Source organism: Carex rostrata, chromosome 7 (assembly GCF_964058835.1).
Source record: "Carex rostrata chromosome 7, lpCarRost1.2, whole genome shotgun sequence".
Classification (NCBI taxonomy): domain Eukaryota; kingdom Viridiplantae; phylum Streptophyta; class Magnoliopsida; order Poales; family Cyperaceae; genus Carex; species Carex rostrata.
Window position 1 is genome coordinate 6,053,419 of NC_135924.1, and position 71,047 is coordinate 6,124,465.

At 34.3% G+C, this 71,047-nt stretch overlaps 8 protein-coding genes and 2 pseudogenes across 17 annotated transcripts in view; 7 read left to right on the forward strand and 3 right to left on the reverse strand.

The window, feature by feature from the left end:
• The first annotated feature begins 4,813 nt into the window (after positions 1-4,813).
• Positions 4,814-6,739, forward strand: LOC144556995 (AAA-ATPase At2g46620 pseudogene; annotated as a pseudogene). Its single transcript, XR_013512531.1, has one exon. The product of XR_013512531.1 is annotated as an AAA-ATPase At2g46620 pseudogene (transcript).
• Positions 6,740-9,347: 2,608 nt separating this feature from the next.
• SFR6 (sensitive to freezing 6) lies at positions 9,348-19,622 on the reverse strand. Its single transcript, XM_078306104.1, has 17 exons — positions 19,061-19,622; positions 18,801-18,869; positions 18,610-18,698; positions 17,854-17,966; positions 17,188-17,289; positions 17,020-17,107; positions 16,669-16,937; positions 15,697-16,018; positions 14,706-15,318; positions 14,275-14,354; positions 13,582-13,664; positions 13,193-13,429; positions 12,898-13,078; positions 12,245-12,732; positions 11,730-11,906; positions 10,385-10,762; positions 9,348-9,716 (listed from the first exon to the last, which is right to left on the reverse strand). The coding sequence occupies exons 1-17, from the start codon at positions 19,372-19,374 to the stop codon at positions 9,576-9,578; spliced, it is 3,744 nt and encodes a 1,247-aa protein (XP_078162230.1). The 5' UTR covers positions 19,375-19,622; the 3' UTR covers positions 9,348-9,575.
• A 3,184-nt stretch (positions 19,623-22,806) lies between these two features.
• EMB2770 (pre-mRNA splicing factor-like protein) lies at positions 22,807-26,654 on the forward strand. Its single transcript, XM_078304784.1, has 2 exons — positions 22,807-26,035; positions 26,314-26,654. The coding sequence occupies exon 1, from the start codon at positions 22,931-22,933 to the stop codon at positions 26,015-26,017; it is 3,087 nt and encodes a 1,028-aa protein (XP_078160910.1). The 5' UTR covers positions 22,807-22,930; the 3' UTR covers positions 26,018-26,035; positions 26,314-26,654.
• A 5,641-nt stretch (positions 26,655-32,295) lies between these two features.
• On the forward strand, positions 32,296-33,337 carry LOC144557380 (pathogenesis-related protein 1-like). Its single transcript, XM_078305945.1, has 2 exons — positions 32,296-32,544; positions 32,826-33,337. Exons 1-2 carry the CDS (start codon positions 32,364-32,366, stop codon positions 33,116-33,118), a joined length of 474 nt encoding a protein of 157 aa, XP_078162071.1. The 5' UTR covers positions 32,296-32,363; the 3' UTR covers positions 33,119-33,337.
• Positions 33,338-36,516: 3,179 nt separating this feature from the next.
• LOC144556999 (putative polyol transporter 4) lies at positions 36,517-39,474 on the forward strand. The gene is made up of 3 exons (XM_078305526.1): positions 36,517-36,985; positions 37,587-38,024; positions 38,434-39,474. Exons 1-3 carry the CDS (start codon positions 36,703-36,705, stop codon positions 39,369-39,371), a joined length of 1,659 nt encoding a protein of 552 aa, XP_078161652.1. The 5' UTR covers positions 36,517-36,702; the 3' UTR covers positions 39,372-39,474.
• A 2,753-nt stretch (positions 39,475-42,227) lies between these two features.
• LOC144557001 (epoxide hydrolase 2-like) lies at positions 42,228-48,812 on the forward strand. Of its 8 annotated transcripts, none has more exons than XM_078305533.1 (5): positions 42,228-42,452; positions 42,556-42,773; positions 42,858-43,016; positions 43,468-43,703; positions 43,787-44,144. In XM_078305533.1, exons 1-5 carry the CDS (start codon positions 42,374-42,376, stop codon positions 44,049-44,051), a joined length of 957 nt encoding a protein of 318 aa, XP_078161659.1. In that variant the 5' UTR covers positions 42,228-42,373; the 3' UTR covers positions 44,052-44,144. The 8 variants fall into 8 exon arrangements, with proteins under 8 accessions (XP_078161659.1, XP_078161656.1, XP_078161662.1 ...); XM_078305530.1 differs by lacking the exons at positions 42,556-42,773; positions 42,858-43,016; positions 43,468-43,703; positions 43,787-44,144 and adding exons at positions 47,256-47,473; positions 47,564-47,764; positions 48,060-48,295; positions 48,374-48,812 and having other exon boundaries at positions 42,242-42,452; XM_078305531.1 differs by lacking the exons at positions 42,556-42,773; positions 42,858-43,016; positions 43,468-43,703; positions 43,787-44,144 and adding exons at positions 47,256-47,473; positions 47,564-47,725; positions 48,060-48,295; positions 48,374-48,812 and having other exon boundaries at positions 42,247-42,452.
• On the reverse strand, positions 44,530-46,188 carry LOC144557003 (epoxide hydrolase 2-like). The gene is made up of 4 exons (XM_078305540.1): positions 46,012-46,188; positions 45,400-45,617; positions 45,159-45,320; positions 44,530-44,910 (listed from the first exon to the last, which is right to left on the reverse strand). Exons 1-4 carry the CDS (start codon positions 46,082-46,084, stop codon positions 44,671-44,673), a joined length of 693 nt encoding a protein of 230 aa, XP_078161666.1. The 5' UTR covers positions 46,085-46,188; the 3' UTR covers positions 44,530-44,670.
• Positions 48,813-53,603: 4,791 nt separating the features above from the next.
• LOC144557002 (epoxide hydrolase 1-like) lies at positions 53,604-55,982 on the forward strand. The gene is made up of 5 exons (XM_078305538.1): positions 53,604-53,848; positions 54,142-54,359; positions 54,473-54,634; positions 55,047-55,282; positions 55,514-55,982. Exons 1-5 carry the CDS (start codon positions 53,776-53,778, stop codon positions 55,782-55,784), a joined length of 960 nt encoding a protein of 319 aa, XP_078161664.1. The 5' UTR covers positions 53,604-53,775; the 3' UTR covers positions 55,785-55,982.
• A 5,755-nt stretch (positions 55,983-61,737) lies between these two features.
• Positions 61,738-68,058, forward strand: LOC144556585 (3-ketoacyl-CoA synthase 5 pseudogene; annotated as a pseudogene).
• A 1,801-nt stretch (positions 68,059-69,859) lies between these two features.
• LOC144557000 (lanC-like protein GCL2) overlaps positions 69,860-71,047 on the reverse strand; it is a 3,747-nt gene continuing 2,559 nt past the window's right edge. For both annotated transcript variants that reach the window (XM_078305528.1, XM_078305527.1), the window contains exon 6: positions 69,860-70,417. In XM_078305528.1, coding sequence (XP_078161654.1) covers positions 70,079-70,417 — 339 coding nt within the window. In that variant the 3' untranslated portion in view covers positions 69,860-70,078. The remainder of the gene's footprint in view (positions 70,418-71,047) is intronic.

A 71,047-nucleotide genomic window follows, 5' to 3' on the forward strand; every position in this document is an offset into this window, starting at 1 on the left:
AAATCGTAATATGCATAGTACCATAAACTCACTCAATTAATAATGTGTAGATTCTCTCCAGCACCTCAAAAAGATAGAAAAACGTGTTAAATTTAAATTTCAACCTGAGATTATATAAATGAAAATGCATAAGTTATGAAAATTAAATATTAAACGGAAGGAAAAAATAATTAAATTGTTTCTTATTTATTTTCTTATCACATGCTTAACTAATTGTATTTAGAAGAAAAAACCTACTAATACTATCAGTTTTTGGACAAAACCTCCAAAATTTCGATGATTCCGATTCTAATCAATTATGTTATTCTCCATTTTATTACCCTATTTATTCCTATTCCATTTTCCAAGAATAAACAGAAGACTTTAGGAAAGAGTCGGTAGGATTAACAGAGAGGGAAGAGAAATGCATTTTTGTCAACTATATTTGTAATAAAATATTATTGTCAATTTATTTACTATATCTCCATTTGAAGTTTGGAAGAGGATATTTTTAAATAAATAAGTTTTCATGTGTATTCTTCCAATTTCATTTTTTTTTTATTATTATTTAGAAAACAATGTTGGGCAGAAACCATTGAAGCTACTTGGGCCTTTGAGTAGGCAAACTGAGCTTACTAAAGCCCATTTTATTTGCTCTTATTTTTGGTATGAAAATTTCTTTCAAAATAAAAAACAATAACAACAACAATAAAAAAAATAAAAAATAATAAATTCGTGCCAGATACCTCAAAAATAAGTTTGCTCTTATTTTTGGATACGGATCCCCCCTTGAAGGAACGCCTGATACCTCAAATTTTGAGTTTAGATCTAGGCCGTCTGATTTGCTCGGGCATAAATCAAACTAATATGGATTTTGATCGGACGGTCCGGATCTAAATTTAAAATTTTAGTTATTCCCTCAGATACCGCATCCAGCTGAATAATTTTTATTCAGGCTCGTCTTAAATTTACGGAATCTTTAAATTCGTGCCAGATTAAAATAAATGGTCTGAATCTCATTTTATCAGATTAGGTATTTGACAGAATCTGAATCTCTCCTCTCCCCACCAGAATATATGATGTAATATTCGATCAAATGAACCAATTCCACAAGGTTATAGTTTAAATCTGGGACACAAATAAAAAGATGAGCTATTGACATTTTGTTTTTATCTCAAAAGTTGGAATTAAGGCTCTTCATATGAAATTGAGTTGCAAAATATATATATATATATATTTATTTATTTATTTATTACCATATCTAAGGAAGGTGACAATTAAATGATGTTGATGGGTAGGTGAATATCTTCCCTAATTTTGGCATATGCTTTGATTATCCTTTTGTTTTAGTACATCGGTTGTTAATTCCTTAATCATTTAATTTGAAATTCTTCATTCATTCATATGGATAAACATAAATTATGTATAGCAATTATTTGTTCTTTCTTCAAAATCATTGATTTTTAAGGTTCATTGGAAGATTTATCTTTTGCATTTAAATTAGATATATGCAGTTGACTTATTAATTGCGTGACCATAATTCAAGATTTAGAGTATAATTTGAACACTCTACTGGTACCAAAAAATTAAAGGAATGACGAGGTTACATAATTTAAAGGGTCGTTAATATATTTTCTAATTACATGATTTATTATATTTGCTAAATAATATTAATCAATCTATAATTGATTTGTTATTAATGTAGTTGAACTCTAATTAATTTTTTATCTTCAACATCATATGCAAAAATATTCAAAATTTTATATAGTTAATATTTTTAAAATTTTATATAGAATTTACATAGGTGATAATACATACCTTGTTTTTTTTTGAGGAAAAAATAATACATATTTTGTTGGTGGGAGAGGCCTGGAAAAAATCGGTTCCAAGGAGAAAAATTATTTACCTCAAAAAATAATGGACGGTGGATTCAATACGATGGTATAATGAAATTATGCAATCCTCCATATATTTCTGCTTTTGGCTTGGCAATAATAAAAATATCCCATGACTCTAAAATGAGATTTGATTTTTTATTTATTCTGTAATAAATCAGCAATTATTACTATGAAAGAGATAACATGAGCCAATAAAAACTGTTATAAATATTTAAAAAATTAGAAACTAGAACACGTCAATTTCTTAAAAAAAAACTTTATAAATGTGTACTTTAGAAATAAAATAAAAATTTCCAATACAGATGTTTATGAGATTCTTTCAAAAATAATTTCTCAAGTTGAGAAAAAGAGAAATATATATATAAAAAACTGATCACTTAGTTGGACAGCTCTTGTAGGGACCACATATATAATGATGTTTCAGTTATTAGCAGTTCCAACTAATAAACCAAACTTTCCCTTAACAAGTTCAATAAACAAATATATAAAATGAAGAGAGCGTCAAATAATTAATTTTCCAACTCCAATTTCTCAAATTGGTTCTCCTAATTGTTTTTTTTACCATTTATAATAATAAACAGCCCCACACTAAGATCCACACGATCTATCTACGTACACTCACGCCCAACTGTTTCTACCAATAATATTAGTTGTACTTGTACATGGATTTTATACCCTGCACTACCAATTAAAAGATGCTATGTTAAAAACTGTAAAATACACTTGAGGTGTGTTGAAGACTATTAACTTTCATTTCATCTTATAAAAACACTACCAATTATACCGCAAGATGCATAGACGGATTTACATCTATGAATGGAGTAAATTCATCTCTGTTTTTTTTAATTCTTTATATATTTATATATGATTTTTTATATAATTTAGAGTAAAATATTATAATATTGTAAACTTAACTTTAAATTAGAAAAAATAAATTTATATGATTAACTCTCATATGTATTTGACATTTATAATTCAAATGTTTTGACTCTGCTCCTGACTATATGTTTATACTTTTACTATTAGATGTCTGTTACTTTTTTATATATTATTTTGTACATGCGACCTCCCACGCGGAGAGTATTGCATTTGCCACTAGATTAAAGGTTAATTCTCTTATGTTTATACTTAGAAAACTATTTAGTATTTATACATGTGTTAAACTAGGGTGTTCTTAACTTCAAATTTTATTGGATTGACTTCACGATGAATTCAAACTATTGAAATCAATCTAATTTACGATTAATGTGTTTACATGTCAAATTTGTAATTTATTTAGTATAAAGTCAAGCAGTAAATAAAATATGTTTATAAGTTCATTTTAATACGTTTAATTTTCATCATTTTTTTTTCACTTCTTGACTTTATATTAAATTATTTTGAAAACATATAAATTTGGATGGAATACTATCACTTGTTAAATAGATCGGTTTCAATGGTTTATATTTGTCGTTTGAACTCAATTCGATTATATTTTTAGTTAAGCTTACCAAGAGGCTCGATGAGCTTAAGAACACCCTGGTTCTACTATATACACATAATACATATCCAAGAGCGGAGGTATGCACAATGATGGAAATCAATTGGACCCTAATTTTTTTTTTATTTATGTATGAATTTTCTATATAATTTAGAGTAAAGTATTATGTGAATTGTAAAATTGATTCAATTTCATTTTTAATATAAAAAATTTAAATGATTGATTCTTATTTACATTTGATTTTTATAAATTGAAAGTCTGGCTCCGTCCCCTGTACATATCTTGCAAATTGTAATTCTATACCGTTAGCCCGTTAAGTGTTTATCCCTTATATATGTTATTAATTATTAATATTTATACTACTAGGTGTTTATACATATTATCATGCGAGCACTTTCCAATGTAAAGACTAAATATCAACATAGTTGGATATGTATTTATACTAATTAAAAAAGAAAAATCTGCAGAAATCTATGTATTTGTCTATAAAAGTCTCTTAAAAAATAAGAAATAAAGGATGATATTTCAAGATATATTTTTCATAAAAGAAAGGACGGCAAAAAAAATACTTTGCTAAAAGGAGAGCAAATAAAGGTGTTGGCCAATGAGAGAAGGACACGAGGAATATGGGGACAAATATGGGGGACGGTTAGAGAAAAAGAAACATTATTTTAAAATAAAGATGAAGAAAAATGAACAAGTATGAGAAACAGATATTATTGGTCACAAAAAAAAGTAATGTTTCCGTGGAAGCTAGCTAGATTTAATTTGAACAGCTATAAAGAGAGAAATTTCTTTCCAGCTTCAATTTGCTGATCTGGTATAAAATATTTATTAGGCGCCAACAGGCAGAGATACACGGGACCCACGTCGAGCCACCCGCGCGAGACCATTAATAATCCTCTTGTCTCCAGTTCTACATGAAATGGATATATCAATTTACTTTTTAAAAATGTAAAATTAAACATATACCATTGATTTTGATAAATTGATTCTGCAATTTCGGCCTGAAAATCATAATTTTGATAAATTGATGTGACGCTTAACTTTATTATTTTCGAATGGTATAGATAAAAAAATCGGAACATTATTAGTTGCCCGTTCCTAAAATTAAGGGGAAATTATATTGACAGGATAACATTTGCTTCATGCAGCGCATGATTCATATGCATTGCTGTTTTGACTATCTTACATGTACACTGCACAAAGCAAAAACTACTTTGTCAATGTCTTCACCCAAAATTGAAAATTATGCGTATTGTTTATTTTAAAATTTAACATGATCATAAATGTTAAAGTTAAACTGTTCAGCTTGTCATTCTTTGCAAACACCACAAAATCAGAATAGGAAAGAAATTATCCAGTACAGCTGTTGTTAATCTTGCATTAAATTTGAAATATATATACTTTATGAATACAAAGGCCACCAATTCCCCAAACTTGAAGAGGCGACACTTGAGACCAGCACGCCATTGAAATTTTCAAAGGTGACATCTTTAGTTTTCACCTCTTTCCTTATCTGTGCTTCTTTCCTTCACCTCACCACCTACACTGGTTACGTGGAGAACTGCCCCTTTCTGTCGCCAGTCTCCCTTTTTGACCTCTCCAAATCTAACCCCCACCAATTAATTTCACCTCCCCTCTCCAATCTTCATATAAAACCTCTGTTCCTTCTCTCTCTTCTCTTTTAAACTCACATCAACTCAAGTCTTTATTTTAGTGGTGCAGTTTAATTCCCACCATGAACCTTCTCTCTGTTTTTGGTTATCTTGCTTTCTTCCTTCTTCTTCTAAGAATTGTGCTTTCTTATAAATCTCTGCTTCATCTCTTGACCTGGTGCTGGTACCGGGTAGGCGAATGGGCTCAGGTGTACCAGTATTTTGATGTACCGCGGTTCGATACAAGCTCTCAAGAAAACCCTCTGTACCGGAAGGCGGTAGATTACGTGGCATCTCTTCCTACTCTCGAGGGATCGGATTCAGCTTCTCTCTTCTCCTCTGCTTCCCGATCGAATGATTTCTCTCTGCAGCTGGGTCCTGGTCAGACGGCCCGGGATTCATTCCGTGGAATCCATGTTACATGGACCAAACCTTCAACAGGTCATGATCGCCTCGTGCTCCGGGTGCGGCGACAGGATCAAGTACGTGTTCTTCGACCTTATCTATTACATCTCGAGTCTGAGGCAGATAAGCTTGTCTTGAACCGTCGCGAGTTACATCTTTTTACCAATACCAGTACCAGCAAGGATGGTACAAAATGGGTGTCAATTCCCTTCATCCACCCGGCAACACTAGACACATTGGCCATGGATTCAAACCTCAAAACCCGTGTGCGCACCGACTTAGAAGGATTCCTTGAAGGCCGTGCATATTACCATAGGTTGGGACGAGTATGGCGACGCAGTTACCTTCTCTACGGTTCACCCGGCACAGGTAAATCCTCTTTCGTAGCCGCTATTGCAAGATTTCTCGGGTTTGACATTTACGACATAGACATGTCACGTTGCGGGCCCGAAGAGCTCCGGTCTCTTTTAATGCACACCGCTCCTCGCTCTCTTATTCTAATGGAAGACCTTGATCGGTACCTAGAAGAAACCGGCAGTTCTGGCACGGCCAGTATCCTTTCAATCATGGATGGCATCTTTTCATGCTGTGGCGAGGAGCGGGTGATGGTTTTCACCATGAGCAGGGAAAAGGATGGAGTCGACCCGGCCATACTCCGACCCGGTAGACTCGATGTGCATATCCACTTCCCCATGTGTGATTTCGACGGGTTCAAGGCGCTTGCAAGTAGTTACCTTGGTGTAAATGAGCACAAGTTATTTCAACATGTGGAAGAAGGGTTTCAAACCGGTGCACAAATTAGTCATGCGGAGGTGAGCGAGATTATGATTGCCAACCGACGTTCCCCGACACGTGCAATTAAAACCGTGATTAATGCGCTACAACATGCGGCATCCGAGGTGAAGAGTAGCTCGACAATGAGGCGGATTAGCCAGAGTTTTGGTGGAAGCCGATTGAGTAATGCGGCGAAGGAAGGAGATAACCATGGTGATTCGAACGAGAAGGAAAATGCACCGGTGAGGGAAATTAAGAAGCTTTACGGGCTAATTAAGATGAAGAGCCGGAGGGAGGCCGGGACGCTGGTGCCGATGGATGTCGAAACGCCGAGTGTTAGAAATATTAATGGCAATAAGGGCATGGAAATTGAAAGATAGTTCATTAATTTCTGGAAAGATTTTAGTGTTAGTTGTAGATGATTTTATTTTAGTTTGTTTCTTAGGTTTGATGAAAGGAAAAAAAAAAGTATAGTTGATTTTGTGAAAGTCAGTCTTGTATAAATCAAAGATGGATTGTTGAAACCTCAATTTGTGTAGAAATTAGACGCCCTTGTATTTTGGGAACTGCGTTGACGGTTACTTAGTAAAGACAAATTAGCCCTTCGATTGTTAAGTACAGTAAAATGATTTTCTGTTGAGTAAGACAAATAAGTTTGAAATTTTAGTTACTATGTTATAATCAGTGAGATTATGATATTTTGTAATGTGAGTTAATGGTTTGTTTATATATACAGAAAGTCATTACATACTATATATATTATATGCAGTTTTATTATGCATTGTTATAGAAATATAGATAAAATAAAACTAATTCTATCACAAGACGAGTGATTTAATATAGTTGTTTGTACTCTTTATCATATTCTAAAAGTCATAGATTTTAATTTTTTTCAACACAATAATTTTTGAACCTTTTTAATTTCTTATGGACCACATGAACATGATTGCATGAAATTTTGTATACGAAAAGTCACTACATACGCATATGCAGTTTATGCCGACACTTTTAAAACATTGGTATGTGCTATGAATTTATTAATTTGTTTTCGAAACTCAAGTAGCTAATTTGAATTATTGATGATCTTCATATTAAAATATACTTAAAAATTAAACTTTATATTTTACAGAATACTTTTACTTTTTATAAGCGTTACAAATTACCATAACCTCATATTACTTGAACCTCTGTAGCACAACGTGACATATACTCTATGACCTCTTACTAAAAGCTCCAACTACTATTTTTTTTTTGTGGAGAAAGATTTGACCTTTTACTTGATGTCAATCGGAAAGTCCAAGCTCTTTATATATAAAATATTTAGAGAAAATATTTAGTCCAATATCTATGATCCTGAAAATGTCTAGATGCCTAAATTCAACATTTTTAAATAATATTCATATGACATTTGTATTATAAATTTCATAATTTTCTAAATAAATAAACAAATTGAAAAGCTGTTCAAGAATAGTTATTATTATTATTTATTCATTTATACCCGTATATTCATAGAACCTGTATTTTGTTTATTTGCTTTCCAGATATTATTTATATTATAAAAGAAACAAACTATCACTAAATTAAGGAGTGCTGACTATTATCAGTTTAAAGTGCACAATCACTTCTAGCTGGAATTATGCTTTTCCTCTCTGAAAAAAAGAATTTGATTCTACCTTTATTTATCGTGAAAAGCTCACCGAAAAAAAATGGAATATATATCTATGTGGGGGCCACAAGCAGATTTCAAAAAGTAATCCAGAAGAAGTGGTACAGCATGGATACTAGAATATAGTGCTGCTCATTTTTTAATTGTATGATCTGGTGAGGCATTAATTCTATCATTTAATTGTATGATCTGACGGGGCATTAATTTCATTCTATGATTTTGAATTTTTGATTATTTATGGTTTCATGACCAATCTGACAACGGTTATTATTATACAATGCAACGACAAGTGTATTTATGTCTCATTCAATCAAATATTATTTAGGTCGGACAATTGTAATTAATTGTTGTTCGAGTCTCACTTTTTAATATATTCTTCATCTAATAAGCTGTTTGAAATTTTGAATAAAAAAACTTATTTTAATTTTCAATTGAATTCCAGTTTGTCAAATTCTAAATTTACATTTTAAAAATATAATTATATTAGATAAAAAAAAAACTTAGTTCTTTCTTATGTCTGTCCCAACATTTCTTATAAATAACAACAATAATATTATTGTTTTTTTCATAATAACTCGTACGTATTTTTATTAATCAGGACAAGTCAATTACATATATTAGTTTCATACCAATACATAAAAGCATTACAACTGAAACCCCTCTTGTATGAATTAAATATGAATTGGTAGAAACAAAATATGAATTAAAATTATAAATATATAGGGTTTAGCCGTCTTTTACGAAAGAATGTCAAAACAACGTCTCAAATCAGATTGAATGTGTTGAGAAGTCTTCTTTGGACGCATGAATTGAAAATGAACTCACCACATTTCTGACATGCGTACAGAGTAAGGCATAATAATATTGTAATAGTTTCGAAACAAAGATATTGTTAATATTCCTTATAAGAGGTCAGATGATATTCTTAATAGTCTCTACTTTCTCACGTGAACTGTAAAAGTTTAACTACCGCCTAACAGGTCCTAAAAGAAATTAGTTTGTTAGATGATTGTCAACTGTTGGAAACTTGGAATTGGTGCAGAGACTCATGTTTATTTCCCTTGATAGCAACCGTGCTATAGAAGGGTTGGTCCATACAATTTTTAAGGCATTTCCTCTAAAGTAACCCAATTTTTTTAGTTTAGATCCAAACCGTCAGATTCGAATCGAGCCATCATATTAAAAAGCCCCATGCGCTCCACCTCAGACCGCAGTGGACCGGATTCAAATGGAACAGTCTGGATCTAAACTAAAAAATTGAGTTAAAGAACTACTTATTTGCAGAAAACATTCCGTTTTGGTCTGCAAATAAAAAACAAGTTCACATTCAAAGGAATTTAAGAAATTTTTTTTTTGTTTCTAAAGCGTAGTTCTTGGATAAGCCATTGTTTATTTCAATTTTATTCAATTTGAAGAAAATCTGGAGGCATCGTGAAAACATGGACTTAGGATGATAGAAATCCCAAGTTACAAGGGACACATCACAGTTGTGCCAAACCAGTCTCTACTTTCACTAGAGATCCCATCTTACTACACAGATCCTCTAAACTATCTCTAAACCTTTCATAAACACCTCCCTAATGTACATCACACACACTTTCACGCCCTTCACAATTTTGTGAGATCAATCGTACTACTACAGAATATTATTGTACAAGAACAAGTTAGTAAATGAAGGGCGAGTTTCAAAAATATGATGTTAACATTTCAAAGTTTTAGACAACTCTAACCCACGTCCCTCCACACATTGGGCAGCCATGTATCCATCGACTAATCCACCACGCTTCTTTCTCATTTGTTGGATTGCCTGCTCCTGGCTGTGCAAATGCACAGGTTTGCCTTAAGCATCTTATACACTGCATGTAAAAAAAAAAAAAAAAATTAAACCCCACCAAGTACAAGTGTAAGTCAAACATATTTATTAGTAAACAATAAAATAAATAGCTTATGCTAGACACGCCGCTCTTTGACTAGACCCTGAGAAGCAAAAACCCTACATACACCCAGATATATATGGATATAGCACCTCAAAATAAAAATATAAAAGAGTTTAGCAGGGTGCATTAGAAAAATTAATTCCCAAGTTAAAGGATTAAGCTTGGAGACTTGTCTAATCTAATTGGCCCGTTCGGCAAACTATTGGAATAGAAGGAAAAGTCAGGAAAAGCGGAATTTAGAATAGGCTTCAATTCCTCACTATTCCAGTCGTGTTCGGTTGATGGTGGACAAGTGGAATAGTGGAAGAGTATTGGTAATTGAGCCAAATCTATCTCTTGAAAAATGTTAATTCCTCTATTCCGCTCATGCACCCATGGAATAGGGAATTGGCTCATAGGGGAATAGAGGAAGGACCAAAATGTAAAAAACAGGGGTTTGATTGCAAAAGTTCAAACCCAATTCCACTCACTTCTTCTCTTGTTCAGCGGGAATAGAATCTCTTTTCCACTCTTGCCGAAATAATAGAAATCAGAAAAGCACAAGATTTAATTTGATTAATTTCCCAACTAAAACAGTTGAAACTCACCTTGTACCACATACCATCCAGACCTGCTCTCCAAACAGCCGTGATGACATCACGTCTCGATCCCATAATGCCGAGATAAGTTCCCAGCCCAACTGAAGTTTTCAAGCCAAATGCGGCATCTCTTTCTGACAACCTCCTTTTCTTGGGCCAGAGTCCTTGGGGCCCACTATAGCTATGCAGATCCTCTTCCATCATGGTTACATCAGAGGAATCTTCAATCTTCAGCTTTGGCAGGTTATCCAATGGGCCCATATCGTCAGGATCAGACCATGGACCACCAAACATATTACGTCTGTGCCACTCTTCAGCTGGGGGATGGAGTTCAAGCTCACGAAGCAAGAGGCCAGCCGCATCAGCTCCTCTAGGACGGGGCATGTTCTAAGCAAAAAAATAATTCATAAAAAATAAAATAAAAGGAATTAATTGAAATGAGGATTTCTCTGAATTGCAAGAAATTTGCATAAGTGCTTTATATTAGAAAAAAAAATTGTGATGAAGCCCCTACCATTAAGACCCTTCATTGTAGAGAAATTAAAAAAAAGAACTATTGTCAGTTTAGTACAAACTGTTAGTATTATGTTTTTAATAAATGGTTAAGCACATTTTAAATCCTTCCACTGATGACAAGGCCAGAAGTATCAACGGCTAACTTTAGGTGGGGACACTATTTGGATTTCTTAGTAATACAGGAGGCCCTTTTGTAAGGTATGTGCAATTAGTTTTTCAATTTTTGTTGTTGTAAAGATAGATGTTTAACCACTTGTTAAGGTAGTTAGCACTTAGGTGCACATGATATCCATATGCTTGGATTAGGTTGGGCCACCGGCCCACTGCAAACAACTCTTTTCTTCAATTCTTCTTAGTTTATTTCCAGGTTGCAATTCACTAACAATGGGTTAAAGTTGACAATCTTGACAATCGTGGAAAATAACTACAAATTCCAAATCCAACAGTTGGCATGTTGTCTATACTTTATGCATATAATACACATGAAAAATGATGAATTTTGATGGAAGTTGTACTGTTCACCCAAGGATTTCGACTTGCAGCGGTTGTTATTCAACAGCCTTTGATGGAATATCAAATGACACTCAAATTGCATGGTATTGATATACAACCAATCTATAAGGCTAACAACATGTAAAATTCTTTTTGTAGTTTAAAAAAGTTTCATTTCATCTTGATTTGAGAAATGTTCTCAAGGTTGTCAAGTTGATCAGTTGTCAATAGATCCCAACCCTTTTTTATGTGTAGATTTACTGATCCTTTGTTTGAAACAGTAAAGATATAAACACTTGTCACCAAACAGTAAATTAGTCCCAATGAGTACTCTACTGGAACTAACCTGCATGTGGGGTCCCAAGGCTGCTTCAACCACCTCTGGTAGCACAGTATAGTTGCCATCAATATAGTGAAGTCTTATTATGATGTTATTGGTACCCACCAGAGAGGGCGGCGAAGGGTGTTGCAGTTGGCTTGTTCTTCGACAGAGGTCAACCAAAATTAGGAATAGAACCTTGACCTGATAAAAAAACAATGAGCTCAAAATAAAACAATTGCCCTCTACAAAATTGCAGCAATGTAATACAAAGTACCAAGAACAGTAATTTATGAAATACAGAAGAGAAACCAGTAAACCAGGAACAATATCACCAATGGTACACCTGGGTCAAATCACCAAGAAAAAATCAAATTACTTTGCATAGAGAGGGGGTGGAGTGGGGTCCAGGGGCAACCTAACTAATACCAGTATATTGAGATCTTTTTCCTATATCCAGTGGTCCAACCAGTGCCTGACCGCTGTCAATGTAACAGTCACCCCCAAAAGCAAACAAGAAAAACAATAAGAAAGGTTATTACCTCATCAGAAGTATATCCCTGGCCTGCATTACCAGATCCCAACCTTGTAGACTTACTCAAGGAACTGTCTTCTGGCCCTTTTGCTCCAGGGGCACCACTACGAATCCCCTGCCCCTCCTCTAATTTTGCTTCCACCTTCCCATTAGTCATACCCTGCATCTTTTGAAGAGCCGGATCCAAATTCTTCTGCGGATTATTACCTGGTAACCGCGGTGACTGCCTTCTTCGAAAGATCAGACAGAATAGTAATAACTGGCACAGCCTGTGAAGGAAATGACAATCTCCTATAAGCCGCACAGCTGGTGTCCCTGGGAATGTTCCTGTATTGATGCTTATAGGCATGAAAGGAGATGAGCGGGAACCCATCGTATTTGATGTGGCAGTAGAAGAGCTGTCACTGTTGTTGCTTATTTTTGCAATTGCACCTTGGACCCACTCTTGCATCTGGGAGCTCCCTGTGGTCGCAGCTGCAACTCCATTTTGAGCTCCTGAAGTAGAATGAAAGGATCAAGAAATTGATTTAATATCATCTCAAAATTTCAATGCTGATATACTTTTGAGCTACCAACAAAGATAAGATGATAAACTAATTACTAAGCATTCAGATTTCAATACATATGGGATATCAAATTCAACAGATCAAATTTTCTCACCCTGACTTGCTGTCTGTGATGGAGAATTGTTATGAGGAGGACTTGCAACCATGCTCCTTGCACTGCTGGGGCCAGAGGAGGCCCCGACAGCATGGCTAGCCAATGTCCGGCAAAAGCTAGCATACCTTCTCAAACGGGTAATGAAATGTGATGCCAGATCAAGCACTGCATCCACATAGGCCTTCACGTTTTTGTATATACAATAATTAGCCAAATAAAAATGTATTCCCTTTTGGAATGAAAAAAGAAAAAGAAAAAATAAATTTCGAAAGTTTGGATTTGAAGTGTAGAATACCTGGATATTAGGGACTAATGCTTGTTCTACAGTCATCTTGTCAGATTCAATTCCAGAAAGTGTCTCGCCAGTTGCCTGCCATGGCTCAGGTAGTAGAGTTGAAGGGTTTACAAGTGCCGATTCAATACCCTTGCCCAACATTTCTAATAATAGCCTTGCTTGCATATCTAAAACAAGTGCACGCACATCTTGTGCATTTGTACCCTCCAAGAGCCTGCACTTGATGCGGTCAAGGTTCTGTCACAGGAGAAGATGATCAGAAGCCCACAATTTAGTAGAAACAGATCTATACAGTACTTTTTTTTTTTAATTTAAAGTTTGCTTCAGAGGAATGTAAAGTATGTTAATTTGATCAGGCAAACATACATCAAGTTGAAAGTACTACTTACAGGGCAATGTTGTTGTCTATGTTGCATTGAAGGAAGAGCATGGAAGTCAGCATCCAGTACAGCAATTACACTATTTAGTGAAACTGAATAGTAATAAGAAAAAAAGCAGTCATTTAAAACCATAAAATTAACACACAAGTAAATAGGCATAAATAATGCCCTTGTCATGGAAGGAATACAGCTAGGGGTGTAAACGGATCGGATAGTGGTCTTAACATATCTGTATCCGTTATAATTTTTCGGATACGGATACGGATACAGATATGGATAGTCTCGGATACGGATACAAATTGGATATTAAATGTTACAGATCGGATATCGGACGGATACGGATATTTTTCATAATTAGCTTCTTGGTTACAAAACATCTATTATATTATTAAAATATTAGTCACTAATTATGTCATAGTGTTATATTGTTCATCAAAATATATATCTATATGCAATTTAATAAATTATTGGTACAATATGCAAGTTAATAAATCAATTTCAGAACATATAGCACATTTGTTGTGATTTAAAAGTGTAAACGGTCAGATACGGATAGTTAAAAGTCTTACCGTATCCTTATCCGTTATAATTTTTTGGATATGATACGGATCGGATAATTTAGGTAATTTTTTGGATTTGGATCCGGATAATATCTGATCCGTTTACACCCCTAAATACAGCTACAAATAACATTTTTCTTACCAATGCCATCTTCAGCAGCACTCTGTGTGCAACCAACTGCATCCCACCAATTAACATCAGCCAACAAGCTCCACCAAAACCTGCACATATAAAATTGTTAAGTAAAAAGAATAAAGATAGTTTCAGTCATACTTGTTTGACAGTATTCTTTGTCTTGGGCTATGGCCTCCCAGTAAAAACCAAAATTTTAGTTAATCAGTTTTTGAGTAAAAGATCAGAACAGCAAAAAGTTTGGTGCTTATCCTTGACAGCGCTGGAAAAGGTTTACTGTGCCCAAGAGCTGTTGGATCGTTTAGCAAGTGGGTTTTAATGGGACTCAGCATGAATCTCAACACAACCTCACCTTTCCAAGGACTATCAACGATCTAAATCCCACAATGTTGGCTTAAATGAAAGAAAAACACAATTGTGCAACTGTAGGTACACCATACCTATCAGCAATTGCACGCTCCCACATGGCCGAGCTAACCTTCTCTTGCGTGCCTGATACAGCAGGAGGAAGCACTCGAATAATCTTCAATATGGTTCGATCCTTAACTGTGTCATGCCACACAGATGCAAGGCAACAACCGCTCGATGAAAAGGCTGGTGTTGCAATGGTTGACCCAACATTGACATGATAACTATCCACTTGGTTAAAACTGGGGCCTGAGAAAATATGGACCCCACCTCTAAGAAATGCAACAGCTACTTCACCTGCATGTGCCGAATAGACTATCTGCGCAAGCTGTCTGACATCATTAGGAAGGTCATAGGGGTCAAAACTAAGCCTATTGGCCCTTTCAACACTGCAGTCAGATGAGTAATTTTGGTCAATAGATGTAGATGGGGCAGGAGTGTAATTTTGGGGATTTCTCAGGTCATCGGTTGGAGGGATGCTCTGGTTGACTCTCATAATCCATACAGTTTGCATAGGGGTCTGACCACAAGGGTTGCCAAATATCGGGTGAAGTACGACGGGTTTCAGAGAGGACTCCCAGCACTGCACCCGCCATCCAGTTATCGATGGCCCTTCATCTGGGTCATATGGAGACATGTACTGCCCTGCAAATCGGAAAGATCAACTCATCTAATTGTGTAGTAATCTTTTTAGGAGGAAAGGGCTACCTAAGCATGCTTTTCATATTAGCAGTTCTACCAACAGGTACAGAATGTCCAAATTATCTTAAATACCTAGAAGAATATGAAATGATACCCAAAGAGCATAAAAAGAGCTGTTTCAGAAAAAGGAGAAACTGAAAACAAGTTCATTAAACTCAGAATTAACTACTTCTCAAATCATTTCAGCCTCCGGCAAAATTAAGTTTAAAACTAACAATTCTGCATCCCCTTCAAAACCACCAACAACCAAGTAAAAACACAAAACATATCAAGCTACTGTGAACTGTCTCAGAAAAAAAAAATAATACAAAGAAAGAGTACCTTCAACTATTACAACAGATATGACTGAGCCACCTCGGGTAGGGTCAAAAGCAACAGCAGTAACACCGGAGCCCCATGTGGTGGTTGTGGCAGACTGTGCAGCCGCTTCAGGGCTGACATAAGCTGAAAAATTAGAGACAGGGGAGCAATGGATTGAGGCAGCCTCCATCTCATGATCTGATTGCTTCTTCCCGTGAGTTGTCTCAGAGGCCAGGTACTCTTCCAAGCTAAAGAGATAGGCTGCTAGCGGTGCAAAACCAGTCCAATTCGGTGGGTTTAGAGATGGTGGGACTCCTCCAGCTGTGTTTATTTTTGTCGTTGCCTGAAAAAAAAAGAGACTGTCAATGCGATTGGGTGGCAGGGGTAGGGGTGTTCATTGGGTCGGTTTGGTTAAAACCAAATTAAAATAGTCAAACCAAAATTTTATTCAATTTTGAAAAATATAACTGAACCAGCCGAATTAAACTTGTCAACCGAATAAGAACCGATCCAATATATATCGGTTGGTTTGGTTGAACTGAAATAAGAGATTAAATTTTAAAATTTCAAAACTCAATACATGCACAAATACATTTAATAATCATAGAAGTAAATATGAATTATATATAAGTTGTTGACATTACACGCATAATTTAATTCCATACATAAAAACAAAACCAAATATAAAAAATCGAACCAAAGTAATTCAAAAACCGAACAAATATAAACCTAACCAAATATATATAAGTTGTTGACATTACACATCATCCGGTTTAGTCTTTTCAGTTGAAACATCTAAACCAAACCACATATAAAAAATCAAAGTAATTCAAAAATTCAACCGGACCGATCCATTTAAACCGAAAAACCGAACCATTTAATCCAAATTTTTTTGGTTCGGTTGAAAACCAAGGGGAAAGCAAGAACATAACAATCTAGTGAAGGTCGCAAGCTGAAAAATTACAGTATTTCACATATGTGTAGTTGACATACCTGAAAACCATTTCCTGGTCCAGGCATCACCTCCCAGACCACCACAGTAGATGGGTTAACAAGTGGGACCCCAGCCACATGTAAAGACCCAGATTCAGTAATGATGGCATCTGCAGCCATTATACCACTGGGGCCCGCCCCGAGAAGCCCCTTGCTGGTTGAAAACCATCTTGCATGTGCCCCATTTTGTGGAGGCCACTGGGCCCAGTGAAGTTGCACAGATCCAGATGAAAACACCGAACAAATGCAAAGAATGTTTGGCCACTTCACTGCAACATAAGAGAACTTCTATAAAGAAACAGTTGATATGATTTTTTTTTACTGTACTTCTTAAGTCATTGTGAGATCAACCTGAAGTTTGAGACTGTTGTTGAAGAAATCTTTCCTCGAAAACTTTTTGATTAGAAGAGTTGCTAGAGTTTGAGGGAAGCCATCTATACTGTATAATTAAAATAACGATTTAGTGAATGCCAAAAGAGAAGCTGTAGAATTTGTTTTTCTTAAGAGTATATAACATACCGGAGACATGCCGGACAACCATTTGGTCACAACAGCAAGATCCTGACGCCACTCATGCTCACATAGCCAGGTGCTAGCATCATGTACCACATTAACTGGACCCTAAACAACAATAAATTGAACAAAGCCATAATATGAGTCCTTGTTAGATGGAAAAAGGCGGTAATAGATTAGCAAACAAACCTAGTCTCAACTCCAAAGAACAGATTTGCGAATACACATAATTGCCCAAAGTGCCTTTGCCGGCAGCAATTGCCAGCAAAGGCACTTTGGAGGGACTAAGCTAAATCAATTAGGGTATGTTTGGGTTACAGAGCCCTGTCCCCGGAATAGCATCATTATTAATTTATTATCATTCACTTGAAATTCAAAATCTCCCTAACAAGTTAAGGACAGCACTGTATTAGCAAATATTTAGCATTATTAGCTAACCCGGCATCTCGATGGAGTAGCAAACTGAGCTCTCTTCAGATTAGCACTATCCAAATTATACAATACAAATAACATTTGCATCATTCTTAATAGCACTGGGATAGCACACTTCCCTCACCTTTTGGATTAGATATTCTCACACTATGCTAACACACTAAATTGAATAAATTATTCTTGCACTATTCCATCGACTACCCAATTGTACCATAAAGCTATAGGAGTAACAAAACATACTTGAGTAGGCTGGGTCCATATAGTTATTCTCCCATGAAAGTTGGCCACTAGCAAGGCACGAGGACAAGACCAGGGAGACCACTCAATAAATTGTACAAAGTCACGGGGAGAATCTGTTCAACAAAAAGGTAAGAAAATACAAATACAAGATTAATAAGGTGTAAATTACATAATTAAATCAGCATAAATTCAATAGAATTAGAAGTTTTGAATTGTGAATCAGCATTTAAATGGAAAAATAAAAAAATATGAATTGCTTTCTGCAATATATGTTCTGTGCAATCAAGCAATTAGTCAACTAGCCAACAGAAAAAAATTTGTACATAAATATTAAATACTAATATTTTAACTTCCAGCAATTACTTGCCAGAAATATGGTTCACTAGGTAGGGGTTTGCTATATCCTCGGTATGTGAGTATAGTACCAGGGTTGCTCTTGTTTGTCTGATGGGGCATTTTAACCCTACTCTATTCATTTATGCACATCCAATTATTTTGCTCTGAAGCAAAGAAAAGCAAGTCCGATATTAAAAAAAAAAAACATTTAAGCATGCTAGGAAGAGATCCAGATTGCTGTCTCCAGCAAGCTATTGACTCATATTTATGTTCATGTGACTCGCTGTGTGGTGCATAGAGGGAAGGGGTCAAACTGGTAAATGGTCCAATTTTGATTGCTTGATTGCACAAAACATTAAATGCAGTTACCAGCCGCGATTTTGGTTGATTAAAACTATTAACATGAGTTCAGAAGTTCACCAGCTCTGACGTTAAAAACCGCACATTCAGTCGGCCTCTCAGGATTCATAATGTGTATGGGAATCCAAAAGGGTGAGCTTGTATTCGAACTGAAAAAAAGTGCTAAAATTATTTTAGGTCAAAATAATTGAACAAAGGGTAATAATAACTGGAAATTGCAAAACATGGCATAAGATAACAGTGAGATGCACCTAGGAATTCTCGCGCAAGTCTCTGATGCACAAGCGATTGCATTTAGCTTTCCACACCATGCCACAGCACTGATTAAGGAAAAATTCATAGCATTGCCACAGTTAGCATTTTAAGATCCAATATTGTTCAAAAGACAGCTGCTTTGCTTAGACTACCAGTATGACTAAATCAAACCAACAATCTCTTTAGCTGGAAACTCTGTAATTTGCTCTGATCATCAAATAAATCCTAATTACGCATGAAAAGATCAAACATGCACCTGAAGTTGCGACACAGCTCCGGGACCCGCATCTTATGCCGAAGACTTGACGGCGGTTGCTTGAGCCTGATACGAAATACTGTGGCCGGCGATGTGCGGGGCCCGCCGGCATCCCCTGCCCCAACATCCTCCATTTTCTGATCAGCTTCCTCTCCAGTCACCACTCTCTTATCTACCTCTCCAACCAACTCTTCTCCGTCCTCAGCATCCCCTCCTACCTGTGCCGGTGCGGTGCCAGTTTCAACCCCAAGTTGTTCCTTTGATTGCAATGGAGAAGAAGGGGGAGGAGTGGGATTAGGGTTTGGATTGGTCATATGTAAGGAAAGAAAAAAAGAAAAAAGGGAGGTCAGCAGAAATCTTAGGTCATATATAGAGACAGTGGCAGAAAAGTCGCGTGTGTGAGCGAGACAGGAATCACTGTTTGATGACGAATTTTAGGGTTTTTTGAGGGTATTGAGTGGGAATTTGGAATTAGGGGATGGATCGGAGAAAGGAGAAAAAAAAAGGAATCGCAGGGATTGGCTTGGCTTTGTTTATGGAGTCGTCGCTGTCAGAGAAGAGCAATGTCTTGGGTGGGCCGATGCTTTGCCGTGGTTTCTATGATTCTATTCTAGCAAAGGGCAGGAGGGGTTTGCTGAATTCGTATCCTCTGAGATATCTCAAACTTTGCGTGACTTTGTGGAAAATCCCAATCGTTTAAATACGTTCTGCACGAATCTCAAAGCACAAATAATAAGGACCCCTACATCACTCCCGAATAGGCACCGGACACGTCGGTCACGCAAAAGTTGAGATATCTCAGAGGATACGCACTCGGTTTTGCTTGTCAACACTCCAAAAGTTGAGTGCGTATCCTCTGAGATTATGTGTGCTTTGAGATTCGTGCAGAACGTAGTTAAACGGTTGGAATATTACATAAAGTCACGCAGAGTTTGAGATATCTCAGAGGATACGCACTCGGTTTTGAGGATCTGCTTCCAAGAGCTCGTATCCTCTGCATTAACTCAAAAGGGAATCTTTTGAGTTAATAAATCCTGACCATCCGATTTATTTCAAAATTCATACAGACTGAATCTACACTAATATTAAAGGGCCCCTATATCATAAGCAGGATCCGGATTGGCTCCGTTAAAATCAGACGGTTGAGATTTAGTAACTCAAAAGATTCCTTTTTGAGTTAATGCAGAGGATACGAAAAAAAGGAAATAGAAATAGGATTTTTATGAAATCTCGTCTAATTAATTTTGCCATTAATTACGCATAATCGTTAAAAAAGGAAAAAAAATCTTAACAGAATAGTTCATTCCATCCGGTTATAATTTTCCTTCCTGTTGTTCTTCTATTTTTTTTTTAAAAAAAATGAAGAATATTAAACGGGATAGATTATCCTGTTCAGAATCTTTTTCTTTTTTAACGATTTTACATAATTAGAGACGAAATTAGTTAGACGTGATCCGTTATTCCTATATTCTATTTCTGCATTCCATTTTGGACCAAACTAACTCGGATTTTGATCGGACAGCCGAGACGCATTAACTCAAAGCTTGATAATATTAATAATTTTTACTCCGTATCAAGCAAAAAAAATGTTAAATTAATAAAATCCATTATTAACATATAAACTAGTTATACAGTGAGTTTTGTATAATATAGCCATCATTTGATTCAATAAAAGATCGTTAAATCTTCAAATTATCCAATGGACGGTAAAATTTGTGTCAAATCATTTTATTATTTTTTACGTGCTTTATATCAAATTAAAATATATATTATATTTAAATGTCGGAATTTAAATTTAAAATTATACTTGACGATTATAAAAAGATGTAGTTTACACTTAAATTCTTAATTTCAAATACAAAAAGATCAAATTGCCATCATATGTTTATAGTATAATAATTAATTATTTATAGTTTGCGACCTTTTAATTTGTAGAATATATTTAAATACTGACATTTGTATTGTTTATCACAAGATAGAAAATGTTTGCCTTTCTATATCTGTTTTGAATGGTTTAATTTACTTTTATAGTTAGATATAGTATAAACAAGTAAAATTGATATAGCAACTTTTATTATTTCTAAAGGTGATATGAAGAATTTCAAAGTAAATGTGAAGTATTAAAACTCGTGAAGTAATTGAATTTATTAAGGAAACTAAGATTGTTCATATCTTAAAATTAATTTAGTTAGGTTGGATTAGTAGTCGGCGGAATAATTATCACAGATCAGAAAAAAATAGAGAATATTTATCAAAATGAAAAGCTTGATGACCTTATTTTTCACAAACTTAAAAAAAAAAATTAAAGAGCTTGTATTATATTACATCTTATTAATCAATTTTATTTTATCATCAATTTGATCGATTACCTTTTTGTATGGATATTAATTAAAAATAAATAAATATTATTAAAAAATATCAAAATTCATTTAATTATAACAGTAAATAACATTAATTTTTTATAATATATATTAAACTATATGATATATTAATATATATCCATTATTAATAAACAGATAATTATAACTTAAATTATATCCGCATTCATTGTATGAATATTCGGATATCTAATTTTTAAATAATACGGATCGGATATTACTGTTCCGTTTTCATATCCTAATTACAAGCTTGATTCGGATTGCCCCTCAAAAATTCATATATTACGGGCTATCAGAGCATCTACATCCCTAAAACTCAAAAGAATTTCTAAATAACTGTTAACTACTTTTTAGAAATTATGGTCTTTAAAGTTTCTAACTCTCACATCCTTGAAACTCATTTTATACCTTGTTTGGATGGAGAGTAGAGGGAGGGAGGGAATGGAAAGGAACAAAAACATTCTGTTGAATCGTGTTTGGTTGATAAAATTATATCGGAGGTGAAGGGTACAGGAGGTGAAAGGTTTAACCTTGTATCATTATAATTAATAGAATCGGTTTCTCTCCCAAATTGGAGTGTAACGGATGGAAATAAATTTTGTTACAAATAATTTTAGAAAAAATGACACAAATGTCCAATCCTATATCTTACATATATAATTTTCATACAAGATTTTTTCCTCAAACCTACAACAGTCACTGAATTTCTTATTAACCTCCTAAATTTTAATCAACTGAACAAAAAATTAGACGGAAAGGATAGTTAAATTTATTTTCTCTCATTAATAATCCAAACACGAAAAAGTTAAATATGTTAATCTTCCTTTCTATTCTATTCCATTCCCTTCTATTTGTTACCTCCCATTTCTTCCTCTACCCTCCATCCAAATAGAGTGTTAGAGTTTCTATTAAGCCACGTCAGCAACAAATTAAAAAAGAGAAATAATTTGAGCCAATCATTTGGCCAACATAGAGTTTATAAACAGTTTCTTAGTAAAAAACTTTCCTGCATAGTTTCTAAATAAGAAACTCTCTTACATTCCTGAAACTGGATTAGAAACTCTAATAGTTTCAGGGATGTAGATGCTCTCAGTGTACTCTGATCCGACGGTCCGGATTGAAACTCAAAAATTAAGTTACCTTTGTATAAGGAATCCATATCCTCTGAGGTAACAGAATATTTATGTTTGGATCAAAGCCGTCCGATCGGAATCTGGTCAATCCCATCCGATCTGGAATAACGGGATAGGCTTTAATAGTCGTGCTGATTCTGACTGCACGGTTCAGATCCAAACAGAATATTCTGTTACCTTAGGTGATACGAATTCCTTGTATAAGTCGGTTGGCTTCAGATAAGCGGTTCTAGTGTTCTACCCAATATCACCTCTTCCCGACACAGCACAATTTCTCAGTTTCAGGCATTCTATATTAGAAAAAACAAGGAAAAAGGGGCTCTCAATCAGATTTGGGCTAGAGCTAACCAGGAACAACCATGGTGTTCGTTCAAACCCTAGATCGCAAAACCCTAGCACTAGACCTCAATCCCCGCTCCACCTCCCTTCAATCCCTCAAGCTCTCCATCGAATCCCTCACTGGTATTCCTCTCCACCACCAGCGCCTCTTCCTCTCTTCTCGTCGGTTGCTCGCTCAATCCCCTTCGACCGACTCCACAACGATTCTCTCTTCTTTCTCCGTCACTGCTACCTCAACCCTAACCCTGCACATCCCCCTCTTAGGTGGCATGCAAGCACCCGTTCCACCCCGCCCGGCCAAGTATGATTTCCTCAGTTCTAAGCCGCCTTCTAATTACGTTGCTGGGTTGGGTCGTGGTGCTACTGGTTTCACAACTCGATCTGATATTGGTCCAGCCCGTGCTGCGCCTGATCTCCCTGACCGATCGACCGCCCTTGGTGCCGCACCTGCTGGACCTGTTGGTCGTGGCCGTGGCAAGGGTCCTGGTGAGGAGGAAGAAGAAGAGGAGGCTGATGAGAAGGGCTATGATGAAAACCAAAAGTTTGACGAATTTGAAGGGAATGATGTGGGTTTATTTGCTTCGGCTGAGTACGACGAGGATGACAAAGAGGCTGATGAAGTTTGGGAAGCTATAGATAAACAAATGGATTTAAGGAGAAAGGATCGGCGTGAGGCAAGGTTGAAACAGGAGATAGAGAAGTACCGTGCATCAAACCCTAAAATCACCGAACAATTTGCAGATTTGAAGAGAAAGTTAGCAGATGTGACACCGCAAGAGTGGGATAGCATACCAGAAATAGGTGATTATTCAAACAGGAACAAGAAGAAGCGGTTTGAGAGTTTTGTACCCATACCTGATACTCTACTAGAGAAGGCAAGACAGGAACAGGAGCACGTTACAGCTCTTGACCCAAAAAGCCGTGCAGCTGGTGGGACCGAAACTCCGTGGAACCAAACCCCAGTTACTGATCTAACTGCAGTTGGTGAAGGGAGAGGCACTGTGCTTTCTCTAAAGTTGGATCGGTTGTCTGATTCTGTGTCAGGTCTAACTGTGGTGGATCCAAAGGGTTATTTAACTGATCTGAAGAGCATGAAGATAACTAGCGATGCTGAAATTTCAGATATTAAGAAAGCTAGGTTGCTACTCAAATCTGTGATTCAAACTAACCCTAAGCATCCCCCTGGTTGGATTGCCGCAGCTAGGTTAGAAGAAGTAGCAGGTAAGATCAATGCTGCAAGAGAGCTGATTCAGAGAGGGTGTGAAGAATGCCCTAAAAATGAAGATGTATGGCTTGAGGCATGTCGTTTGGCTAGTCCTGACAATGCCAAGGCAGTTATTGCAAAAGGAATCAAGGCGATACCAAATTCGGTCAAACTTTGGATGCAAGCTTCCGAGCTAGAGACTAACAATGTGAACAAGAGTCGAGTGTTACGTAAGGGTTTGGAGCATATACCCGATTCGGTGAGGCTTTGGAAAGCTGTGGTTGGAATGGCAAATGAAGACGATGCAAGGGTGTTGCTGCACAGAGCAGTTGAGTGCTGTCCTCTCCATGTGGAATTGTGGATTGCTTTGGCTAGGCTAGAGACTTACGATCAGTCGAAAAAGGTACTTAACAAGGCCAGAGAGAAGCTACCGAAAGAACCTGCAATTTGGATTACCGCAGCTAAGCTCGAGGAAGCGCATGGTAATACACAGTCAGTTTCTAAGGTGATTGAAAGAGGTATAAGGTCTTTGCAAAAGGAGGGTCTGGAGATTGATAGAGAGGTTTGGATGAAGGAAGCTGAGGCGGCTGAACGTGCCGGCTCGGTTTTGACTTGTCAAGCAATTATTAAAAATACTGTTGGACTTGGGGTGGAAGAAGAGGATAGAAGACGCACATGGGTTGCTGATGCCGAGGAGTGTGAAAAACGTGGATCTATTGAAACGGCTCGGGCTATATATGCACATGCACTAAGCGTGTTTTTAACTAAGACGAAGATATGGCTTAAGGCAGCCAATTTGGAAAAGAAACATGGAACAAGGGAATCCCTTGATGCTCTCCTGAGAAAGGCGGTTACATACAAGCCTCAAGCTGAGGTTTTGTGGCTCATGGGTGCAAAGGAGAAATGGTTAGCAGGTGATGTACCAGCTGCAAGAGCTATTCTCCAAGAAGCATATGCTGCTATACCCAATTCAGAAGAGATTTGGTTGGCCGCTTTCAAACTTGAGTTTGAGAATAAAGAGCCAGAGAGAGCAAGAATGCTTTTGGCCAAAGCAAGAGAAAGGGGAGGGACCGCACGGGTTTGGATGAAATCTGCCATTGTGGAAAGAGAATTGGGTAATACGGCTGAAGAAAGGAAGTTGCTCAAAGAAGGTTTGAAACTTTTCCCGAATTTCTTCAAATTATGGCTTATGTTTGGCCAAATGGAGGACCGGCTTGGTAATGCTGAAAAGGCGAAAGAAGCATACAATAATGGCCTTTCTCACTGTCCCAACTGCATTCCTCTCTGGCTTTCTCTTGCAAAACTTGAGGAAAGGATGAACGGCCTGAGCAAGGCACGTGCAGTGCTTACACTGGCAAGGAAGAAAAACCCGAAAAATCCAGACCTTTGGCTCGCAGCTGTGCGTGCCGAGTCCAGGCATGGTAACAAGAAAGAAGCAGAAAATCTAATGGCAAAGGCGATGCAAGAGTGCCCCAATACTGGTAGTCTATGGGCTGCATTGATTGAAATGGTGCCACGGCAACAGAGAAAAACCAAAAGTATGGATGCATTAAAAGCGTGCCCAGAGGACCCGTATGTGATTGCAGCTATTGCAAAGCTGTTTTGGGCAGATCGGAAGGTCGATAAGGCCAGAAGTTATTACAACCGGGCAGTTATCCTGTCTCCTGACATAGGTGATCATTGGGCGTTGTACTATATGTTTGAGTTGCAACATGGCAGTGAGGATACACAGAATGAAGTGTTAAAGCGATGTGTGACTCATGAACCAAAGCACGGGGAGAGGTGGCAGGCTATATCGAAGGCCGTGGAGAATTCACATCTGTCGGTGGAGGCTATTTTGAAGAAAGTTGTTGTTGCTCTTGGCAAAGAAGAGAATGCTGTTTCAGATGGGATGAAGCCATAGTTCTATGCTTTGAATATGGTATTGTTCACTCTTGCTGTATCATTTTCCTATTTGTTGGATTCTTGTATTTGCAAGAGTTCTCTTTTGATAGCTTTTATTTGGTCCTGTTTATTCAGTTTTAATTTTTAAAAAAAATATTAGAACAATTTTGGTTGTATATTTTATGTAACAAAAAATGGATGTTTATTGAGTATTGTAAACTAATGTTCACTTTAAACCTGGTTAAGGGGTATATGTTTGTGATCTATATTGTAGTTCTTGCTTTCCTAAATATTATTTCTAAATTTATTATATAGTAAAATGGAGCAACAAATAGTGGATGTCTTCAAGGAAACATTGGCAAATATGTTACCAGCAGACATCGAGATGCTGATCATGGCTGCTGTTGAGGTTCAGGAAAGGATTTGAAGGGTATTTTTGGCAGTTCGATGAAAATTATCATCATACTACTTGTACTCAATTAAAAAAGTGCTTCTTGGTTTGTTTTATATCGAGGATTTATTGAACTGGTATTTTGTAGGTGAAAATAACAAACTGGTATCTCTGTTTGGTAGGGTCTGAAGGGTTACTGAGTTTTGAGGGGACGGATGTGGGCCAGGTAGTGCTAGGGTTTTGCTTGGGTTGGAGGATATAATTTTTTTTATTTTTTATTTTTTTATTTTTTGAGTCGAAGGCCCTTAGGCTTTGATTGAATTGAAAAAAGGTATCTCTTACAGAGTAACTTACTGGTAAAAGTAAAATTATCTATCTAAATTGAAAAGTAAAGTACCTATTGCTATCTCCCTAAAATTCATAATAAGACTTAAAATTAACATTACATCCTATTTTATTCATTACAGCTTTGTTTGGCCCCCTCTTTAGAAATTAGGCTGTTGTTTAGCTGCAAGTTTCTATCTTGCCCCTGGAGTGTCAGTAATTGCACACTTGAAACTCCTCTTGGTTGAGTCTTTCCTGAATGGTGAAATTCAGTTCAGAAACTTCTCCCCTTGATCCCTGAAAACTTGTACCCGTTCTTCTAGCCCAGTTCGCCAAATTATGTGGGTCCTGAACTGTTTTTCCCGTAGCTTTCTCCAGAGTGGTATATGCCTCTTGTTGCTTGAACATCTGCCCACATTCTGCCACCACTTGAGCTGCTCGCCAAATTGGTAAGTCCACACAGTTCCTTTGCATTGCGCTATTCAGTACCTGGCAATCTGTCAGAATCATGGCCCTTGCTCCTTGTCTCTCTTCTGGTACTCAATTAAAGAAGTGCTTCTTGGTTTGGTTTATATCAAGGATTTATTGAACTGGTATTTTGTAGGTGAAAATAACCAACTGGTATCTATGTTTGGTAGGGTCTGAAGGGTTACTGAGTTTTGAGGGGACGGATGTGGGCCAGGTAGTGCTAGGGTTTTGCTTGGGTTGGAGGATATAATTTGTTATAAGTCAGAACAGTGGGCATTATTTGTTTCTGTTTTTAGTGGAAACAATTGACCTTGTTTTTTGGGGCGCTACTTTTTCTGAAGAAAAAGCAATTTCATTTAGATGGTTACCGAACTTATTTATTGATAGTGTCTATGCCTTGAGTTTCAGGGAAGGGGGAAAAGAAATACTCAAGGGAAAAAGAGATAAATTTGACATGGTTTTAGTCATTCAGTATTGTTCTCCAATTAGCAATTACAGTATATGTGTATTTTTTTTTTAAATAAACCCTACTGATTTCATTATTGAAACCACAAAAACTTGAGAATACTGGTACCAAATCTCTGCTACCAGCCCTGCAGTACATAGTAATCCTAATATAGCTATTATAATCATCATTGCACATCATCACAAGCCAAGTACTATCATCACCTCAGAAATAACCCAAACACGACAACAATACTACGAAACATCAAAACACTACAGTATTTGGGCATATACAGAGAAGGCTGAGAATCCTAACAAGACCTAACTATGATTTGCAATTAACCATGGTTTAGTTAATCAAAGATGAGGGATTGGCAGGAGGCGTGGAGAAGAATCAGGGAGTCAATCTAGTTGTCATAGAAATGGAGGAGTCCATTTTAACCTTAACAAATTGTATTAAAAATTAATAAAAAAATGTGATATATAAAGTATTAAGAATAGTAGCCTCCAAAAGAAATTAAATAGAAATATTAACCTTTAAGAATAAAACAAAGAATATCACACAGCTGTAGGGGCGTAGGGCACAATTGCACAGTTCTAAATAAAGGAGAGAGAAAAAAGAAAAAACATCCGGAGAAATCCAATTTTGTCTCTCTTTCTCCTTTCTTTTATTTAAGTTGTGACATCTTCTATATAACCTTGCTATAATTATTGTGGGCATGTTTATTGAAAACGGAAAGAAATGATGAACTTTTTTTTTTTTTTCTCTCAAGTTGCTGGTAAAGGAAAACTAGAGAGTTTATAGCAATTTTCAGAACTTTTTTTTGAAAACTTAGTAGTAGCTACCAAGATTCGTGAGGGGGAATTGAACTCTCGACCTTTGGGTATAACAATTCTAGGACATTTTCCTACCCAATTGTGCTACCTCTCCTTTCTCAGCAATTTTCAGAACTTCAAAGAAATGCTTTCTGTATCAATGAATGCAACATTTTGATAAATTGTCCACAAAAGTTCTACAATCAACATTGCACTATTGAATTGACAAGAACAGCTGACAAATTTCTTCAATCGCTGAGAAGTCCTTGTCCAAATAGAAGAATGACGAACCTATAAATAAGGGCGAAAATGCTAAGTACTGACAAGATTCTAGAAAGCGTGACAAGAATTCTAATAGAGAAAGGTCTATAACCATCACTATTTATTTATTTACGGTCTGTCTCAAGTCAGAAAAAAGAGAGAGTTGTGATAGACACTCCTTTTACAAGTCATTGCTATTCTTCCTTTACCCTTCTTACCTTTGCCTTTTCTAGCTTTAGTAGCGGGTAGAAGCTTTCTAGGCCGGCCATAGGTTAGTGAACTCTCCCTCCAACGTAAAATGTATGATCTTTATATAAATGAAATCTCAATTAGATTCATTTCTAACTTATTTCTTGTTTGGGACTAAAATTTTTGTTGTTATTGTTTTTTTAAGACACTGATAACAATCCCCGCAGCCTCCATCCCGCATTTATCCCCGCAGATACTGTAAAAAAAAACATGGGGGGACCGCTCAATAATTAATGAGCGTTTAAAAAACTGCGGGTATTTAACTTGAAGCATCAAAGTATTTAACTTGAATTTGTCAGGTATTAAACCCTATGCAATGATCTCTATTTATGAAACAATAAATCAATCTATTAATTGTCCCCGCACAAATTTTTTTTTTTTTTTGAATCGTCCCCGCACAACTGGAGACCATTAAATAAACAATTACCTTATCCAATGATAAATACTCTGAGACATAATGATAAATACTTGTAACATAGGTAAATACTTTACATTATATGGATAAATACTTTATGTTACGTGGATGAATACTTCTCAGGCATACTTGCAACTTTCGGTAAAACATCAATGATAAATACTCTCAGACATAATGATAAATACTGTATGTTACAAGGGTAAATACGTTTCAGAAATAATGAAAAATATTTTTTTGAACATCAATTAACAGATAAACATTTATTAACGGGGATTTTTATTAGATAACAGTATAATTAATGCGGAGATTGTTTTTAAAGGAATAATTAATGCAGGAATTGTTATTAGAGGAAGTCATAATTAATGCGGGGATTGGTATTAAATGACAGTCTAATTTAATGCGGGGATAAAATGAAACTTTTAACGAAATTAGTGGGGGGATATATGGCAGTTAAGGAAGAGAGAGAGTGCGGGAAAAATGGGGGGATGGGAGTAGGGGGTTTCATATAATTATTCTTGTTTTTATTATTTACAATTTTATTATCAAAATACTTGGGAGCATAAACTAATCTCTCAACAAAAGTACTCATTTATAATTATGGCATTTTCTGTTCAACTTATTAAATTAAATCTCCATGCCTCTAAAAGACTAAAAAAAGTAACAACCTCAACTCTTGCAACTGATACATTCATCTCTGGAACAAATTAAAGTGCAAATTTAGTGCCATTTGAATAATTATCTCCATCCATAGGAAACAGATCGGCAAGTTCAAAAATCACACATCACATCAATTAGGTGAAATTATCCTTGAGATATTTAACGATGGAGAAAAAAGTACATAGTGTCACTTGAAAAATTAGCTCCACCGAAAGGAAACAAATCGGCAAGTCCAAAAATCATACAGCACATCAATTAGGAGAAAATATCCTCGAGATATTTAATGATGGGGGAGAAAGGTGGAAAAAAAAAGTTTAAGAGACGACAATAATTTCTCAAATTAATAATTTTTTTTGAGAAAAAATTTCTGTTAACTGAGTTTTGTTCACCATTTGTCCACAACCTTATCTATTCTCATCTAACTGTCTTTTTACAATATACAAGATTCAATTGAAAATTTACAGTATTATTTGAAAATTTTACAGTATACGAGATTCAATTTTATAGTATATATTTTACAGTATGCAAGATTCAATTGAAAATTCTACTGTATACAAGATTTAATTTTTACAGTATACAAGATTCAATTGAAAATTCTACTGTATACAAGATTCAATTTTACAGTTCTGCTGATTCAATTTTACAGTATACAAGATTCAATTGAAAATTTTACTGTAGAAGATTCAATTGAAAATTTTACTGTATAGAAGATTCAATTGAAAATTTTACTGTATACAAGATTCAATTTTACAGTATACAAGATTCAATTTTACAGTATACAAGATTCAACCCAGTGCGGACGCTAATAATTAACTCTAACTGCCAATAACCGCTAATAACTAACTCTAACTGCCAATAACTTCCTATAACTGTAATTTCCGAAAGTACAGTTTGAAAGTACATTTATTTTGTCCTGTTGTGCAAGTTGCAATCTTTTTCTATCATGGGACCACTTCAAATAGTTGCTGGATGTTTTGTGGTTAACTGATATATTTTATGTGATATATTGTATAATTATACAGCATGTAGAAGTAATTTTACAGTATTTGCGCAAGTCAAAGCTGTGGACAAATGGTGGACAAAAAACTGTGGACAATTAGACGCTTCCTTTTTTTTTAGTAGCAAAGCGACAAAGCATCATGATTACAATCGAAATTGGGTCATAGAGATAACGATTACTTGACCAAATTTCTACACTTATTCTTTATATAAAGCAGATGTAAATTGTTCCTGGTTATTTGATCCGAACCTATCCAGTTTAATTCATAATAATCAGTTATGTGCCCACGCGTTGCAATGGCGATTGTGAGTATTACATTATTATAATTTTTCAATGTAAGTCAAATAAAGAAGCAATACGTTTGAAACATACAAAAATTTCAAGCTATCACTTACAGTCTCTTTTCATGAGAAATACAAATTTTGGGGTTCTTTTGAACTAAAATCTTTAGGAGGATTGTTTCTGCTTGAAGAATTTCACTTAGCATGATTCTCTTTTAAAGTTGGCCATAAAAAATAGTATCGAACAATTCTGATGAAATTATAACACAATCAACTTCATTAACAAACTATACATGAAAATGAAACATAATTCACATCTGTTGACGTCCTTAGAAAAGAGAACGCCAAAATACATCTATCCTAATTTCCAATAATGTAAAAAAAACAAGGAGATCCTCTATCCTAATTTCCAAAATACATCTATACGATTTAGATTATATTATTGATTTTCTCCACAAGTTCATAAAGATTGGATAATTTCTGTTCTCATTGTCGAAAATATAGCAAGAGATGAAGAAGAGAAATAAGGAAACAAAAAACAAAATTGCTAAAATTGGAGTCTCTTTAATTTTAATTGTAACCATATATCGTGTGCAGTGTGCGTGACGAGTACATATCTAACTAAATTTAGATCTTTTACACGTAAAAAAAATGTATTTAATCAAAAGAAGACGTACTGTTTAATTGGAGGACTGATATTCAATCCAAAGTTTTATTCTTTAATCATAGTCATTGGCAGATCTGGATATCTATGTGCTTAATATAAGAATGAGATTAAACAATAACATTTAGAAAACATATTCTAGATAGTCAATAATATTGATATGCGATTCATTTGGAAAAAAGATAGAACAAAACATATCGGCAAGATTGAATTCAAAGTTGGAGAATTTATTTATGTCCCATTCATTCCATAGTCCTCACCAACTACGGTTGCACATATATATCTATTATCTATATAAACCCTTTGAAGTCTCACAACATCTACCAGCACAATCAACACTTGATCAGCACTCTTATTAATTAATTAATATCGACTAAATTTTTTCTTAAGAAACCATGAGCTCCAGCTGGACACTCGAGATTGAGACAGTTGTGCCGGCCCCTCACCTCTTCAAGGCAGCCGTGGTGGACTGGCACAACTTGGCTCCCAAGATTGCCTCTGACAAAATTGTTAGCGCTGTTCCGGTTGAGGGCACTGGTGGTGTCGGTAGCATCAGGCAATTCAACTTTACACCAGGTACTGTTCTCCATATATATATATATATATATAGATATATATCTGTGTGTGTGTGTCTCAGTTATTGCTTCAATGAGATGAGTGACTATTCAAACTCTTTTCACATGTTAAAGTATCTTAAATATAATGTTTTCAAAATACTATCTCAAGCATATGAAGCTACAATTATCTGAATTGAGTACAAAGATGATAACTAATTATGCTCTTGAAGTTTCTTTTGGTAAATAGTTAGACAAAAATATCAATGGAACTATTCTGACAAGATGCAATTCGATCTGCAGGTGGTCCCTTCGCCCTTATAAAGGAGCGCCTGGACTTTTTAGATGTTGAGAAATGTGAGGCCAAATCAACCCTTGTCGAGGGCGGCGGGCTCGGTATCCATGTTGAGTGTGCTTCGACCCACATCAAGGTCGAACCCAAAGCCAAAGGCAGCGTGGTCAAAGTAACCGGAACCTACAAGCCACTGCCTGGAGTCAATGTTGCAGAGGAGAGTGAGAAGGCCAAGGCAGCTTTCAGTGGAGTTATTAAGGGCTGTGAGGCATTCCTCGTCGCCAACCCTGATGCCTATAACTAAATCTTCAGGTATTAATAGCAGAGAATAAATAATACCAGAGTTGCTGAGACCTGAGAGAGTCTCCTTTGGTTATCGTGTGGTTTTGGTGTGATATCTTAGCTTTTCTGGTTTAAGAGAATGGCTTGGAGAAGTACTGTTTTTTGCTTGTTCAAATAAGAGGAGGATTATGTACTGATGTTATTCTATTTAATATTAAAAAAAAAAAGCTGTTGTCATCAATTCATCATATTTTCAAAGAAGGGGAGAGTTTTCAGCAACTTAAAAAGTGCAAATAATGTTTCCTTCAGAGTGATCACATTATAGGAGCAAAACTAGAAAATTCAGATTGAGGAATAACTAGAAAATTCAGATCGAGGAATTAAATAGTAAAATGCATAATGGGTAGTAGTGGAATTTGAATTTGAATTATCAAAACTACAAAGTAAAATTTTAACCACTAAGATACAAATAAATATGTAGTATTTATGAGAGAAACTGAATCAAATACATATATATTTAAAAAATAATAATTAAATTTTAATATATATAATTAAAAATTAAATATATAATTTGTAAAACATGTTGTGCCATGTCATTACTAAACACGACATAATTGACAAATGTGTTGTGCCAGTATGACACGAGGTTTAATATACCATTTGTAGTAACAAATTTGCTAGTTTCAAAATGAGCACAATATTTGTCGTGTTGACGTGTCAAGCCGTGAAATGTCATATATATATTTTTTTGTCAGTGATAAATCATCAAAATATGTTTAGAAAGGAAAAAAAAAAACTTATTAAACTTCCAATGAAGTTGAAAAAATTATGATATATTAACAGTAAATTCTTAATATTTTTAAATATTTTTTCCGAATCATTGTAAGAAACAGTAAAAGAAATTGCATTAAAATTCAAAACATTGTCTGATATTAGTTAATTATAAGTAATTTCAATGATATTTTTTCTGATATTTTCAATTATAAACAAGCATGTTTGTCCGTTGATTGAACAATTTGCGGTTAATAATCTGAGCATGCTCTACAATTTTTAACATGTTAAAATATGTGCGCTTTGATATCACACTTGTTATTGGCTTACATGCATACTTTTAGGAAAAAATAATTATACTAATCTCCTCACCCCAGTCCACCCTTTTCCCCCGCACTCTCTCTCCTCAATATTAACTTTCTTAACAGCCTTTATACCCCCATTTATTCCGCTAATAATTTTTTCATTTATCCCCGCATTAAATTAGACTGTCATTTAATAACAATCCATGGATTAATTATGCTGTCATCTAATAACAATCTCCGCATTAATTATATTGTCCTAAAATAACAATCCCTGCATTAATTATACTTTTCTTTAATAGCAATTTCCGCTAACATAAAGTATTTATCCATGTAACATAAATTATTTATGCATGTAACATAAAATACTTATCCATATAATATAAAGTATTTATCATTGTGCTTGAGAAATATTTATCATTGATGTTTTACTAAAAGTTGCAGCTATGTCTGTGAAATATTTATCCATGTAACATAAAATATTTATCATTATGTCTGAGAAGTATTTATTATTAATGTTTTACTGAAAGTTGTAATTATGTCTGAGAAGTATTTATCCATGTAATATAAAGTACTTATCCATTTAACATAAATAATTTTTCATTATGCTTGAGAAGTATTTATCATTGATGCTTTACTAAAAGTTACAGTTATGTCTTAGGAGTATTTATCCATGTAACATAAAGTATTTATCCATGTAGCATAAAGTATTTATCATTATGCTTCAGAAGTATTTATCATTGATGTTTTACTAAAAGTTGCAGCTATATCTGTGAAGTATTTATCCATGTAACATAAATTATTTATTAATGTAACATAAAATATTTATCATTATGTCTGAGAAGTATTTATCATTGGGTGAGGGGATTGTTTATTTAATGGTCTCCAGTTGTGCGGGGATAATCCAAAAAAAAAATTGTGCGGGGATAACTGACAAATATTTATGAGGGGATTGTTTATTTAATGGTCTCCAGTTGTGCGGGGACAATTAAAAAAAAAAAAAAATTTTGTGCGGAGACAATTGATGGATTGATTTAGTCATAAATAGAGATCATTGCATAGGGATTAATATTTTGCAAATTCAAGATAAATACTTTGATGCTTTAAGTTAAATACTAACAGTTTCTACAGAGTATTAATGATTGAGCGGTCCCCCCATGACTTTTTTGGCAGTTTGTGCGGGTTTTTTTTGCGGGGTTGAGACTGCGGGGATTGATACCAAGATCCTTTATGAAATAGATCGATTTTAACAATTTGAATTTATTATTTGAAGTCAATATGATATATTTTTAAAGTTGTGCTTTTTGATTAATATGGGAGGTTTCAAAATTTTTAGAAAGTGCTTATGTCAGAATATAAATTTAGAGGTAGTCGGAAAAAATGTAGATATAGTTGCAAATAATAGGTACAAATTAGAGAGAAAAATTAAGAATTTGAAACAATACTTACTGAAATATACATAACAATTATTTTCAATTAAAAAAAGAATAAATATCAATAAAAAACAAACTCTTTAGGATAATATTAAAATTTGTACAACGACAAACGAAACCGTTCATTTACATAAATCAACCAAAAATAATAATTCAAATGATCCAATACTTTGAATTTTCCAAAGCTTCGCATTAGAAATTGGGCCTTGAATTTCACAAACTTTTAAAACGTCTTTCATAAGTAACATTGGGCCTTAGAATTTAAGGAATTAATGGGCCTAAAGAATTTCTCCCTCGTAAATTACTAAATTTTATCTTTTGTGATGAACTAATCAATCAACTTTAATTTATTCTTCCGTAGATATTAAATTTTTTAATTGTTACAATTAAATTAGGGTAATGATTTTCTTAACATATCAGTTTTTGCTTCATGCATCGCAATGAGTATACAACTAAAACATCACTTCATATGAATAATGTGCTGCATGAAGCCAAAACTGCTCTGTTAAAATATTTACCCTTAAATCACTTTGTTACTATCTCTGTACCAAATACTAACGAAATATAATCATCTATTTTCATTTCTTTTATATTATTATGTTAGTATTTTGAACAGAAATTTATCTTGAGACCCATTTTAATAAATTTGATACTTCTTCTAAAATAACATGCTCCTTAAATTAGTTAAATGGATAAATTAGAATGATACAAGTTCCGATATACAAAACATAATTTAATGAGCAAATCAAAGCATAATAGCAATACCAAAAAAAAAATGAACTGTAGTGGCACGAATTTTGTCTCTGTAAAGAGATTGCATATTCAATTCTCATAAATAACACCTACCTAAAAGATGCTACGGTATACCGGACCGTTTAATAAACCAAAAACAATAAAAAAAAGCAACAAATTAACAAGCTACCAGATATTGTCTCGTTCGCGCCAAATTTTGGTGTGGCCTTTCCGTTCCTCTCAAGTCTCCATCCTTGCTTGAATAAAACGATAGATTAATAATTAATTATTCCTCTTCCAACTGATGTGACTATTCTAACCTCCAAAGCCCAATTCAAAATTGACTAATCTGATTAAATTACACCCACATGCGACCGTTTTTAATTCTCTCTCTTTCCTTCCAGATCCAAAATGGAAGTCAACTAGACAACCACTGGCTCTTAAACCTCTCTCTTTCCTTCTCTATTTCTCCTTCTCTAGCTAGGGTTAAGAGAAAGGGGCAAGGTAGGATGAGTTTGGTCAATGGACATGTGAAGTACAATGGGGTCGGAGAAGGCGATGAGGAAGGCCGGAATAGGAGGAACGACACCAAGAGATATGTCTATGCTTGTGCCACATTTGCTTCTCTTAATTCTGTTCTACTTGGCTATGGTAACATTTTCTTTTTTATCAAGAGATCTTTTGGTTAGTTACATGGGAACTTTAATTTTCTGTTTTAATCCCATAAAGTTATAAAAATAATCTAGACTACAATGCAATACATTTAGAGTGAGGTTATGGTACTATGCATAGCGTGGATTGGTCCGAAGTACAGATCAATATTTTCGTTTTAAATGGCTACATAGTCGATCTGAACCATTCAACATGATTTCCATACGCAAATGTAGTTGCATTTTTAGAATTTTTTTTTACCATTTTTTTAGATTGGTAAAAAAAAATCATTACTTTGAACGGACACACACCAAAAAAAAAAAAGAGGTATTTGATTTTCTCCAAAACCTCAACCAGAAATGGACACATAAATTATTCAAATCATATATGTGATTTTCTCCAAAATTAGAGGGAAAAAATCATTCAAATCATATATGTAATATTCTCCAAAACCTCAACCAGAAATGGACACAATTTTGGTTTTTTTGTGTGTGTGTGTGTGTCTGTTTCACTCTATTGATCATAAAACCAGAGGCATAAAAAATTTCAAAAATTCAAAAATATCATTCTGACAAAATTAACTTGACTGTTTCTCCAACAGATGTTGGTGTGATGAGTGGAGCAATCCTTTTCATCCAAAAAGACCTAATGATAACAGAGTTCCAGGAAGAGCTCCTAATTGGGTGCTTGAGCATCATTGCACTCATCGGCAGCCTGACAGGCGGCCGCACCTCTGACGCCATTGGTCGCAAATGGACAATTGCCCTGGCTGCCATAGTTTTTCAAACCGGCGCCGCTATAATGGCATTGGCGCCTTCATTTGAAGTACTCATGATCGGTCGTCTCCTTGCTGGAGTTGGTATCGGTTTCGGTGTTATGATTGCGCCGGTATATATTGTGGAGATATCCCCTGCCATGGCACGTGGAACGTTGACATCGTTTCCAGAGATATTTATTAATCTCGGGATCTTGCTCGGGTACATATCTAATTATGCCTTCTCGGACCTCTCCGAGCATATAAATTGGCGAATAATGTTAGGTATGAGAAATAAATTAATAAGTCTGATTAATTACTAGTAAATTGTCAGGCCCTACTATTTTCTTTAATAACCTGGTCCTGAGTATCAGAACAGTGAGGGTATTAAAATCTTTGCATTTAAAGTTTCTGATAACATGCGATCAATTTCAGTCTCTTATTGCAGTATTTATATGCCATTTTTATCGTTTGTTAAACAAACTGACAAGAAACACTCTATAATTGATAAAAAATGGCTAAAATGTGCTTAAATTATTCATATATCATACCTTGAAATCTCAATTGAAGTCAAAGAGACAACCACTAAACAAGATTTTTTTTTTTTTTTAATTCCATGCATGTAATAAGTACTATTGTAAAATTGAGATTCAGGAATTTTTAATATGGTGCTGCACTTTTTATATTACATCAGGTGTTGGCATCATCCCATCTATCTTTATTGGCTTTGCGCTCTTTTTCATACCGGAGTCGCCGAGGTGGCTAGTAATGCAAAACAGAGAGAAAGAAGCAAGAGCTGTACTTCTTCGCATAAACGAGACCGAATCAGAGGCGATGGAGAGATTACATGAGATCCAAGAGGCCGCAAACCCCGCAAAGAAACACGAGGAAAGAGCTGTATGGAGAGAGATCTTCAACCCGACTCCATCCTTTCGCCGTATGCTGATAACAGGATGCGGCATCCAATGCTTCCAACAAATTACAGGGATTGATGCCACAGTTTACTACAGTCCAACTATTTTTCGTGATGCGGGTATACAATCCGATAAACAGATACTCGCTGCCACTATTTCTGTAGGGTTAACAAAGACCATGTTCATCTTGGTTGCAATATTTCTAATCGATCGAGTAGGCAGGAAGCCTCTTCTCTATGTTAGCACAATCGGCATGACTGCATGTTTGGCTCTTTTAGGAATTGCTTTAACACATCAGCACGTGTCGGGTCTGGTGTCGCCAGATGTCGGTGTTGGACTTGCAATCTTTGCTGTTTGTGGAAATGTTGCTTTCTTTTCAGTCGGTATGGGGCCCATTTGCTGGGTTCTGACATCAGAGATATTTCCACTGAGATTCAGAGCTCAGGCTTCAGCAGTTGGAGCAGTTGGTAATAGACTAAGTAGTGGATTGGTGGCAATGTCATTCTTGTCAGTATCACATAAGATAACAGTTGCTGGGACATTCTTTATTTTCTCTTTTCTATCTCTTCTCTCTGTCTATTTTGTGTATAGATTTGTTCCTGAGACAAAGGGAAAGTCCTTGGAACAGATTGAAATGCTGTTTGAAAGTGAGGTCGATTGGCGAAGAGGTCGTGAGTTGCAGCTCACTGATGTAGAAAGACTAGTGCAAAAGTATTAATTATATTTTGGAATAATTGTTTGCTAAACTGTGATGAAGGTACATTACATTTTTCAGAAGATGCCAGTTTCTAGGAAATCCTGGCGAATTTTTGTTTTTAAAACATATAGTGGTGGTTCATTATGTTTTGTAGGTGATATTTCACTATTGGATAACATGCCAAGCAATAGTTTGTGCCAGGAATGGGGGTGGTCTGATGCCCGGTTGAAGCTGTTCGATCTGTGCCGAGATTTGTGTGCACTTGAGCTGCACAATTTTAAAATTGTCCGCACAAATCTAATAGTTCCGACCAGGCATTAGACTGAATTTGGTCTGATGCCTGTCAGATAAATCTTAGTTTTAAAACATTGGAGTGAATTTTGTCAGTGGAATTAGGCTAAACCAAAAAGATAAATCCACGAACTTTAAAGCTGTCCACACAAATCTTGACGCAGATCTAACAGTTCCGACCATGCCCATCAGATAAATCCCAGGTTTAAAACATTGGACTAAATTTTGTCAGTGGAATTAGGCCAAACCAAAAAAAATAAATCCACGAATTTGAAGGACATAATTATTTGTAAAACATTGAGGTATCATCAAAATTTTAAGAAGGTTCAAATGCCTCTATTTTTATAAAATTTAAAAATTCAAAATTTAAAACTTAAAAGTCAAAATAAAACTGTTAGATATGATCTATATCATTTTATTTATGCATGTGTAAAAAATTATGATATTTCAATTTTATTTTGATTGTCATCAAGAACTTGTAAAAAATGCACTAATGTGAATGATTTCTAGATGCTGAATTTTGAACTTATTAATTCACATAAAAAAAAATTGAAATGTAATAATTTTTTATGAGCACAGAGAGAAAAATAACATAGATCACATCTTACAGTTTTATTTGGACTTTTTAAGTTTTAAATTTTGAGTTATTAAAATTAAAAAAAATAAAAGTATGATGAAGGCATTTGAACCCTCCTCAAATTTTAATATGTTCTGTTTTATTCTTTGTTTAATTTTGTTCATTATTTCAAAATTTTAATTTTGTGCTTTTAATTGGTGGGGTTATAAAATTGGGTAAAGACTAAACATGCATGCCAAGGGAGGGGTAAAGATTTTAACAGAGCAATTTTGACTTCATGCAGTTCACTAACTATAGAATCAAAAGTATAGAGCAGCATTACATAAATAGCAGTTTTGATTCATGCATCACACTAACAGAGCAGCATTACCTAGTCCACATCCATCTATATAAGAGGTGTGGTAGTTCGTTGTTTAGGTTCAAGGTGAACCAAGAGGTGCTTTTAAAAGAAAGATAATTTTCAAGTGATCTAGAAGGGAAACCGACTTCCCTCTAATCAAGAGATTTGACAATCTCTTTAGTAAAATAATTTGAGTAAAACTAGGGTGTTCTTAAGCTCACCAAACACCTTGGTGAGCTTAACTCCAAAATATATTATATTTGTTTCGAACGATAAATCTAAACCGTTGAAATCCATCTACTTCACAAGGCGATAAATTTATATGCAAATATTTTAACTTTTCAAATTATTTTAGTATAATATCAAGCGATCAAAATTAGAATGTTTATAAATTAATTTTAGTGCATTCATTTTTTGAATATTTTTGACCACTTGACTTTGTACAAAATTAATTCTAAATTCTAAAAATTTTATATGTAAATTCATCACTCGTGAAGTAAATCGGTTTCAACGGTTTGAATTTATTGTTTGAAGCTAATCTAATAGGTTTTGAAGTTAAGTTCACCAAACATCTTTGTGAGCTTAAGAACACCCTAGTTTTACTCAAATAATCTGCATCCTCTCTAGCAATAAAGTAGATGAAATTTATTTATTCTATTTAGTGCATATTAAGTGTTTGTTAAAATACTTAAGAGAATATCTTGCTTGCTATTGTCATATAAATGAGGTCCTTTGTGTATTGACTATTGAGCCAAGTGGTGATAGGAAAATTATAATTTCTCACCATATAGGTATACACATGAAATCCCAACAGTTTGCATATTTGCAATTCTCTTTTTATGATTTTTATTTTTCAGATAAGGATGTCTTGAACGAATTTTGAAGATAGTCAGGCCTGATAAAATATAAATTGGAAAAATATATTTTCGGGTAAGGTGATAAATATATCAGTAAAACTAATATTTGGCCAAAACATGTATTGCTTGTAGCAAAAGAATGAAATAATACAAGCAAATCATTTGTAATTCATGATTAAGGTGCCATCATTTTTTTTATCATTTGTTATTTGTGATAAAGGCGCCGTCATCTTTTTTATTAATTAGAAATATTTATTAGTTTAGTGAATAAAAGCGGGTTTTTATCACATCATTAGCTTTTTATTTGGCTAATATGATTTTTTATTAGTTTTAGACAAAGAAAAAAAAAATTCAAAATTGCATAATGTCGATATGTCAAGAAATGCAGAAAGTAAAATTAAAAGTGAGTAAAGACATAATTTTTAATTTATAAAAAATAATTAAAAGTAATATAGAGAAATAATTAAATGACAGTAATATTTCGATAATATAGAAGAGACTGAATCAATGATTCTTGTAGGCACATGAACTGTCACAAAAAATCCTTCCTATTCTAATTTATTTTTAGAAAAATCAAATCAATGAATTATTGAATCATTGATTTATTTCCAAAAACGATTAGGAAAAAAGAGGCACGGATCATGGAATTCTGATCCTCCCAGTACCGGACAAGAGAATCTTTTAGAATTAGTAGATCCTGACCGTTCATTTAATATTGCACGAATCTTAAAGAAAACCTCTTACAGTCAAAAGTCAAAGAAGCACCGAATTGACTGAGAGGATATTTGTCCCAGATCTTGAGCTTGCCTTGCCATGCGATAGAAGTATAGAACTTGTGATTTTATGATATTGATTAGGCGCTCCCTACTAACACTAATTAATAGAAAAAAAGAGAATTACCACCACCAATAATAATTCAAAATAATCTTTTATTTTCTCTAACCTTCTTCACCGAAATATGGGCACAAAGATGGAGATTGAGCACAGTCACCTGTTAATCAATAACCTGAACCTCCACATAGCACAAATTGGCAAAGGTCGGATCTTATTTTAGTTCTTATTGGGTTCAATTTTGTTTTCATAATAGGTAAACTAACTAATACTTCATTTTAATTGTCACATTTTTTTTTGGTAATTTAGATAAACTGGGTACAGTAATATTCCTTCATGGTTTTCCTGAGATATGGTATTCATGGCGCCACCAGATGGTTGCTGTTGCTGAAGCCGGGTACCGGGCAATCTCACCCGATTGGCGGGGTTATGGGTTATCGGATCAACCCCAGGACCCAGAAAATGCTTGCTGGGCACATTTAATTTCAGATCTGCTAGGTTTACTTGGTGCTCTCTCCATCTCCAAGGTATCTCTATCTATCATCCTGTGTTAATTCATACTTTCTAAATTTGTTAATCCTGAAAGCAAGATTTATGATTGATAATTTTAGGCTTTCTTAGTTGGGAAAGATTTTGGATCATTTCCGGCATATGTGTTTGCACTTCTATACCCGGATCGAATATGTGGTGTGGTATCTATTGGGATGCAATACTTGCCAGTTCCGCCCACATCCGACATGCCAGAGGGATACTATGTAAATAGATGGCAGGTAAATATACTGATTTGGTACTGGTATGGTACTGATAAGATCAGCTCAGCTGGTAATATACTTGAATTTTTTTTTTTTTGGGACAAACTTATTTATGGGTAAAGTTTTTAACAGAGAAGTTTTGGCTTTATGCAGCGCATAGACTATAGAATCAACAAAGAGTTGCATATGGTTGTTGGCTGCATGAAGCTAAAACTGCTCTTTTAAGATCTTTACCCTTATTTATGAGTCTGATTGCCTGAATCACCCAAACAAGCACAAATTTGACCAAACTAAATAAAACGAAATGGTGGGGAGTGGTGATTTGCGTGTACAATTGCTAAGCTGTATGGGTTTGCTTCTTACCAGTACAGTGCAAAGCTCAAGATCAAGGTTTTTAACATGGTGCAGTATTAAATTAATTAAAAAATTGTGATTTATCCTCATTATTTTGTGTTACTTGTTTGCAAAGGAGCCTGGAAGAGCAGAGGCAGATTTCGGTCGATTTGACGTGAAGCAAGTGGTGCGAACCATTTACATTCTCTTCTCCAAATCTGAATTTCCAATTGCTCCAGAAGGAAAGGAGATTATGGACCTTGCTGACTTATCTACGCCTTTGCCAGAGTGGTTCACCGAAGAAGACGCTTCTATATATGCTTCTTTGTACGAGAAAAACGGGTTCACTTATCCGCTTCAAATTCCATACAGGTGAAATATAAAATTAAGTTCAATTAACATTTTTTTAGGTCAACTAATTTGAAATCTTATACTGACCTTATTGAAATTTTTAGGGCTATGAACAATATTAAAGGAATTAATGTGCCTCCAGATTTAACAATTCATGTACCAGTGCTTCTGATCCAAGGAGAGAAAGACTACGTGTACAAACACCCGTGGTGGTACCAAGCTATGAAAGAAGGCATTATGCAAAAATATGTGAGAGATATGGAGATTAGTTCCATTCCTGAAGGATGTCACTTTGTTCAGGAGCAATTCCCTGACCAAGTTAATCAGCTAATTATAAGCTTTGTAAAGGCCCATTCTGTGAATGCTTAAAGTTTTAAGGGTTTGCTTGTGATCTGTGTCAGCTTATGTGCTATGCTTGAGAGTAATTAAAATTGAAATTATCTTTTGTTTGTCAAACTTTAATCTTGACTCGGTATCCTTTGGGTGCATGTTCATGTTTGGAGGATGAAAGTTAAGCAGTTCTAAGTTAATTATTTCAAATTAGATCTGCTTAAGCTATTTTTGTTTGGTAGAAATTTAAAATAAAGGAGTTCTAAATTTAGTAGAAGAGAGGAAAAAAAAAGTTCGTTGACAGCAAGTTTAATGTAACAAGTTAAACCATCTAAATATATGTCGGTCTAACTATCTGCATTTTATGTGATTTAGAACAAATTTGTAGTTTTCAATTGAAGGTAAGCTTATGCACGAATAGTTAGAGATTTGTAACGAACGATGAAAATACTGTTCAAACTTCAATGTGATAGTGGAACGTGAATGCAGATCCAGTGTAATAGCTGACAGTCTAGTATAAAATTTGAGTCATTCATTTTAATTATTATGAAAAATAATTCAAGTACCTAGCATCCTGAGAGATCAAGAGCTAGACCTAATATATACATCTTAATAAAAATTTGATGTACATCCATTATTATCAAATAATATTGTAACCTCATCTGTAAGGCATCTGAAGAGGATATTTGAAACCATTTTTCTCGTAAAGAGATGCATATGTAGAGAGGTCCTCTTCAGTGAACCACTCCGGCAAGGGTGTCGATTCATCAGCAAGGTCCATAATCTCCTTTCCTTCTGGAGCAATTGGAATTTCACTTCTTGAGAAAAGGATATAAATTGTGCGTACTACTCGCTTCACATCAAATCTGCTGAAGTCGGCCTCTGCTCTCCCAGGCTCCTATGTGACAAGCAAGAAAAATAATAAAAACACCATTTTTTTAAAGACAAAATCATTCTTTTTACCTTTTGTTAGTCATGATTATATATTATGTAATTCTTCTGAATTGATTGTGATTTGGGGCTTAATTCAGGTTTACATATGAACCTGGTCTTGGAAACTTAAGTCATGGGACATGATTATCTATCACCCAATTGGTACTAAAATACCTAGAAGAGGTTAGTAATTTATTATTTCAAAGTACATACAAGCCATCTCTGTATGTAGAAACCTTCAGGAAGAGGACCACCGGAGCCTTGCATAGGTGAAAAAGGACTTCCAATAGATATGATGCCACATGTTTTCTCTGGATAATTGAGTGCGAACCGATATGCTGGAATTGCTCCAAAGTCCTTGGCAACAAAGAAAGCCTTCAACCAGAGAAAAGTTGTCATTAGAAACAACTAAAATATCAAACCTAATCTCATTAATAAAATGTGAGTTATACACCTTAGAGAAGGAAAAGGCGTCAAGTATACCAAGCATATCTGAAATGAGGTGCTCCCATGCAGCATTTTCCGGGTCTTGGGGAGCATCCGATAACCCGTATCCACGCCAATCGAATGCAATGGCTCTGTACCCAGCTTTGGCAACAGCAATCATCTGGTGGCGCCATGAGTACCATATCTCTGGAAACCCATGAAGAAAAACCACTGTACCCAACTCATCTACAATACCGACAGTGTACCAAAATATAGGTCATCAGCTTTATTTTACCAGATTCAGATTTTCCTGACAGAATATGCCCATCAAGGGTAAACATTTTAACAGAGTACTTTTGGCTTCATGCAGCGCATGGACTGTAGAATTAAAACAGTGTTGCACATGGTTTGCGCGCTGCATGAAACCAAAACTACGCTGTTAATATATTTAACCCCCCATCAGCCCCTGCCTCACCTGCTTTCTATAATTCTATTGAATAAATTCTTATATAACCTTACATTCAAGATCGTTATCACGAAAAATGAAAGAAATTCACTGGTTCTTAAATCTTAATCAGCTTAATAAAAGAAATTCAGATCTATGTAGAGAAAGATGTGCAACAATAGTAGATTAGCTAACCTTTTCCAATTTGTGCTATGTGGAGATTCAGACCATTAATCGAGAGCTGAGTGTGCTCTATCTCAGACTCCATCTTTTACTCAGATCAGTGTGACTCCGTCAGATACTCAGATTGGTTAGGTATAGTGTCCGGATCCTCTGAAGCAACTCAAATTTTGCGTTTAGATCCAAACCGTCTGATCAGAATCTAGACCAATCCGGACCGAAGTGGAATGCACCAAACAGATTTGACGGTTCCGGATCTAAACTGAAATTTTGAGTTACTTTAGGTGATATAAATTCGGTATAGAGAGAGAGAATCGAGAGGATAATATAAAAAAAATGTAATTATTGTTTCCCCTTTGGAACTTTGGGTGATTGGTCAATTATATTAGGCGGCCTATGTCAGCTGTTCTTTGTTCCTTCACAGCCACATCAGTTTATCTTTAATGTGATTTTCATGCCATATTTCTTTTACATAAATATCCTCCATTCTTTGTATTATATGACAAAAGCTCTTTCCTCTAAACTTTCATTTCTGAGCAAGATAACTCATGGAAAAAAAGTGTCTCCGGAGCTGTATTATGTTCATCTTTGCTTTGGAGGACCATTCTGTATAATTACAGCACTCCAAATTTCCAGCAAACATCAATTGAACTTTCTGAATTTAATTAGTTAAATTAGCAAAGAAAATTAGTCATGTCATTGCTGGTTGAATCACGTCACGTCATATCACATCACATGAAAAAATAATTGAGCACGTGTCACGTCACATCATTCGACGTCACATTTTTCCTTTAGTAAATTCAATGTTACAAAATGCAGAAAGTTAAACAAATAATAAGAAGAATATCATGAGTAAGATCAGTGTTGAGACACTAAGCTTTTCACTGGAGCACAAATAATTAATATGAATCGATAGAATACATTTCTTCTCAAAAAAAAAAAAAAATTAATACAAATCGTAAATTTTTCTGGACTTTCTTGAAATTAAACATTGTGGTATATAATAGTGATTAGGTAATACTTACTAACCTTGATTACAAGTTTCTTTTAACACCAATAACAAAAAGTCACATCATCACTTCTAGCCTTCACCTTGGTGTTGATCAGATGGAGATAGAGCACAGATATTTATCAATCAATGGCCTTAATCTCCACATAGCACAGATTTCCAAAGGTCATACTTCATTTAATTTAGTTCCTGTTGAGTTCTATTTCAATTTTCATCAATTGAAGAGAAATTAATTATACTGGTAATCTAGATGAACTGGGGACAGTGGTATTCCTTCATGGATTTCCTGAGATATGGTATTCATGGCGACACCAGATGGTTGCCGTTGCCGAAGCCGGGTACAGAGCAATTGCACCTGATTGGCGTGGTTATGGGCTTTCGGATCAACCCCAGGACCCGGAAAATGCTTCAAGGGAGCACCTTATTTCAGATCTTCTTGGTATACTTGATGCTCTTTCCATCCCAAAGGTAAATATCAATTGTTTATGGAGATATTTTTGTTTTCCTCCTCTAATTTTATAAATAATAAAATGATATTTCTCTTGACATATCATAAAGACTTTCTTAGTTGCCAAGGATTTCGGATCATATCCAGCATATTTGTTTGCGCTTTTATACCCTGATCGAATATGCGGTGTAGTATCTATTGGAATGCCTTACTTGCCGGTACCTTCCTCATACGACCTGCTTCCAGAGGGTTTCTACATAAAGAGATGGCAGGTAAATTATAAAATTGGCTCTCTTTTACCTGATGTACTGGTCATGTCGGTACTGGTAAGATCATCGGATATTTTGCTATCGAAAAGGACCTAATTTGATTTGAATGCCTAATTACCAGAATAATCAGAAATTACCAGAATAGAATAAATAAAGTGAGAGTGATGAATAGAAGTGTAAAACTGAGCAGTACAGTATAAAACTCACAAATTGCATGACAGAAATCATTAGATCTTCCAATAAAAATATTCAATTAATTTACAGTTTCTTATGTTCCAAATATAACATGCTGTAGCAAAATTATCTGTTTTTTTTTTTTTTTTGTATGTCCCTACAGGAACCTGGTAGAGCAGAGGCAGATTTCAGTCGATTTGATGTGAAGCGAGTGGTGCGAACCATTTATATCCTCTTCTCAAAAAGTGATATCCCAATTGCTCCAGAAGGAAAGGAGATTATGGATCTTGCCGACTTATCGACGCCTCTACCAGAGTGGTTCAGTGAAGAAGACCTCTCTATGTATGCTTCTCTTTACCAGAAAAATGGGTTCACTTATCCACTTCAAATTCCATACAGGTAAGCTGTAAGGTTAAAGATAAACTCATTTTTACTGGTATGTTATGTCTGATACTGATATAATGTTTGGATTTTCAGAGTGCGCAGTATAAAAGAGACTAATCTGCCATCAGATCGAACAATCCGAGTCCCTGTGCTTCTGATCCAGGGAGAAAAAGATTATGTATATAAACTTCCCGGTCGGTATGAGGCAATAAAAGAAGGCATTATGAAAGATTATGTGCCTAATCTGGAAATTAGTTTTATTCCTGAAGGATGTCACTTTGCTCAGGAACAATTCCCTGACCAAGTTAATCAGCTAATTACAGGCTTTCTCAAGGCCCATCCTGTGAATAATTAAAGTTTCAGGGGTTTGCTGGTGAGTTGAGTCAGATAATATGTTATTCTCTTTATTAAGGGATGTATCTTGCTTTTAATTATGGCAAAATTAGCTACATTACATATCCATCAAAATTTATGTTTTTTAGGTATTTACCTATCCAATTACAAAAATTAAATATTGACACATTCTCTTTGATATTTCTCCATAATATAATTTGGATTAGGATATGTTAATTAAAGTTAAATTTTACAAATAATAAATTACTTACCTCATCTTATTTATTTATGAACTTTTGTTTACTTTCTAAAATACATTAATATTTGTCATATATATTTACATTTCAAAAGAATAAATTATTTCTAAAATTATATTTATGCTGTATTCGAGTAACATATCATAAACCTTCTTAATTTTAAATATGAACTTGTTATTATGCCACCTACAATGGCTACCTTTAGATAGACAAATAAATAATAAAAAAATTGTTATTCGAGTATGTTAAAATAGTATCAAGAGAGTGCTAATTTGAAAAACGAAAAAAAAGGTATATGTATTTAGCAGCGGAGCTAGACTTTTGAACAATAGGGATCAAATATATATAGGGATCAATTATATCAATTTTTTTTGGGGAGAATGGAGGTCAATTTTACCATATTAAGACATTTTACTCTAAAATTATATAAAAAAAAAACATACAAAATACAAAAAAATAGAGATCAATTGACACTCATTCTCCCTTCTTCAATCCGCCACTAGGTCCAAGAGATGTTGTACCATTAATTGCATGTGCACATTTGATTAAGTTGCTCCTAGGTTGTTCATCGGTTCGGTTTGATCCAAACTGAATAAAAATTAGCAAATCAAAATTTGTTTGGTTTTCAAAAATCAAATCAAACCAAACTGAAGAATAAGAACCAGTTTGTTCGGTTGAAGATATTAATCATAAAAATAAATAATTTTTTAGTTAATATTTTTAAAGATGAATTTTAAATTTTTGTTTGGTTCCGTTTAACCGGTTTTTAACCGAAACAAGCAATATATATTATGCTGTAATTTTTGAATTTTTTTTAATGTTTGATTCAAACGGAGTTGGATTTAAATTTTCGGTCTGTTCAATCTAACCAATTTTAAAATTTCTAAGCCGAATCAAACTGAATTATTAAACTGGTTTGAAAAAATAAACTAAATTGAACTTTCACAGTTCAGTTTAAAACCAATTAAAACAGATCCGATGAACACCCCCAGTTGCACCTCTAGTTCCTCTTTAGCACACTTGTTGATTGGACATGTCTGTAACAAGAAAGACTTGGGAGTCAATCGGAGAAAAATCAACATAGCAAGGGACAAATATTTGATGAATATTCTACAAGAAAAACAAACATAGCAAGGGACAAATATTTGATAAATATTCTACATCTAGAAAGTATATTCAACATAGCCAATTAATCGTTCACACACATATAGAACTTGTAGTGCATTTGAATATTCAAGATTGTTACATTTGGAATTTTTTGCATCTCATAAAATTAGTTTTAACTTTGAATTGCTTAATTTTTAGTTATCCTACCAAAAGAGGTGCATCGGCGAACCTCCAAAATTTTCAATACAGACAAAGAGCATGCATCCGGAACATCAATATGGATAACCACATATTTTCTCCAAAATTGTAATTGAATTGCATTTCAATTAATGCCATTGACTTATTTGGAACTAAAACTTCACCATGACATCAAGGACATGTATCTTCTATTTCTGCTAACTTTTTTTTTTTTTTTACCATAAGAAGTAATTAAGACATTATTATAAGTTTAAAATTGATATTAAAAACTTTAAAGTTTTATTATTAATAAAAAATTTAAATAAGGATATATGAATGAAGGATTTTCAAGTCATTTCATAATTAAAAATTGAGTGTTAATTAGTAAATTAATTGTTGTAGGGGTCATTGTCATAAATTGCAAAGTTCAAAGAGGAGGAGATAAAGAGTTGTCAATTGGTACAGAACAGGTAGGGTGAAATCATTTTAATACCTATAGTCCTATACATATTAAAAATTGAATTTATCTTTATCATATATTTACGTATTAAGAATTGACTTTATCTTATTTTATCTTTACCGGTTAAAATTATTGGGGTAGCAGATGAATAACAAATAATACTAATATAATAATTAATTTTATTATATTTTATAAATAGAATATCAAAACTCATTTATTTTACACTTATACAATCACTACAAATGAAAAAAAAAATGCAATCAATTTCAACTAAATTGTTTTTCTTTTTATATAGCAAGAGAATTTAAAAATATGTATATCTTTTGAGACAAATTCAATTATTTAACTAAATAACAAGACATGCAATAAAAGTAATATCTTTGACATTTTTCTTAGAAAAAAACATACACTAAATAACAAAAGTATATTACTAATAATTAATCAAATATTATCATATGAAATATTACACACATAATTTTTTTTTGTAACTAACTATTGCTCAAACATTAACATATAATTACTCTATAGAGTAACGTGTATGAAATAACTTTTACCCGTACCCTTACCTGTTTAGCTAACAAAAAAAATCTTTACCCATACTCATATCGGACAAGGTAACGAAAAAAAATCTTATACCCGTCTTATCGAATACGGTATGAATCAGGTAAACGTTTAAAATGATATCATAATTAGAGATCGGAGTAGAGCATCTGATCTACTTTTGGATCCAATGAACTTTAAAACCATCCGATATGCTTTACAATATGTGTGTATGAAAATTTGACACAGACATATAAATTTTAAAGCAGAGAGCACACATCTTAAAACATATCAGATAGTGATTGAGCCCATGAATACATTATTGGAATTAGTACAAAAATTATTTAAATTGCATAATTTAAATAGTACTAGTTTTTACAAAAGTTGAGTTTATATTTCAACAAAAACTGAATTAGTAAAATAATCTTAATTCCTAATATAACACTATTCTGATAAAAAAATATATATAGAGTAAAGATGTTGTTCTCCGCATATTAGTCCTCTAACTATCCTCCTAACTGTCTAATTAATAATTATTCCTCCAACCTTCTAGAATCTGCATCTTATCCAACGGTCCAGCCTTCTTTTCTCTTGGCAAAGCCTTCTTCTCTAGCCACCCAACTATCTCTTTTCATATCAAACAAAATTTGCGCTCTTCACGGCCTTCACAGCCTCCGCCTCTTTTCTTTCTCGACGTGGTGCACCGTCGAGATCCGGCGAGGAGAGCGTGGTGCACCGTCGAGATTTGGCGAGGAGAGTATGGTGCACCGTCTAGATCCGACGAGGAGAGCGTGGTGCACCGTCGAGATCTGACGAGGAGAGCGTGATGCACCGTTGAGATTTGGCAGGGAGAGCGTGGTGCACCATTGGAGGGGATCCATGCTAAGCCCAACGAAGGTTGTCAAGAGTGCAACATATGAATACTTCATTAGTTAGATATGCATACTTCATATTACATTAATTAGTTATAAATACTTCATTAGTTAGATATGAACACTATATACTTACTATAAAAAAAAAGACTTTGTAATTTTCAATTGTATAAATTATTTCGTACATGTATGAATACTTCGTAATTTTCAGTATGAATATTGTTAGTGTCAGATGTGAATACTTCTTGTAATACTAGACTGTTGGATATGAATACTTATATATATGAATACTTCATTTGTTAGACATGAATACTTCATGCTGCCAACAATGAATACTTAAAATTTAGTATATAGATTCGCTGTAGTGGTCTCCAATTTTGACAAATGTCGCTTTCAGACGGTTGCGGTCCCCAATCCAGGCTATCAGATGTTGTCAGCGGTCCCCCTAGTCGTTACTGGTCCTCAATATTAATGGTCCCCTCTAGTTTGTGTCTACATATGACGAATATTATAGATAATAAGTATGAATACTTTAAATTCGTAGATATGAATAGTATATGTTTTGATCCCTCATTGTATTTTTTTTTGTCTTTTAGCGCAGAAGACAGATAGAGGACTGAATGAAAGATAGTGTCAGTCGTTCCCAAATATATATTCTAATTGACGATCCAATCTTACAAGCATGCCATTTCATGTCTGTCCGATATATATTGAATTTTCAGTTTATTTAAAGCGTGACAAATTTTTTTTCAGGGCCTATTCGGAATGCATGGTGCAGTATTGTTGTGCTTTGAGATTCGTGCAGAGATTATTTGAACAGTTTGGATTTTTTATAAATCAACTCAAAATTTGAGATATCTCGGAGATGTGAATTCTCCATATCCGGTGAATTTCATATCTCAAAAGAAAATATTTCAAGAAATTTATTAAAAAAAGTATAAATAAATAGATGAATTGCTCCGTTTTAGTTCTTTCTAAAGAAACCGAATTATAAGAAATAATTTGTCGAAACTTTAATTAATAACATATAAAATATTTGCTTTTGAAAATTTTCGATAATAACATTTTCGCTAAATTATTGAGCGTTCTATTTTAGAAAGAACTAAGTAATTGAATTAGTTTTACCTTCTAGTTTTATTTCTTATAATTTTATATGTTAACGATAATAACATTTTCGATAATAACATATAAAATTGTTATTTTTGGAATTTTTCAGAAAATTTATTATTTAATTTAATTTAATATTTTTATATGTTATTAATAAAAATTTCGGAATAATTTGGTTTGTTAGACATTTTTGGATTTTATGTCGTGAAGGTGGACTTCATGCATACATTTTCTAAGTAATTGAATTAACGATTTAATTCTTTCTATGAGATCTAAATTTTCAGAGAATTTATCTATTTTCAAAAATGAAAAATTCTGTTCATATCCTCTCGATTCTCTTTCTATACCTAGCCAATCTTTAGTCCGTATCCATTGAAGTAACTCAAATTTTATGTTTACATCCGGACCGTACGATCAGAATGCATGGTTGGAGCTAAAGCAGATCTGACGATCAACATCTAAACTAAAAGTTTAAGTTACTTTAGGTGATATAAATTCGCCAATCTGACTTGGTCCCACTACGATCACAAGCAGATCAACACTCAAAAGGCTTCTGAAAGGGTGGCCGATTTTCTCAGAAATCTAATCCAGAGAGAGAGAGAGTCGAGATCTATCTCTTGTCGGAAAAAAAATAAGTAAAAGATGGAGTCTGAGATAGAGCACAGTCAAGTCTCGATTAATGGACTGAATCTGCACATAGCACAAATTGGAAAAGGTTAGCTAATCTACTATTGTTGGCTGTTGCACATCTTTCGCTTAAGCAGATGTGAATTTCTTCCATTCTTATTCAATAGAAAGTGGATGATTTAGGGGTGGATGGGGGTAAAGATTTTAACAGAGCACTTTTGGCTTCATGCAGCGACAAACCAGTTTTAATTCTATAGTCCGTGCGCTGCAGGAAGCTATAGCTGCTCTGTTAAAATCGAGCGTATTCTGTCAGGAAAATCAGAATCTGTTAAATTAAATAAAGCTGATGACCTATATTTTGGTACACTGTTGGTATTTTAGATGAGCTGGGTACAGTGGTTTTTCTTCATGGGTTTCCAGAGATATGGTACTCATGGCGCCATCAGATGATTGCTGTTGCCAAAGCTGGGTACAGAGCCATTGCATTCGATTGGCGTGGATACGGGTTATCGGATGCTCCCCAAGACCCGGAAAATGCTGCATGGGAGCACCTAATTTCAGATATACTTGGTATACTTGATGCCTTTTCCATCTCGAAGGTATAGACATCGCATTTTTTAATGTGATTAGGTTTGATATTTTATCTTGTTTCTAATTGCACATCTTGATAGAGTGACATTTTTTTTTTTTGACAACGTTTCTCTGGTTGAAGGCTTTCTTCGTTGCCAAGGATTTTGGAGCATTTCCAGCATATCAGTTTGCACTCCATTATCCAGACAAAACATGTGGCGTCATATCTATTGGAATTCCTTTTTCACCCATGCAAGGCTTGGTTGATCCTCTTCCTGAAGGTTTCTACATAAAGAGATGGCGTGTACGTACTTCAATTTTATATTACTAACCTATTTTAGGTATTATTTAGTACCAATTTGGAGAGAGATAATCATGTCCCATAATTTAAGTTTCCAAGGCTAGGTTCATATTTAAATCTGAATTAAGCCCCAAATCACAATCAATTTAGAAGAATCACATTATATGATTCTGACCATGGAAATCAGTGGGATACCCACTTTTATTGAAAAAAAATATATATATGATTCTGACCAGACAAATAAAATGAATGGCACAGAAGAGTTTTGACAGGTACGATGTACAATTCTCCAATGAAAACCCTCCATGTGTTATTGTACTTCTTTCAAGTGAAGAAAAAAAAAAGGGAAAAAAGAAGAATGATTTTATCATTAAAAAATTTGGTGTTTTTAATATTTTTCTTGCTTGTCACATAGGATCCTGGGAGAGCAGAGGCCGACTTCAGCAGATTTGATGTGAAGCAAGTAGTGCGTACAATTTATATCCTTTTCTCAAAAAGTGAAATTCCGATTGCTCCAGAAGGAAAGGAGATTATGGACCTTGCTGACGTATCGGCACCGTTGCCAGAGTGGTTCACTGAAGAGGACCTCTCTACGTATGCATCTCTTTACGAGAAAAATGGTTTCAAATATCCTCTTCAAATGCCTTATAGGTGAGGTTTCGATATTATTTGATAATAATAGATATACATCAAATTTTTATTAAGAACGTATATTTTAGGTCTACCCCAGTAATGTCCCCTTGAATTACCACAATTGGCCCAGTATTTGAATTAATGCTTGTAATAATTATCAATTCCGAAGTCAAAAATTGCAATCTTTAATTTCAATGCATCAATCCTTTAGTTCATATTGTAAAATGCACTTAAAACTTGATGTAATAGGGCACTTGGAAGGATGGAGAACGAGCCAGATCAAAACGCTCTAGATCAAAAAATTATAGTCCCTGTGCTTCTGATCCAGGGAGAGAAAGATTACGTCTTTAAATTTCCTGGAATTTATGAAACCATAAAGGAAGGAACAATGCAAAAATATGTGCCAAATTTGGAGATCAGTTACATGCCCGAGGGTTGTCACTTTGCTCAGGAGCAATTCCCTGACCAAGTCAATGATCTGATCATTCACTTTCTGAAAGGCCATCCTGTGAATGGGTAAAGTTTGAAGGTTTCTTTTGCAAATTGAGTCTGGTGTATTAAAGTTAGTATATGTTAAGCTCTAGTGGGAACAATTTGTGTTAGATAAGAAGCCAGAAGCCCAGGGGGTAACTGTCTTGGTTGTTTTTCATAATAAAATTAAGCTTTTTAGGATGCCCAGAAAAATATATTAAAATATTAAGTTAGAAACTATTGTTGATATGCTTGTGCAATATTGTTGATATGCTCTGCATCTGGGCTCAGGTGAGCAGTTTTGACTTCATACAGTACACACTAGAGAATCAAAACAACTCTGTTAAAAACTGCATGAAGCCAAAACAACTCTGTTAAAAACTTTACCGGTAAATGCGTTCATTCTTTATTCCACTCCATCAGATGAAAAAAAAAACAAAACAGCACAACACAACAAATACCAGAGAATGTATCAATCAGTTGACGTGTTGTACTTTATGCATGAATAATTCATCTAGAAACTGATCAAGTTCATGCCCAACTTACTAAGAAGCATATCTGAAGCCTGTCAAAACTCAGAAATACTGAAACGACACAGAAAGAATAGTAATTCCTTGCTATGTAAAACAAAACAAGAGAGAATGCTAAGTGCTTAATTAGAACTTTGAAGTATGTTCTGAATTGAGAAATTAAGTAATTTCATTTGGTTTGAACTAGTGTTGTAAATAACAGTATGAAGTTGTTGGACAAACAGGATATCGCCAAGTAATTAATCATAAATAATCGGGAATAATCAGCTGATTAGTTAGAAAAATTCATAACGGTTTGGTCACCGCCAACGACTAATCAATTAATTAATAAGTCTAAACGGATGTCTTTTACAACACTGATTTGAACATCGAAATTTGACATGCTCCACAAAAAGTCTGCTTTATACAAGACATGCTCCAGCAAGGCCTCTAAAATTTACTGTTCTACTAGACCTCACAGTTTCTTCCATACCATTAACATGTGATACATGTGCATCAAGGCCTTAAACTTCATAACCCGGTAACCCAGACTCAGCCGGCTTTACCATATGCAAAAAGCAAATAAGCCATGCTAGCCTGACCTACAAACAGTGAAAAAGGACGGTCCCCACAATGCAGTATTCCCTCAGCCCGATTTGTTTTATTAATAGAAAAATAATATATCGAAATAGAGATACATTTCTGTTGATATATATAGAAAAAACGGAATAAACATTCACGTCCGGCTACACTAGCGGGTGGGATAGTCTATCCCGTCATCCACTACAGATCTCATTTTCTGGGTGATTTATACTGTAGAGGAAGGGATAGTCTATCCCGTCCGCTACTGTAGCACTGCATTGTAGCGGATGCAAATATCTATTCCGTTTTTCCTATATATCAACATTTTATGAAAATTTACCCCAATTTCTATATTATTGTTTCCCCTATATTATTATATATATCAACATTACATGAAAATGCGTGTCATTACCGGCCATACTTAATTCTCGACTTTCTAACATAAAAGGTCCTTGAAGCAATGTTGAGCCTCAAAACAAAAGATGAAGCTGATGGTGAAATCGAAGAAGAAAGCTGCATGGTCACCTGCGAAGTTGATGACTGCTATGTGACCATCTATATATAGGGGTAGCTCTTTAAGTGACTTAGATGGAGAAGAAATCGTCTTTGTCCGACTTGCTCAAATTCAATCTTTGTTTTAAAATTTAAATCAATAAGTATAGCCTTAAATCTACCAATATACACATGAAAAGAGCTGAAATGCATGAAAAAAAAAAACACTTTTGAAAGAACTCCATTTGCAAAAGGGTGTTGCATGCAGAGGCGGAGCCAGCATGGATCAGGGTTAGGCAGTCTAAAGATTTTGAAAAAGTCCGTATAAAATTAGGTCATTGCCTACTCCTATTTCGATCCATCGCCTACCTCTACCGCGATTCTCTTCTAGTTGTGGCTTAATTCGGATTTTTTTGTGTTAATTTTGAATTTAATAAAAAGAAGTTTTGTTAATCAGGGAAGAAAGTAAATGGAGCTCTTTGGAGAAGAAAGACAATTAAATATCCATTTTTAAATAGATTTGGTGTATTGGTTCATTAAGTATAAAAATAGAAATAATGATTGATTCATAAAGAACTAGGAATATCAATACATTATTTGAGCCTTAACATTCAAGCCAGACAATTGTCTTGCTATTGACGATTTTAACATATGGTGAATCTATTTATTTTTAAACTATTACAAAATTATCTTAATCCCAAAATATAGTTAAAAAGAATAATTTTTAATATGACTTTTTTACCAAACTGTTTAAAAAGTGTTTATTTTTAAGGAAGAGTGCGTTGACAATTTCTTTTTTTATTAAAAAATAAAAAAATTAAATAAAAAGGAATTATTATTTTCCTAATCCTAATAAAAATCCTGCTACACTACCAGTTGCATGGCACTGTTTGTGTTTAGCGTTGTAATCTTTGACTTCACTTTAATGCACTAAACCGGCACATCTGTCAGTTTTCTTAACAAAAAAAATAAGAAAAAGAAAGAACTCCAGCATAATTAACGACAAAAAAAATAGATTTATGTCACGTACGTACGTAAGAGATAAATTATTCTCAAATTTTGAAATAATATTCATATCATGTTATAAAACGCGGGGTCATATCATGATTAGAAATAAATTTTGATTACATAACTACTTGATGACGATGTTAGCAGGACCTAACAATCTCAAAAGGTAAAACGAAAAGCAAAATACAAGGTCTAGGTCCACAAAAACATGCAGAGCTACAGTTTTTTTTTTTTTTTTTTGCAGAGCTACAGTTATCATGAACTGGCAAAGCATTTAATGCTTTGTAGCAAAATACAAGTTCAAGGACCCTTTATCACGTAGTCTGCTCTCCTATCACCTTTGTCACTAGGGTAGGGCATCGAGTTTTGTGTGCTATACCGATGGAGCCTGGATAGACAGGTGGAATGGGGGCATAGGGATTATTATCTTCTCTAAGAAGGAGTTTGTAATTTACAGATCAGCAAGAGCTTTGGGGTGGTCAGCAATTACTATCGAGGCAATTGCGCTAAGAGAGGCTATAAAATTGGTTCTAAGCCGTGGTATCCCTGAATGCACCTTTCTATCTGATTGTCAACTACTGGTAAAAGCTGTCAACAGTATATCTATCGGAGGGCCTATATATTCAGTAATTATGCAAGTGTGGATCTTTTCAAGCACAACCCAGCCTTTGATTGCTATCATATAGATCGAAGCCAGAATGAGGTGGCTGACAGTTTAGCAAAAAAGGGTAGAAATGAAGGGTAGGATTGTTCTGGTTTTACCTTTTATTTGCATAGATGATAGAATGAGTTCTTAGTGTTAGGACAGGGTTGTTTACTTATTCAGAAGGGTCCTTGAACTTTGTATTTATCTGCCTACGGGCTTTTATGAAAAAAAAAAACTAGGGTAGGGCATCTAAATGCATATCCTCTACATTAACTCAAAAAGAATTTTTGAGTTAATCAATCTCAACCGTCTGATTTTAAACAGAGCCAATCTGACTTCTGCTTATAAAATAGGGGTCTTTCAAAATTAGTGCAGATTTAATCCGCACGAATCTTAAAACGTATCAGACGATTGAGATTGATTAACTCAAAAGATTCCCTTTTGAGTTAATGGAGAAGATACAACTTCGGTGTTAATGTGTACGATACGGGTTGGATGGAGATATTTTCATACTTGTATCTGTTATGATAATAAATTTTTTTTATGTCTTTTCAAATACGGTACGGGTCGGATAAAGAAGTGTCATTGACATCTTAATTTGTGTTTTTGATCAAATATTTTTTAAAACAAGCAAAAAAAAAAGAAAAAACAAATAATAAATACAACTAATTTGTGTTATAAAAATTTAATAAAATACAAAATCTTATTGTATCATGTCATTTATCTTTAAAAATTATCTTATACGATAATGGATAAAATAACGAAAAAAAAATTACTCTTATCCGTGTTTTTAGATACGATACACATCGAGTAAATAGATAAAAGGATGCCATTGACACCCCTACTCCAGAGAATTTTTTATTCAATATAAACTAATAAAATATGAGAGAGGGAAATAGAATGGCAAGACGGACATAACGTCACTTATATAAAGAAAAAAAAATGTGACGTGACATAACGTGATTATTGTACTGTGATTTGGTTCTATCACGTGATCAAAAATAGTTTTACGTGATGTGATGTGGCTAAAAAGATAGAAAACAGTCATGTCACATAAATAGTCACATCACGTGTGGTCATGGCTAGCCACATCACATCGCCATGACCACATGTGATGTGACTATTTGCATAACATGACTAATCGTGTAATGTGACTGACCAACGAGATAGAAAAAATCAAGAAGGAGACAATCGTTCCCATGTCAACTTTCCTCTAATAAAATAGTGGAGACTCCATATCCCTACATCAATATTCTTCAATCGTCTATGTGTCAACCTTTCTCTAGGTAAAATAGTTAACATCATATGTATAAATACATCAACGCATAAATATAAATACTTACAATACTTTATATTAATGTTTCAAACATCATGATTTAGGATCATATGTAAAAAAAAAATACTTGTAAGTACAAGTATAAGTACTTGAACAATGAGGTATAAATATTTGTGTGATAATGAGCTCAAAATTATTTCATCATTGATCTCATTCGAAGAAAAAAATTGCAAAGTAGAAGTTTGTGATTTTATATTTGTAAAATTTCTCACAAATTATTAGAATTATGAATAAGATTTGTGTATGGTTCATTCTTATGTAGTTTGAGTGGTTCCCCACAAGTATTTATGGTGCCGGAACGTTTAGGAGATTTGATTGGAAGATAATTATTTACGTAAAAAATTTCATATCATAGGTATAACTATTTTCGTGCAGAGAGTAAAATAGTTGAGAATCATTGTTAATACTTAGAAAAAGTTTCAAGTGCTAGAATTTTGCAATCCCTGCTACTAGTTATGGTATCATAGATAGTTATGGTGTAAAAATTTTGCAAAAATTTTAGTGCAAATACTGTTATCAAGATATTTAAATTTGACATTAAAAGCATAGCAGTTGAAATTTTAGTACTTCTATTTTTCGTGAGCTCTTGATTTATATAATTAGACCAACTTGAAACAACTTAAAAAAAAAACTTGAAATATAATTAATGTTTTAAAACATGAATGTCTAGTTCTTAAATTAAATCAAAATTGGCGTTTTGAATTCTCATTTTTAAATCAGCCTGATAATTTTGAGATTGAACTCACAAATCACTGTAGTAAACTTAAATTTATATTACATTTTACTCAAATTAAAAAGAACATGTATGATTATTTTTGCTCTTCCGGCAGGATTGAAATAGTCCCACATGGTATATATTATTGTAATTAACCGTTATATTAATTGTAGTCTATTTATTGTGTTATTTCAAATGCTAGCTCCATTTCATGCACGTGCCCGGGCCATACTAATGCAGTCTGTCCTCGTGGTCTTTGTCGGGAATTAAATTTGATATTTACATGTACGTAAGATACAAGAATCTATATTCGGTTCAACAACAATAAGAGAAGGAAACAAAATTAATTAGATGTTATTAATATCAAATGGATCATATAGACCGACCCTTGACTCTTTTATTATAAATGAATTAGTGCTTGTAAGTATATATTTGGGACAAGATGCGATTGTACGTACCTTGCTACTTGATGATGTTAGTTAAATGCAATATATATCTCACCTTACTTCTCAGTTCTCACTCAATATTGCACCATATCTCTCTCGGCCAAATTCAAGATGGACATATCCCACAAAGACCACATCTTTTATCTAGTTCACCATTTCAGTGCTATTTTTTCTCATCTCCTTTGCATTATTACCATGCAAACCTTCTTCTTCCTCTTTAACTATCACCCAATATACCATGTGATACCAATATCTCTTGCATTATTGTTCCATCGCACTCTCTCCTCCCCAAACTTACATAATAGATTTTTCATGCCTCAAGCCTCCAAAGAGTCTAAGAGTGCCCCTTTCAATGTTCCATGAGCACCTCTGCCTCGTGAAATTTGACAAAGAGAGCGGTTCTTTTATGACCAAGGTTATGGCATCTTCTGGCATTGGAAACGAGACATGTTTGCTACCTTCTATCCATCTCATTCCACCTTCTTCCACACATGAAGATGCAATTCAAGAAAGCCACATGCTGTTCTTTCCAACGCTTGATGAACTCTTTGCCAAAACGAAGGTTTTGCCTCGCGAAATAGACTTGGTTGTGGTGAATTGTAGCGGTTTCTATCCTTCCCCTTCTCTTTCTTCAATAATAATAAACCACTATGATATGCGATCAGATGTGAAGAGTTACAACATTTCAGGCATGGGTTGCGGGGCCGGTGTAATCGGGGTCGACATTGCAAAAGGCTTTCTTGAGAAACGTAGAGCAACGTCATATGCCCTAGTCATCAGCACAGAGATACTCTCCGCTGGATGGTACGCAGCTGCACAGTGTGGTTTCTTTTCAGTTAAAATGTTTATATTTGTTTGAACCTTATTTGTATTTTCTGTTGCATTTGGACTGTTGAAATTTGAAATTTGAAAATTAACTTATTTGATGAACTGGAAATTTCAATAGTTTTAAGTCTTTGAGGATATAATTTGAATATAGTTTAGGAATCTAGTTGAGAACATAATGATTTGAATACTTAATGAATCGACTGTAATCAATTTGAGGCATTGTAGGTACCGTGGCAAGGACCAGTGCAAGTTGTTACTCAATTGTTTCTTTCGGATGGGTTGTGCAGCTGCACTTGTGACAAACCAGGTCAAACCCGGTACCTCGCAACCAAAGTACCGTCTCAGACACTTGCTACTTACCCAACACGCATTTGATGGCATCGCATATCACTTCGCTTCATTAAAGGAGGAAGATGAAGGCATTACAGGCTTCTCGTTTGAGCGCCATATGTTGGAACCTTATTACTACACATAAACAATTCAATTCTATATGCGACTATTGATCTACCTATGTCAAAATGGTTATCATGCAAAATTCATCAATTCCTATGGAGCAGACGCAATACCTGACTTCATTAGCGTATTTATGCAAAACTTCTCTCAAAAGCGGTTGATGAACTTGTAAGACAGCGGCAAGAAAAACTCCGTGCCGATGTAGAGGTTGAAGCGTCGGCGACCTCATTAGTGGTAGGATAAAGCCTTCCAAAGCTACAAGACTGCCCTTGTGAGATCGTGTTCACAATTTCTTAATGAACATCTCTATTCTTTAATGGGGAGAAGTAGAGAAGGCCACATAATTGACTAGATGACAGCTCGAGAATTCTGCAACTTTTTGTATATTTTTGTGCTTTGGGGACCAACCTATTTATAGAGATGTAGAGTCGGCATATTGCCAAACCCTAAACCAATTTTCAGCCACATGCCAACTTAAAAAAACGTGCATAAAAAAACGTGCAATTGCATCAAAATCCATGCAGCAGCTGAAAATTTGGTTTCCTTAATTGCAAATTTCAGAATCAGTCCATCAATGATTTGATTTTTGCCTAAATTGTTCTACACATTTGTGGACCACATCCTAATGAATATATTGATTGTCTATTTCCTTATTTGATCACTTTAATTGACAATCATATATGACAGTAAACAATGCATAATTAGATTACATATATGCTCAATGTTGGCATTAAATCCAACGAGGTTGGCAATAAATCCAACAATCTCCCACTTGAGTAATATGTCATGACTTTTTAATTATGCATTGTGTTCCTTATGTACGCACATTTCTTTACTGTCTTCCTTATATATTCCCAAACCAATTCGGTCCATCAACTATACTAGTAAAGGACTAAAGCGGCATTCGTCGCATTTATTCGCAACTAAACCCTCAATAATCACATTACTAATACAGCTGAATGACATGAATCATGATGTGGATGTGTAACATATAAATTACATGTAATTGTGATCTTCACATGCCTATTTCTAACTTGGTCTCCCACTTAAATCTTGAAAATGGATTTCATAAATTAACTGAATATTCAAACATAAATGAGAAACAGAATGTCAAAACTTCATAATATATATAACACTTGTTACATGTCACAAGTTATATATCCAAAATTACAATGAAAAATATAACATTAAATATCAAATAATAGACTCCCACTAAAACTGAATATTCTCGATAGAGATACACCCATATGAGCAACATGCTCTTCAAACTTAGAAGGTGTCAATCTCTTAGTAAGAGGATATTCTAACATAGAGCTTGTTTCTGCATGTTCTATTTTCAATTCACCATTCTGTACTCTTTATTTTATTTTAGCATTGTTCCATTAACTGAATAATACTTGGGCACTTGTTGAGACTAGATTTGTCTCTTTTCCCTATTGAGATTTATTTTCTGGTTTACTATTTTGCTTGTCATACTTAAAGATAACCTTGGGATAAACTTAGAATACTTTTGAATTTTATCCCTTAGTATTTCAATCCCTGGGCTAAATGATGTATCACTAAAATCTTCCAACTCTAAATTCTTTATCAGAAAGTTTTTAGTTTATTGCAACAATTTATATCGTTATCGGCAAGCAAACGAGATAATCTCACTATGATTTTATATTACCATCGTTGATACACTTTCTTTAGTTCATAGATGGATTTCTTAAGTTTGCACACCATAGACTTATAGTTTTCTAGTTGCACCATATAGATTGTTTCATTAATGTCACCATTTAGAAACGTTGTTTTAATATCCATCTACTAAAGCTCCAAATTAAAATGCATAACCAATGTCAATATGATCTTTAAAGAGACTTTCAAAAATAGAGTATTGATGATTCAAATAACATATCAATCAATATGCCTTCCTTTGGGCCGACAATATTAATTATATGTAAACATAATAATCATCACTATACTCTATGTGCACATAATTTCAACAATCATTAACCTTCCTTTGGGCCGATTAATGCTTGCATTCATTAAATGAAATCAAATAAAAAATCTCTTAAATCTTTGACGACAAAACGAGCTTTATATTTCTTTATTGGCACTTCTGAATTTTATTGAGGGCTTCTAGTATTGTCTGAAACAATCTGGCCTAAAACAACATCTTCCAAAACTTCATGCAGCCTTGAGTGGCCTGCACTCGTCTCTGGATTTTTATTTTATGTTGTTTCATCTTGTTGAGTTTGAATTTCAATAATGATTTCGTCCGTATAGGTGTTTTGAGTAAAACTCGGATCTATATCCACAAAACTCGCAACACCTAACGGAATATTTGCATATTCCTATTCGAAATCAATTATTTTCTCACCCCCCACAAACTCAACATCCTAAAAAAAATAATTTGCATTTTCTGTCTCAAATACTGGATGTTCTGTAGGATTATAAAATTTATAACCCCTTGAGTGCTCATTAATGTCTCTTCATGAACCTCCTCATTATCATAGGACACATGTGATTAGACATGTTCTACTTTTCCTTTTTCTTCTTTTGATCAGAAGTACTTGTATCCGTAATAGTGGGACAAGTTTCTCTAAACGCAAGGTCCAGATCCATGACACCGAGAACTATTACTATGTTCTCATGTCAAAATTTGAAGTTGGTTCCATTCAACAAAAAAAAATGTTGTTTAGGCATTTAACAATGCTAATTGAAAAATCGCAAAAATAAAAATAAAAAATCTGAATTTATAAATTACATTCAAATAAAGGCCCAACTTGCTCAAAATATATGAGATGAATTTCTTTTTTGTTACTATACACACGAATTTCACAACCATGTAAGTTCCCAGGTAAGTCAGGGATCCCTAAGGATTCGCTTCAAATTCCGACTTGCCTAGACAGAACTTGCCTTGACATTGTTACGTTCATAGTGTTGCAACTTGTCTTAATAAATCACCAAATATTTTATGAGTCTTTATATCATCATAAAACCAAAGTATCCGTTTCCATTAAGCGGCTACCTTTGGATAACGGGTCAATTTCTTATGATACTTGGGCGCAATAATAAAGTACTGATAACCTAGAACATACCGAACAACATGCCTTCCTTTGGGCCGACAATGTTGACATATGTGTAAAATTTTTGATCATCACTATACTTTATTATTACTCACTTGCACAAATAATTTTTGTAACCATTACCTTCCTTTGGGCCGATAATAATTACACCTTAACTTCCTTCATAAAATGCATTTGAATTAACTTCATGAAAAGAGGTACCTTTGGGTACAATTAGGAATCAATTAATTCAAATCCAAATTACATATCTCTTTGCCTTTAAAAGAACAATAATTTATATCCTAATTATATAATCTAAATGTGCAATCAATCTAACGCAAAAGGAAAATTTTAATTGCTTTACAATAATCTATAGTTTCCAAAATTTGACTTTACCCTATAATCAAATTGTTGCATACTCTATTGTGGTCTAAAATATAGCAGCGGAATACTTAAAAAATTGGCTTAACATAATAGCGTTACTCTGTTATGAATTTTGTTATTATGTTATTCGGAAATTAATTCCTTTCAATGGTCAATAGTTAATGGTATATATAAAAATTAAACTATGCCCAAATTCAAATCTGGAGGTGCAAATATAAATCATGATTAATTTATCCGAATAATACCAAAAAATTTATAATAAAATATTAACCATTGACCATGATTAAATCAAAACTTACACAGAGGCATGAGACAAATTAATTGATCACATATAATTTCCGAAAAAAATACAGTAACAAAATTCAAAACAGAATAATACGTAATTTCCGAAAAATCCAGAACAGAGTTTATTATAGCAAGCAATTCAAAGCAAATGAAAAATCAACAATCAATTGCTTATTCTCTAGATCGATTCTAAACAAATAATCCAAATTGGCATAGGAGTGGCTCTGATACCACTTGTTGGAACCTTATTACTACACATAAACAATTCAATTTTATATGCCACTATTGATCTACCTATGTCAAAATGGTCATCATGCAAAATTCATCAATTCTTAGGGAGCAGACGCAATACCTGACTCCATTAGCGTATTTATGCAAAGCTTCTCTCAAAAGCGGTTGATGAACTTGTAAGACAGCGGCAAGAAAAACTTCGTGCCGATGTAGAGGTTGAAGCGTCGGCGGCCTCCTTAGTGGTAGGATAAAGCCTTCCAAAGCTACAAGACTGCCCTTGTGAGATCGTGTTCACAATTTCTTAATGATCTCACCTCTCTATTCTTTAATGGAGAGAAGTAGAGAAGGCCACAGAATTGACTAGATGACGGCTAGAGAATTCTGCAACTTTTTGTATATTCTTGTGCTTTGGGGACCAACATATTTATAGAGATGTAGAGTCGGCATATTGCCAAACCCTAACCCTAACCCTAACCCTAAACCAATTTTCAGCCACATGCCAACTTAAAAAAACGTGCAATTGCATCAAAATCCGTGCAGCAGCTGAAAATTTGGTTTCCTTAATTGCAAATTTCAAAATCAGTCCATCAATGATTTGATTTTTGCCTAAATTGTTCTACACATTTGTGGACCACATCCTAATGAATATATTGATTGTCTATTTCCTTATTTGATCACTTTAATTGACAATCATATATGACAGTAAACAATACATAATTAGATTACATATATGCTCAATGTTGACATTAAATCCAACGAGGTTGACAATAAATCCAACACCATATTGTAGCAAATGTAATGTCGAACCTTCTCCGCTCCCACCTTAAATATCTCGGGCCAATTATCCTACCATGGGAAGAGAAAATCAGGTACATCATGTGCTGCATTTTCAATGATGGCATAGAATATGTACCAGATTTCAAGAAGGCAGTGAATCACCTTTGCTTTCCATCAACATCTAGTATAGAATTAGTAAAAAGAGTTGGAAAAGGATTAGGATTTGATGAGGAAGAGGTTGAGAACGTTTTAGCAACATTTCACCGGTACGGAAACCAGTCAGCGGCCTCCATATGGTACCAAATGGCTTATACAGAGGCAAAAGGTAAGATTAAAAAGGGTGATAAAGTATTGCAACTTGGATTTGATACTGGCCCCAAGTGCAACAGTTTGGTGTTGGAGTGTGTTAGAGATTTTAACAGAGATGAAAATTCTGGTTCATGGGGATAATTGTTTGAACCGGTACCCGGTATGGGATAATGGTACCGTGTAAGTGAGAATAACACAGGAGAGAACTCTGAAGTTACAACCCAGATATGGTGCTCTACATTTATTAATTATTTACAAATTCTTGTTTAAAATGAAGAAGTTAATAAAGAGCTGCTTTGTACCAATATGCTTTATGTTTTTTTTCCCAAGGTTATAGTTGGATATATTTTTTATTAATAGGAACAAAAAATATCGAAAAGGAGGTAGAGTTCTATGAAATGTTGATAGAAATGTTCAAGCCAAATGAAAATAAAATTTCGTCATGAATAATTAATGGACCGTAGAATCAAAAACTTCAAGTGAAGTTTTGAGGTTCTAAACAATTGTTTTTTGAAATTCTAATTGTGTTGCTTCTAGTTGCTCGGGGCTTTTACCCGATTACTAGACCCTCTGTCTGTTCATAACCTTTTTGAATTGTCATCAAATGCTCAAATCGGAGTTTCTATCTAAAGTTATAGTTGTTTAAAGTACGTGCAAATATTGCACAAGCACAACAAATATTTTGAACAAAGTATCATACATATTCAATAAGAATTTCATCTTTATAACTATGTTATGACTAGTTTATAACAAAATCTTCATTATAACTATGCTACTTCCTCTGCTTCTTCATTTGCTCTCTCATCTTCCCTCTTCTTTGCTTTGTTTCCTTTTAATGTGATTAAATTTATCTTCTGATCTATTCATAACATTCATCGAAACAGTCTCGTGTGCTTAAAAAAGATATAAAGGAGAAAAAATATTAGTCGGCAAACAAGAAACATTAATCCAAATTTATGCCTCAAAAAAAGGGAAATTTTACTAAAGAATGAAAAAAAAAATTAAAGAGAAAATAAAATAAAATATGCAAGCTTGCGGGGTACATCTGAAAAAAGGTTAAAAATAATTACTTAGAGCCATTAGTAGGGGTGTAAATGGATCGGATATAATCCGATTTCGTCCGGATCTGAATCCAAAAAATTACTTAAATTATCCGATTCATATCCGTATTCGGACTATCCGTTTTGAATATTAGCTATCTATAACTATTCGTATCTGATCTAGCTCAACAACGAAAGTACTATGTATTCTTAAATTGATTTATTAAACTACATATACATACCAATTATTCATTATTTGTAATTTTTATTATATCAAGGATTTATTATTTATATTTTTAGTCGCATAGTATTGATATATAATCTTGTTCTCTATGCTATTTAATTTTTAGTTTGGATAACTGTTTTGCTGTCGTCAAACTCTCTAGATAATTTTTCAGTTTCTTCTCTTAATTTTACAAATGAGTGATATTGATAGTTGTTTCGAGATTTTCCTATAAAACTTTAGTTTCTTTCAATCCGACATTTTACTTTGCATAATGTCGGATTGTGCAACTTTTACTTCAGTTTGCTTAATTCTGTTGCAACATGTTTCCATGTTCTCTTATTTATTTTTATTTTTACTTCTTTCAAATTGAACTACTTTTGCATAATTGCAAATATGGTGCCTAATGATCATCCATAGACCATAATGGTATGATCAAGCCAAACTATTAAGCCCCAAATTATATTTAAATATTATTCTTTGCTATAATTTATATTAGTAATTTAATTTTAATTATCCAAATAATATTCATATATTTATTTGTATATGTTCGATATCTCATCCGTATTCATATTTATTTAATATTCAATCTATATTTCATATTCGTATTTGTTTAATATTCAATATGTATTTGTATCTAAAAATATCTATATTTATATACGTATCCGAAAAATAATACCGAATAAGAGTACGGTTTGATCACTATCCAATTTGTATCCGACCATTTACACCCCTAACTTAGAACTACAAATTTAGACAAGCTCCAGAAAAATGATGCTTTATACAACCACCTGTGTGCTTTCATCCATGTAGCTTCCTTAATTACTAAAGTTTAATTTGAAGGAAACACTAGCAAAGTGAAAAGAAAAAAATTTACACAACAACACAGACTCACTCAACCGAATTGTTCTCGAGTAAAATTGCTACAAGACATTATTCTTGATTTTCTCACTAAACAACCAAAGAAAAAAAAAAGACGATCTCACAATTTCTTACATATCATTAACCACTATACATGTGCCTGAAGGCCTAAAATTCATAACCCGGGAACCCAGACTCAGCTGGTTTAACCATATCCAAAAACAAATAAGCCATGCCAGCCTGACCCTCAAACAGTGAAAAAGGGCGGTCCCCACAATGCATTATTCCCTCAGCTATGAGCTCGGTGCCTCTGTCGAGTAGGAAGCATGTAAAGGCCTTTGCACGGTACAGGTGCTCCAAGTTGCCCGTCCTTCGGTAGAGAGAGAGAAAGGTGTATGCATTACCACTTATACCATGGCAAATCCCAACCCTCTTGAGGAGACCTCGGTTCCATACCACCTCAGCAGCATCTGACGCTGCACGCATGAACCGGTGATCCTTGAAAACCTAAAAAGTGCATTTTTCCTTTGTCAATATTTTTGTTTGAATACGAACAAAAAAATATAATGATTCATAGTGTAGCCCCCCACGGAACTACTTGGGATTACACCATGCAAACAAGAAATATACACCTGCCCCTAAAAAACAAATGCAAAAGAGTACTATGCATAGCACATATTGGTCCGTATTATGGATCAATATCTCAATTTTTAATGTCCAGACAATTGATCTGAACTGTTCAACATGATCTCCATATGAAAATATTCTAATAGATCAAATTTTACAATTTTTAGAATTTTTCTACTATTATTTTAGATAGGAAGAAAATCACTTGATCTAAAAGATTCCAGACCATTCAAAAGGAGTGATTTTCTACCTAAAGAAATAGTAAAAAAATTCTAAAAAATGTAAAATTTAGTCTGCAGCTATATTTTACTGATCCGTAGTACGGGCCAATCTGCACTATGCATAGTACCATAGCCTCACTCAATGCAAAATGTCAATAATTATCTTCCTCTCCTAAATCTGAAAAAAAAAAGGATAAGGAAATATCCAATCTGCACTATGCATAGTACCATAGCCTCACTCAATGCAAAATGTCAATAATTATCTTCCTCTCCTAAATCCGAAAAAAAA

Coding starts and splice junctions, on each gene's coding strand:
- LOC144557380 (XM_078305945.1), top strand. CDS start 32,364: ATGAGCTCCAGCTGGACACTCGAGATTGAGACAGTTGTGCCGGCCCCT. Junction 32,545..32,825: donor GCAATTCAACTTTACACCAG/GTACTGTTCTCC, acceptor TTCGATCTGCAG/GTGGTCCCTTCGCCCTTATA.
- LOC144557001 (XM_078305530.1), top strand. CDS start 42,374: ATGGGCACAAAGATGGAGATTGAGCACAGTCACCTGTTAATCAATAAC. Junction 42,453..47,255: donor CATAGCACAAATTGGCAAAG/GTCGGATCTTAT, acceptor CTGGTAATCTAG/ATGAACTGGGGACAGTGGTA. Junction 47,765..48,059: donor CTCTTTTACCTGATGTACTG/GTCATGTCGGTA, acceptor ATGTCCCTACAG/GAACCTGGTAGAGCAGAGGC.
- SFR6 (XM_078306104.1), bottom strand. CDS start 19,374: ATGACCAATCCAAACCCTAATCCCACTCCTCCCCCTTCTTCTCCATTG. Junction 14,355..14,705: donor GAGCGTGCAATTGCTGATAG/GTATGGTGTACC, acceptor TTATATGTGCAG/GTTTTGGTGGAGCTTGTTGG. Junction 13,079..13,192: donor CATTAGTCCCTAATATCCAG/GTATTCTACACT, acceptor AAAAACGTGAAG/GCCTATGTGGATGCAGTGCT.
- LOC144557002 (XM_078305538.1), top strand. CDS start 53,776: ATGGAGTCTGAGATAGAGCACAGTCAAGTCTCGATTAATGGACTGAAT. Junction 53,849..54,141: donor CATAGCACAAATTGGAAAAG/GTTAGCTAATCT, acceptor TTGGTATTTTAG/ATGAGCTGGGTACAGTGGTT. Junction 55,283..55,513: donor CCTCTTCAAATGCCTTATAG/GTGAGGTTTCGA, acceptor TTGATGTAATAG/GGCACTTGGAAGGATGGAGA.
- EMB2770 (XM_078304784.1), top strand. CDS start 22,931: ATGGTGTTCGTTCAAACCCTAGATCGCAAAACCCTAGCACTAGACCTC.
- LOC144557003 (XM_078305540.1), bottom strand. CDS start 46,084: ATGGAGTCTGAGATAGAGCACACTCAGCTCTCGATTAATGGTCTGAAT. Junction 45,618..46,011: donor CATAGCACAAATTGGAAAAG/GTTAGCTAATCT, acceptor TCGGTATTGTAG/ATGAGTTGGGTACAGTGGTT. Junction 44,911..45,158: donor TCTACATACAGAGATGGCTT/GTATGTACTTTG, acceptor CTTGTCACATAG/GAGCCTGGGAGAGCAGAGGC.
- LOC144556999 (XM_078305526.1), top strand. CDS start 36,703: ATGCGACCGTTTTTAATTCTCTCTCTTTCCTTCCAGATCCAAAATGGA. Junction 36,986..37,586: donor TTCTGTTCTACTTGGCTATG/GTAACATTTTCT, acceptor TTTCTCCAACAG/ATGTTGGTGTGATGAGTGGA. Junction 38,025..38,433: donor AAATTGGCGAATAATGTTAG/GTATGAGAAATA, acceptor ATATTACATCAG/GTGTTGGCATCATCCCATCT.